The sequence below is a fragment of the Myotis brandtii genome, unplaced genomic scaffold (assembly GCF_000412655.1).
Source record: "Myotis brandtii unplaced genomic scaffold, ASM41265v1 scaffold328, whole genome shotgun sequence".
Taxonomy (NCBI): Eukaryota; Metazoa; Chordata; class Mammalia; order Chiroptera; family Vespertilionidae; genus Myotis; species Myotis brandtii.
The window spans coordinates 3,325,252-3,389,823 of NW_005362626.1; the positions used below are offsets into that span (position 1 = coordinate 3,325,252).

The 64,572-nt window shown below is 47.9% G+C and overlaps 2 protein-coding genes across 2 annotated transcripts in view; one reads left to right on the plus strand and one right to left on the minus strand.

The window, feature by feature from the left end:
- ANKRD33B (ankyrin repeat domain 33B) overlaps nt 1–1,404 on the plus strand; it is a 79,352-nt gene extending 77,948 nt beyond the window's left edge. The window contains exon 6 of the mRNA XM_014543524.1: nt 1,288–1,404. Within this exon, the coding sequence (XP_014399010.1) occupies nt 1,288–1,404 (117 nt within the window). The remainder of the gene's footprint in view (nt 1–1,287) is intronic.
- Nucleotides 1,405–16,069: 14,665 nt separating this feature from the next.
- On the minus strand, nt 16,070–54,627 carry DAP (death-associated protein). The gene is made up of 3 exons (XM_005871054.2): nt 54,422–54,627; nt 19,334–19,376; nt 16,070–17,983 (listed from the first exon to the last, which is right to left on the minus strand). Exons 1-3 carry the CDS (start codon nt 54,610–54,612, stop codon nt 17,870–17,872), a joined length of 348 nt encoding a protein of 115 aa, XP_005871116.1. The 5' UTR covers nt 54,613–54,627; the 3' UTR covers nt 16,070–17,869.
- Between the last annotated feature and the right edge of the window lie 9,945 nt (nt 54,628–64,572).

The following is a 64,572-nucleotide window of genomic DNA, read 5'->3' on the forward strand; positions in this document are numbered from 1 at the left end:
GATACAAAAACTTTAACATATTCAAAAACAGATAGAAGAGGCAAAACTATTTTTAATAAACCGGGGGGCAAATCTAATACATTATTATTATTAGAAAAACAAAAGTAAGTCATATGTACTCTTTGATAAATTGGCTTCAGATGTTCTTAAAATATATAATGCATCTTTAAAAAGATGCAAAACAGATAAGGACCCCAGAGTGGAAACCCCTGGAATGGAGGGGGGCAAATGGTAGAGGAGCAGGGATTAGAACTGACTGTTTTAGGCAAAGTCTCCTCCAGACCCAGTGCCAAAGATGCCCCGGTGTGGACTTCCTTTTCCCTTTCCTTTGATCACTGCCCGATGCTCACTTCATCCTCACAGCGACTGTGTAGAATTTCCAAGAAGTGGGGACTTTGGCAGAGCACAGATGTGGCTTGCCCTGGGCCTTGAACTCTCTGGGAGTTTTCTGTCCATACTTTTTTTTTTTTTTTATAATCTGCCGAGCACTGAGAAACTCTAATGAATCTCCGGCCATCTGGGCTGTAGAGTATGGGTCACATAGGCACTACTGACAGCACTTTATTTATGTCCTGCTTGGAAGCTTAGATTTAAAATATTGCAGAGGGCGTGAGAAGCGCTTCCTTACCCTCCTGCATTCACAGGTCAGATCCTGCTCACTGGCTACGTCGGGACCCGTGCCCGGCTGTCTCATGCTGTGGGTGGTGGTGGCACTGGCCTCTCTATTCCCTCCCACTCGGCACCACCAGGCACTGAGCAACCAGGGGTCTCGTACTCACTCGCCAGCACCCTCACTATTGCACCTTGTGCCTGAACTGATGGGGAATAGGTGTGGTGGTAACGCAGATTGTAGTGAGTTCCGCCCGCATTGCTGAAAGGCACAGGAAGAATGGCACAGAGGGCTGGGCCCACTTTGAGCATCACTGGTAGCAGCCGGCTGCAGGTCACCCTGGTGCCTAAGAGTTGGGATTGGCCAAGTCCCCTTGGATGAGATGAGGGCTGGTCCCCAAGGGGGAAGCACGCCTGGTCTCTCTGGCGGTCTGATCTGGCATCCTTTCGGATCCCTCTTTTGGTGTTCATGTATTTTTGTTGCTTTGAATGGCTGGCTGCAGTGTCTCACTCAGGGGCCACTCCCTGCCCCTGTCCCCAGTGTCAGGGCGGGGGCACGGATGGCCCTTCTGATTTCCATGTCTCCTCAGCTTTGTCACATTGGTTCCCTGCCATCCCCTTCGCCTCCTCTCTTTTTCCTCACTTGCCTTTTCTTCCTCTGCCTGTTTTCTTCTCCAGATTTGGCTGACTGCCTTGCTCATCGCTAGCCCCACGGCTCTGACGTCTAAACAGGGCAGGAAAGCAAGGCCATTCAGAGAGGCGGTGTGGTGTCCCTGTGGTGTGATCACGTCATGACCTCCAAACACACAATAGTGAACGAAGGGCAGATTTTTCCAGCTTCTGTGCAGGTGGTTTAGAATCCCCCCTCCCCCCCGGCTTTTAGGGAGGGAGCCCTAAGTTTCTCTCCTGACAGATGACAACCCCCCGCCCCACATCGATGTACAGGGGAGGGAGGGTCTGGTGTCTGCTTGCACCAGGATGTTTATGAACTATAAATAGTAAATTTCAACTTGACAGGTACCTTCTCAGGGATTTATATATAAACATAGGTAGGGGCAAAGTGGAAGTATGTTTTAATACTTTTTAGTGTTTGTGTGAATTACGATTAAACTAGACAGAGGAAATGTGTCCAGGGCAACGTCAGTGCTGCTGTTTCCCAGGGAGATGTCTGGGAATGGCCCCTCGGTCGAGACTTCCTGGTTATTGGAAACCCGGACCCTGCTGCCCCTGTGGCTCTGGGGTGCACATGGGGTCACTTCAGCGCCTCTCGGTGGCCTCTGTGGATGGGGCCCTTTGTGTGTATAAAGGGAAACTCACCCATGGGAGCAGGGGTGGCAGTGATAACAGACGGACCGTTCATCGCTGTGACCTCTAGACCTGGCTCCTCCCCATCTGACATTGGGGTGTGTGTGAAATGACTCCCTCTCCTATGTGCTCATGTGATTGAGTGTGCTACCGACGGCCCAGCGCCCAGCCCAGAGCGGGGAGGAGCAGGGAAAACTGGGCGCTCAGAGGCCGCACGCACCTTCCAGGGCTTTGGCTGCACGAGGGAGACACCCACAGAACCTTAGGGACCTTTACCTTTTTTGACGTGGCTCCCGATGGGCAGCATGCGATACCTCAGGAATATGAAGGCGGGAGATACAATCCCTTCGTCATCTCAACTGCGGGCCCTCCTAAGGCTCGAGGCTCATTTTGCCGAAAAGGCTAAGATTTCGTGATGTCATTTGGAAAGTGGGGCTTGTGGCTCAGAGGGGCCGTTCCAGGCTGCCTCCGCTGGCCGTGGGTGACAGGTGTCCTGCCGTGCGGCTGAGTGGAGACGAGGCTGCTGTCTGACACTGAATCGCAGGAGGTGGAGCCAGGCCCCGGCCCTGCATGGATGGGAAGCTGCTGTCCCCGGGGAGGAATCCTGGGCACCGAGTTGTGAAGAAACGCCTCCCTGAGATGTAAATAAATGAGCCGCGACTAAGGAGTGGGTGTGATTGGCTCCCGCAGCCTCTGGCAGGAGCACTGTGCCTGGCCGTCCACACTACAGGAGAGAGAAGCCCTCCAGAACCCGCTCAGCTTGCTCTGTGGGATGAGCTGCAGCCCTGCTGTTAGTCAGCTGTTCCTCTTCCCCCAGGCTCACCTGCCGACTCATGCTCACTCATGTTTCCATCCTCATACAGCACGGTTGTTCCCGGGAGTATTAAGATTTATCACAAACGACTGGAAGCTCCTAGTCACAACCAGCCCTTTATATGCGAAAACGCTAGCACCTTGTCTTGTTTACAGTGTTGGGAAGGTCTGACATGCTCGGGCCCTCTGCTCCGTGGTAGGGAACTGTTTGGATTCTGCACCTGGCCCTGGGCCTCAGTTTCCCCTGCATCGGGCTCGCGTTAGCCGGGTCCCATCCAGCAGCTGCCGGGAGGGCCAGGGTCGTCTGGGGAAGGTCAAGCACAGTCACCCCTTATAAGACAACCAAGTCACGTTTATGACAAAACCATCCAGCAGAGTTGTCGGCTGCCACCAAGCACTAAACACAAGAACGGCTCTTCCCAACTTGAGGTTGCTCTCTCCTCGAGGTGCACCTCCACGCTTTTAAAACTTATTTGGGCATCTGTTCTGTATACCTGCTGAGTCAGTGCTCACCTCGGTGCCCTTGAATTCACATGGTTCTTCATTAACATTTAAAATAAGTGGCTGAAGACCTTCCTCTGGAGGTTAGTTTTTGAAAGAAATAGGAAACCGCACAACCACCAGGATTGATGAGCTGATTTTTGAGTGACTCGGGCGAATGCCAGTGCCGCGTACAGGACACAACCTCCTCGCTCTGACCCAGCCTGAAATAAGCCGATGTGACAGGTGTGGCCCCTGTAGTGCCATGACAGCCCTCAGCAGCAAGCTGTGCCAGAGTGGACAGTGTGTGATAAGGTGAGAGTGCACACACACACACACACACACACACACACACACACACACACACACACACACACACACATGCGTGCACACACATGACCTGAGAGGAGACCTGGCTTTGTGCTCACAAAGGTGACTGCTGCTGTGGCTTCACGGTGGCTCCCGGGGAATGTCAGGGGTGACCTGCTTGGACGGTGTGTATTCAGGAGGACCGGACAGCCCACGGCCACTGTGGGCACTCCGGCCAACACACGTGTAACAGCCAGTGTGTCATAACACAGGCCTTCCTTTTCAGAGGCGGTTTTGCCCAGGTGACTAGTATAGGAGCTCCTTGGCGAGGTCCCGCAGCCGGGTATGGGCCTTTGACATCCTTGGCACGGAGGGACCCTGCCTCAGAGGACTCTGGTTGGAGAGTGGCCACCGGGTGGGGGCTGACTCCCCTGAGACTCGGCACCAGGCTAACATAGAATCCACATTTTGCCCTGAAGAAGTGCTAAGAAGTTGGCCTCAGTGTTATATGCTCTAATCAAAGGTAACATAATTTGGGGCTTGAGAGAAATCGGTTCATCAGACTGTGATACCTTTGTATTGTTTTTAAGGAAAATGTAGAAGAAACAAAAACGAGGCCGCCATCCCGGGTAGAGCGTGGCCTGTGTTGACCTGATGCATTAGGGAGTTTGGGGAGGCGGGGGGGGCACATGGAAGCACTTTAACACCAGTTTGGGAGCAGAAGTTCTAGAAGCTGGTTTGGAACTGCACAGCAATGTCGAATTTGATGAAAACTATAAAGGGAAGCTATACACCCAGAAATGTTACCAGCAAGTCTGGGAGCCTTTGGAACATCCTGAGGAATTTTACTAATACGCCCCATTCATAGAAACAGGAAAAGCCAATCTCATTGAAATTCTCTTCATTCGAATCGCCCTGCCTGGGACTTCCCTGGGGCCTGTGGATGTGTGTGAGCAGGCTGTGCAGGGGCCCGGTTTCCAGTTTTGTTTCATCTTGGGATAAGCTCTGTTTGCTGGATGTAAGCTATCTTCGTTGTCATTTCTAAAAATCCGGTAGGTTTCTGGATATTGTAAAAAACGTTGAGTCTAGATGTGATTCTGTAAATTTCATAGTGTTTTATTTTGAAGTGAGAGTTTTTGTTTGTTTATAAGAGGTATTTTCCTATTTAGACCTCAGGGCTATTTTGGAACCCCCAAATAAATGTGACCCCAGCAGCATCGGTTTTGATATCCAAAAGGTTAATCATCTTTAAGTTAAATATGATATATTATTCAGCAGAAAGAATGTACCTTTCCTTTTTAACTTCTAAATTCTGTACTTAATGTTTTAAAAGTGTAGGGAAAAAATGTGATAATGTAAAAATGTGGGGAAATTGTGGTTATAGAATTAAAAATTACTCGTGAAATAAACATTCTTATGGTACCAGAGTGTGATATTTGAATTAACCTAAGTGTGTATAAATTAGAAAATGAAATTTACCAGTATTTTATAAAAATATATTTTTACTTGAGGCCCGGTGTATGAAATTCATGCAGGGGGGCAGCGGGGGGGGGATGTTCCTCAGCCCAGCCTGCACCCTCTCCAATCTGGGACCCCTCAGGGGATGTCCGACTGCTGGTTTAGGCCCGATCCCTAAACTGGAAGTCAGACATCCCTCTCACAATCCGGGACTGCTGGCTCCCAACCTCTCCCCTGCCTGCCAGCCTGATCACCCTCTAACCATTCCCCTGCCAGCCTGATCGACACCTAACTGCTCCCCTGCCCAACTGCCCTCCCCTGCCAGCCTGGTCACCCCCAACTGCCCTCCCCTGCCGGCCTGGTTGCCCCCAACTGCCCTCCCCTGCCAGCCATCTTTGACCACATGGGGGAGGCCATCTTGTGTGAGGGTGTGATGGTCAATTTGCATATTACCTCTTTATTATATAGGATTGATTTCAGAAAGGAAGGGAGAGGGAGAGAGAGATAGAAACAGCAATGATGAGAGAGAAATATTGATTGGCTGCCTCCTGCATGCCCCCTTCTCTGCCCTTGACTGGAATTGAACCTGGGACCCTTCAGTCTGCAGGCCAACACTCTATCCACTGAGCCAAACCAGCTCGGGAAATATACCAGTATTTTTAATGTTACTTATTTTGATTAAATTAAACGTGCAGTTTCTTCTTCTGACAAACGTTTACTTTTCAAAGATAACATTTAAAAAATGTTTTAAGTTACCAATGAATACTTTATCATTCATTAAAATAATTTTTTTGCAGGCCACCTCTTCTGAGGCTACACATTGATAGATCGGCATCCTTCAGTCGTGTTTCCAAGTATTTACATACATAAGTCATAACAAAAATATAGTTTTGTTTTTATGAGTAGTCTTTTACCTCGATGGTACAATGGAAATGTTGTTCTTTAGTTTATTTTCTTTAGTCGAATGACTCTGGAAAGCTTTTTAAGGAATTTAAAAATTAATTTTATTTTATTTTTTAACAGCTAAAATAGTAATTCTCAAAACACAAAAGAAATCAACCAAACAGTATAAAACCGTCTCAGGGAGAAAGTGACTTACCCTCCCCCGGGGCATCCCCTGAGACCAATTACTTGTGTATCCTTCTGGAAATACGTTCTCAATGTTTCCTTCCCTCCACGTGTTATACAGATGAGATCCCCCTGCACGTACAGTTTCTTTCACCCGTGTTGGGGAGGGCATGTTAGTCCCATGAATCTTGTTGATTGCTGTGTAGTATTCCGTAGGAGAGGTGCATCACAGTGCATTTAACCATTTCTCCATGTTGGACTATTACAGTATTTTTGGTTCTTACCTCTTACAAGCGAGGAAGAGCCTTGAACTGACCTATTTGTATACTCAAGTGAATCTTTTCCTAAGTCAGGGGTGTAAAAGTGGGACCTGCCAGGTGGAAGGGAAGGCAGTGTAATTTCAATAGCTTCTGCTGTGTTGAGGCTGCTGAGATTTGCTGGGAATGGACAAAGGAGTCATTTCTCACCTGCAGCAACACTTGCAGACTTTTCTAATTTTTGCCAATCCGATAGTTAAACAATTGTATTTTCCTTTAATTTTCATTTCCCCAATTATTGGCAAAGTTGAGCATCTTTTCATGTGTCTTTGGGCCACTTTTATTTCCTGTTATAAAATTTTCTTATTTGTATCTGTTTCTCAATTCTTATTTTATTTTCTGATGTAATTTTTACTGATTTGTAGAAGTTTGCTACAAATTTTGGATCATAGTTCTTTGACACATATTGTGTTTATTTTCTCCCATTTTATCACTTATCTTTTAGATATCTCATATAAAAGTTTTAAATTATGATTCAGTCAAACTTGTTAAACTAATTTAAAAAAATTTGCATTTTGTGTTACAAGATAGTTTTTTTCTACCCCAAATTTAACATTTTTTCTTCTATATTTTCTCCTGATTTATAAAAACTATTTTTTTGTTTCTTTTTAGCTCCAAAAAAATTACAATCACACACAGTTTGTCATTTATGTGTATTTGATGGGACTAAAAACAAAGAGCTCCTATGTATTTGGAAAGTTCTACTCTGCATTTAGGAAATCTAAAGTATGATGCATTAAAAATCATAATCCCACTTATCAAAAATTATAATGATTAAGGAAGGCCCTCAATAAGAGGTCAAATTTTAAATGAAACCTTGTTCTAGGTCAATATTGTTATCGGAGATATCGGCATTAGTTGTTTGTGAAAGAACAAATGATGTGTGTACGTGATGGGTAGAAATACAGGTAAATAGGAAGGTAACATACAAAGGGTAGACCTATTCAAAAAGTCTGAGAACTGGGACATGAGAAGTGAGTGGGGGAGGGGGCAGGTGGTCTGTCTCATTTTCCTGACTAATACTGCACAACCTTGAAACTCAAAGTTCCTTCCCATGGAACCTAGGGGTGCGGTAGGGGAGGCCTAAAGTGTGTCCTGGGGGCACTCCGTCTGTGCTCCTCAGCCAAGAAGGTCACCTTGACGAGGACTTCTGCGTGTGGCCCTTGCCCCTCACTGAGGCCCTTCATGTGGTCGCTGGCTCCAGCAGGTCACCCCTGCTGTCTCCTTTGATGGTGACTGGGCTGGCTTCCAGCAGTGGGGACATTAAAAGTGGCCTGGAAACCTCCAGCCTGCTGACAAGACAAACTGTGATGTACAAATTGTTCAGGTAAGTTGTCAGCTGCCTGCAGCATCCCATCCCGGGTCACACTGTCCCTGCAGCAAAGTCACCAGATCACTGGCCTCACAGAGCACTGCTCTTCCCTTAACTTTCCCTAAAAACTATACAATATAATACAACACAGTACAGCACAACACAACACAACATAATACAACACAATAAAATACACGACTCAAGCTCAAATCTACTTTAGTACTTCAAAAACGTTATTTAAAAACAAGAAAATCAAGAAGTCAGTTCGCTGTAAGGATATGATTTCAAATTTTCACGAACTCTTAATGAACAAAAAAGCTTTATTAGTGCAAGAGCCTAATTGGGAAGCTGGATCGGGCCGCTCTCCGGGCCACCAGAGACAGGAGGGATCAGGGACCTGGACTGTGGTGGGGAGGTTGTCCCCTGGCTGTGAAAAAGGTTGCAAGATGTCCTCACTCCTGGGCAAAGGAGTCCCTTGGATGGGAGCCCCGCGTCACCCCATTGCCCCTTCACCTCCTGTCCCTGAGCTGCCCCTGGGAAGGGACCAGCTTTTACTGCTAACTGTCCTGAGTGGTCACTGAAAGGTGGAACCTTGACCTCCTTCTTGGCCAAACCCCATTGGGATGGGGCTCCTGCCTCGTCTCCCTCCCTTGGTTGAAGTGCGTGATACTCTTTGAGGGGTGAGAGGTCATAGGTTGCAGGTGGGGAAAGCAACCCCTCCTTCTTTCCCTCCTATGACTAGGCAGGTGCTGGGCCCACCGTCCCACCATCCCCAGCACCAGCCTGTGTTTCTCTAACTCTCTACACTCATTTTAGTCTCGGACTCAGGCCCTTGAAATATTGCAGCAACTCTCATGGTCTCCCTATGGCAACAGATGGACCCTTGCAGGTATAGAAACCTCTGGTTCTCAAAGCACCAGGGTTTCCGGTGGATGAGCAGCTGGAAAATGTCCGAAATACAGCTGTGTTAGTTTCCTGTGATTGCTGGAACAAATCACCTCAAACATGGATGGCTCCAAACAACAGAAACAAACGTATTCTGGCATCCACGTGTGGGCAGAACCACTCTCCTCTGAAGTCTCTAGGGAGGATCCTTGCCCCTTCCAGCTCCCGGTGGTTGCCAGCATTCCTTGGCACCGTGGCTTGTGGCAGCCTCTGCTGTCACCGCATGGCCGTTTTCCCTGAGTATGTGTGTGCCTGTGTTCACATTTCCCTCTTTTTATAAGGATAGCAGTCATTGGATGGACGCTCACCCAAATCCATGTATGAAGATCCTATTTCCAAATGAGGACACATTCACAGTCCTGGGTTAGGACTTCAACATATCTTTTTGGGGGGCACAACCCAACCTGCAACACCACCCCAGCCAACTGAGTCAGAGACACTGGGAGCCTGGGAGTGCATGCCTCCCCAAACACTGCACCCCCCAGGCCCTCTTCCCCACACCCACTCTCCAGTGCTCTCCCACCTCACTGGCCCCTATGGTTACCTGCCCCTCCTCTGCCTGACCCCTAAGGCTGGAAGCCAGTTTTAGCCTCTTCTCTGCACCCCTGCCTAGGCCATCGCAACAGCCCGTGGTTTAAAATGCCAGCTGCAGGCTGTTGAATCAGTTTAGGTATTCAGCTGTAACCTTGCCCAGGAGCTCTAGGCCAGGTGCCTACAACCCACTGGTTCAAATCCAGTCCCTGCCTGTTTCTATAAATGCAGTACATTGGAGCTCCCTTCTTGCCATATTGTCCATGGTGGGGTTGGGGTTTTTTTGTTTGTTTGTTTTTGTGGGTTTTTTTGTTTGTTTGTTAATCCTCTCCCGAGGATATTTTTTCATTGATTTTTAGGGAGAGTGGAAGAGAGAGGGAAAGGCAGAGAGAAACATCAATGTGAGAGAAACACATTGATTGGTTGTCTCCTGCATGAGCCCTGACCAGGGTCTGGGCCAGGGAGGAGCCTGCAACCAAGGTACGTGCCCTTGATCAGAATTGAACCCGGGACCCTTTGCTCCGCAGGCCGATGCTCTATCCACTGAGCCAAACCGGCTAGGGCTCTTTGGTGGTTTTACTCTCCAAGGACACAGTTGAGTTGTTGTGGCAGAAGTCTTCATCATTTTGATAGCCTCTTACTTACCTCACTGGTGGGGGAGGGGTTCTTGCCCTAGGGTTATGGGAATGGCAGAACACACAACTTCCCACACCGGACAATGGAGATGTCTAGAGGTCATTCCTGGAGACAGCAGGAACTGGAGGAGGCCCAGTGCACACCTGGGCTGCCATCAGCCTCCTCAGTTCATCTGCCCAGGAGTCAGGAAACTGACCCTCCACCAGCTGCTCCCCACTGGCCGAGGGGGTAGTGGTGGCTGCCCTGCTGCCGGTGCCTCTCAGGACATCGCTGATTAGGCCAAGCTGATGAAGGTGTAGGTGTTTGACTAGGACAGCCGTGGGCAAACTACGGCCCTCTGGCCGCATTCGGCCCGTTTGAAATGAATAAAACTAAAAAAAAAAAAAGACCGTACCCTTTTATGTAATGATGTTTACTTTGAATTTATATTAGTTCACACAAACACTCCATCCATGCTTTTGTTCCGGCCCTCCGGTCCAGTTTAAGAACCCATTGTGGCCCTCGAGTCAAAAAGTTTGCCCACCCCTGGACTAGGAGGACATTAACTGACAATGCACACCAGCTACATCCCCTCGGTAGAAACAGCAACATGGAAGACACTCTGCTTCATTTGACTCAGCCTGGCTCTTCCCCCAGAAAAGCATACGGGGAGGAAGATGCTTGGTTGGCTTAATTACACCGAACGACAATACACACATTCTAAGCTGTGTGGGGAAAGGGCTTGGAGACAGACAGGCGGGGTCCAGGCCAGGCTTTGCTACATGTTTTCTTTGTGGTCCTGGCAGTGTTACTCATTTCCTTGAAGAATAAATCTCTGGTGCCGGTGCTGGACAGAGAGATGCTGGGGGCCACTCTCAGCACTGACTCCGTGCTCCCGGCCTTGATTGACAGTCCTCAGGGGTTCTCCACTCTTCTCTGCCTCCATGCCCTGCAGGTGGCCAGGATGTCCCTCAAGAAATGCCGTGATCCTCATGGGAGATCCATCAGCACAACACAGCCTGCAGTGGGCATGAGGACTGACCTGTGTTTCAAAGGCCTTCTGAGCTCTACCATCCTCCAGGGAGAACCGGGCAGAGCTGGTCACCCCAGGCCCTGAGTGAGCCCCAGTCTGGTGAGCTGCCTTTCCCACCCCCCACCCCTCACCTCTCACCCCCAGGGTCTTCCAGCAGGTGGAGAGGTGTCCCTGCCCCTTGCCCCAGGCAGCACAACCATCGTGGTTTAGTGGACTCTACCATCTGTGCTGGGCTTAGCTGCTGTGTTCTCCTCTGTAAGTTAAATAACTTAACCCATTACGTTGAAAAAATTAGCATTAAGGCAGGAAAAAAAACTTTAGCTCTGAAAATCAAACAATAAATATATGAGGGATTTCATTAGTTATTTTAACTGGCAAGGTGGGCTTAGTGCCATCTGAGGGCTATTACATATCTATGACGTGACATTACACGTCATGTGAGGGGGTTTTCTTGTTATGCTTTATGGAAATCTGACTTCTGGTTACTCCAAATACTGTTTCTTGGGTTTTGTTCCTGTAGGATTTTTTTTTTTTTTTTTAGGAGGGAATGTTGTTGTTTGTGTTCAGAGAGCCTTTCCACTCCTAAGTCTGCCTTCTCAGGCCCAGGTGGCACGAGTCTGAGAGGTGGCACCGGTCAGGATGTGGGTTCTCACACTGTCCCATTAGGGGAGGACAGACCACATGCTCTGGTCCCAGGGTGCCTCTTCGGCTCTGGTATGATAGGTACAGCATGTGATATTTGTTCATTTTGGTGAGCGGAATTAGGATGAGTCTTCTTAACTGAAAGTGGGGCTCACTGATACCGAACCACTTCTATAGTCCCACAGGGCTCCCCTAGTTAGCGATGGCACCCAGAAATAGTGCTTTTCAGAAGTGACTGAACCTGAAAGTCTTCAGCCCACTGGTGTACCGGGGCAGAGGCATCCTTGGCACCGAAGGTAGAGAATTTGATGATAAAGCACGTGATTTTTGCAAACACTTGTTCCGTCCGTCTCATTTCTGAAATGTGTTTTTTCTGCCCCGTGTGATGTCATCTAGTTGTACGCGTTGTAGCTAAAAGCCGCGTGGAACATCTTCGGTGTCTGATAGGAAGGATGCCAGTATCCCACGCCTACAATCTAGGTAGGGGGGTGACGGTGGGGTGACCGGGAAGTGCCAGGGGTGTAAGAAATGGCCTGGGCTCCAAGAGTTCACAGCCAGCCTTTATTCCTCCTGTGACAGAAACGAGGGTTTGGGGAGGGGGCTGGGGAGAGGGGCTGTGGAGGGGTGCTGGGGAAGGGTGCTATGGAGGGGTGCTATGGAGGGGTGCTATGGAGGGGTGCTATGGAGGGGTGCTATGGAGGGGTGCTATGGAGGGGTGCTATGGAGGGGTGCTATGGAGGGGTGCTATGGAGGGGTGCTATGGAGGGGTGCTATGGAGGGGTGCTATGGAGGGGTGCTATGGAGGGGTGCTATGGAGGGGTGCTATGGAGGGGTGCTATGGAGGGGTGCTATGGAGGGGTGCTATGGAGGGGTGCTATGGAGGGGTGCTATGGAGGGGTGCTATGGAGGGGTGCTATGGAGGGGTGCTATGGAGGGGTGCTATGGAGGGGTGCTATGGAGGGGTGCTATGGAGGGGTGCTATGGAGGGGTGCTATGGAGGGGTGCTATGGAGGGGTGCTATGGAGGGGTGCTATGGAGGGGTGCTATGGAGGGGTGCTATGGAGGGGTGCTATGGAGGGGTGCTATGGAGGGGTGCTATGGAGGGGTGCTATGGAGGGGTGCTATGGAGGGGTGCTATGGAGGGGTGCTATGGAGGGGTGCTATGGAGGGGTGCTATGGAGGGGTGCTATGGAGGGGTGCTATGGAGGGGTGCTATGGAGGGGTGCTATGGAGGGGTGCTATGGAGGGGTGCTATGGAGGGGTGCTATGGAGGGGTGCTATGGAGGGGTGCTATGGAGGGGTGCTATGGAGGGGTGCTATGGAGGGGTGCTATGGAGGGGTGCTATGGAGGGGTGCTATGGAGGGGTGCTATGGAGGGGTGCTATGGAGGGGTGCTATGGAGGGGTGCTATGGAGGGGTGCTATGGAGGGGTGCTATGGAGGGGTGCTATGGAGGGGTGCTATGGAGGGGTGCTATGGAGGGGTGCTATGGAGGGGTGCTATGGAGGGGTGCTATGGAGGGGTGCTATGGAGGGGTGCTATGGAGGGGTGCTATGGAGGGGTGCTATGGAGGGGTGCTATGGAGGGGTGCTATGGAGGGGTGCTATGGAGGGGTGCTATGGAGGGGTGCTATGGAGGGGTGCTATGGAGGGGTGCTATGGAGGGGTGCTATGGAGGGGTGCTATGGAGGGGTGCTATGGAGGGGTGCTATGGAGGGGTGCTATGGAGGGGTGCTATGGAGGGGTGCTATGGAGGGGTGCTATGGAGGGGTGCTATGGAGGGGTGCTATGGAGGGGTGCTGTGGAGGGGAGCTGGGGAGGGGGCTGGGGAGAGGGGCTGTGGAGGGGTGCTGTGGAGGGGTGCTGTGGAGGGGTGCTGGGGAGGGGGCTGTGCTGGGAGACAGCGGTTCAGGGCACCCTGAGTCCTGGCCTTCGCCTCATGGTTAGCTGTGCGCTCACTTGGCAGAGAGACGCCCATTTTCCTCCTTTGCTCTTCACTCCGCGGTGTCTGCTGAGAGCCCCGAGGTTAACCAGCTGGAGACACGCAAGACACGCACAGTCCACGCACGGAAAACAGGCTGTAAGCGTTTGGGAAGAGGCTTCTAGACCTTCTTTGGAGAATACTAGTACGTAGCTGAGACAAAAACCTGGTGTTGGTCGTGCCTGTCTCGGTGAGTGTGCTGGGGAGGCCACCGAGGGACATTTCTCTCTGCTGGTCTTTGTGTAGGTGACTGAGAACACAGCCTGATGCTGCAGATCGTCGCCCGCCTCCCGAAGGAGAAGGCTGCTCTATCTAAAAACTTCCATTGCATCCAGGAGCGAGTCTGCATCACAGCAATTTGCTATTTCCTGCTCCAGGGACAGAAAAGCAGACACAGCTTAGCTTTAGCTGCTTCCACTTCAGTATCCTTGCCCCTGAAACATAGATTTCCCCCCCAAGATTCCAGCAGGAGGGGAACTGGCCTTTAATTGTATAATATGAGCTTCTTGAATAGGGTCATTAAGGTTTCTGAGCCTCGGCATGGCCGACATTTGGCTCCGGATAATTCTTTGTGGTGGGGCTGTCCTGGGATCGGGCGATTTTTAGCAGCATCCTGGGCCTCTGTTCACTAGGGGCGACCCACTAGCACCCCTCCCCAACCTCAGCTGGGACAACCAGAGGCATCTCCACATACTGCCTGAGAGCAACGTCGCCCCCAGGTGGAGAGCACTGCCCTGGAGATAATGAACATCATCATTAGAACTCGAAGCACATTCCATGTTCCCAGACCATCTCTATTTAAAGAATGGCACACGCGGGTCTCTGGCAATTTGTACAGAAACTGAGCCTTTGTGCGACAAAAAGCTGGGCTCTGCCTTCTAGGTGACAATGCTGAAATGCAATCCAAAACCTCATTCAGGGCTTCCTCCGATTACATCAGTTCATTATTTCATATTGTGTGGGGTCTTTTCCAGGCGACAAATTGGATTTTGATTTTTGAAAGCATGGCAGTTGGATTTTTAATAATATTTAGGATTAAAAGGGAAGATGAGAAAACTTTTATTTTCTCGTTATAAGTGCCCCTAATTGAATTTTAGAAAGTCTGTTTGGAAGAAGTTAGACGTTAGACAACATGTTGTGAGGCATGCGGATGCTTCAACCTGGTCAGAGGGAGAACAGGCCTCAGATGCTTGGAGGGTCTCGAGAAAAACGAGCAGCCATGAGCTCGTGTGATGATGGTTCATTTCATGTGCCGACTTGGCTGGGCCATGGCGCCCAGATATTTGGTCAGACATTATTCTGGAGGTTTCATATATATTTTGGGTTGACATATATATTTAAATCAGTGGACTTGGAGTGAGCTGCAGTGCCCTCCATAATGTGGGTGCACCTCATCAAATCAGTTGATAGCCTTCAGTAGAACGGACTGACCTCCCCTGCCCCTGCCCCTGCTCCCAAGATGCCTTTGGACTTGAACTGCAACACCGGCTCTCCTCTGGGTCTCCAGCTTGCTGACTGACCCTGTAGATTTTGGACTTGACAGTTTCCTTTATCACCTGAGGCAATTCCTTAAAGCAAATATCTATTTATCTACCTAGCTACTATCCACATCCTATTGGCTTGGTTTCTCTGGAGAACCCTGGCTAACACAACTAGAGGAGAAATCCCAAGCAGTTTCTTGGTTAAGCGTCACCACCCACTCACCCTGTTTTCCAGGAGCATATGGCTGTAGACGCCTCCTGGGAGGGCTACGCAACGCACTATTTCCTTGTTTTTGTTTTGTCTCCTTTCGATTCTGCAGAGGCCAGCAGGATGCCAGGTCTTGGGGGGAAAAGGTTTACTTTGGGTTTGTAAGAAGCAGCATTTAAGCAGCACAGCAGCTGTCAAGTTGGAAAAAGCTGCGGAACAGCAGAAGAGCACCCCAGGCCGCCGGGGCAGGCGGCAGATGTTCTCAAAATAATTAATTAATTAAGAACCTGGCTGGGTCTGGCAATGTCTCTTCTCCCCACCCAGACCCTCCCGTAGCCCTGCCCTACAGCTGCTTCTCCATGACACGCTGACGCACACACGGGCTCATGTGTGTGTCCACAGCTAGCCTGTGAAAGGACCGGGACCGAGGACACGCAGCAGTATCGTTCCGCTTCGGGCGTGTGTTGTGTGCAGGGGAGTCAGCATTCCAGATCCTGACACACCCCAGATCCTCCCCTGACCAGTGGGGCACCTCCCGGTGTCAGTCTGGGATCTGACTGTGGACCTCAAGGTTGGATAGTTGTGATTATTTTTGCATCCCACTTATATGGGTTACAGAAGAGAGGCGAATGTCTTGCTTGTCAAAAGCTGCTCACAGCCACCCCAGACTTCCTGCTAACTGTTCCTCCCTAAGTCTGTTCCCAAAGGGCCCATAGCACAGGGCCAGCCGCTAGGTGCAAGCAGGATGTATTAATCAACTGCCTTAAGCTTTTCCATTTTTGGACGTTTTAAAGTAGATGATTAGACTCAAGGTGCCACACGTCCAATAGTCCGACTTTGTGTCTGTGAAACAGTTTGTGAAAATACCCATCATGCATGCATGTTTGTGTTTCTATAGAAACCATCTGGCAACCCTAGTAAAATGTAAGAGAAAAATCTCTGAAATGTAAGAAAAAACAAGCCATGAGGAGAAATGCAGGGGCTTTATTATAATCAGTATTATTCTTCAAGTTAACAATTGGTACTCATTGAGGAAACAGTATGCTTTCAGCGAGCCACAGATACATGCCAGGTGCAACTACAAGTACATAAACATGCCCCTTGGGAAACAGCACGGCGCTCCTGCCTGCAAACCCAGGTATCAACACGCGCCTACATTTCTGCAGTGGAAGGTGCAAGGGTCTGCACAGGCCTGACCTGCACTGCCTGCTCTCAGCGCCCTTCTGGGATGCCAACTCTGGGGGGTAGGGTGGGGGTGAGGAGCTGCTTGCTCTGTGTGCCCCACGACCATGCTGCCCACAGAGTGTGCCTCTCCAAAGCCAGCCTTGGTGTAAACCAACCTCTCAGACTAAGAAATACCAGATGTGATCACATGGTACCTTGAAGGTTAGACTCCAGCTTCCGCAAGCCAGTGGGAGGAAACGACAGGGCCTTAAGAAAGCCAGGCAGGGCTTTTCCCTCAGGGGAGGGCATGGGTCTGCCTAGGTCTGAGTCACCCCTGCTCATCGCAGCTCTGGACTGAATGGCATCGCAAGGCTGGTGGCGGGCACGCTGCTCACAGTGCACTGCTGGCCTGCAGCAAATGCCACTGCTGGCAAGTGGGGTGGCTGGTGGGAGGGCCCTCCCCAGGCCTCTGCTCAGGAAGATCTGAAGGAACCTTTCGCTTTTCAGAAAAGCAGGCACTCCACCCCCGAACCAGAGAGCAGCCCAGGGCGGCTCTGGGAAGGAAACGCACAGAAAGCAGGGCCACCTGACGGGCCCAAGTGAAGGTGGGCCCAGCAAACGTGCACAGGCAGAAGGCATCTGGACAGCTGGGCCCACTGGCACACAGGCTTTTCTAGCTCTAATGGAATGTGGTGTCTCTTGTTCCCAGGGAGACAAAGGGCAGGTTCGGTCTTTTCTCTCTGCGTTCACTTCTCTCCCCATGCAGTCTGTGCTCTTGCTGTGTGTCCAGAATTGGCTATCCGTCTGCCTGGCCAGTGGCCACTTCCAGAACTCAGAGACAGCTCTAGAGGTGAGTGATGACAAACACGAGTTTGTCTCGATTGCTCGGGCGCAGGCTGCCTTGATGGCGGGGCAGTGCTGGACTTGGGACCCACACTGAGATCTCCTCCCAGAGGTACTACCTTTGGGCAAACTACCTGCCCTCTAATTTTTCAGCAAGATGACTCCTGGAATAACAGAGCCATCTCAGAGATGCAAACTTTTCTTTGGTCCTTCTGGGGTCGCCCTGCACAGGGACCCCTGGTCGCACAGGGAGTGACATTCAGGGTTGCTGTGGTCCATTTTAAGTCTTCTTTGATGTCTTTCTGAAACCCACCCCGTAATGAACACCCTCATTTCTTATGCTCCCTTAGGTGTGCAGATTTGATTGTCCTAGTACTCAGAAGCATAAAACGATTGAGCTTTCCTCCTAATCTCAATCCAACCCTCCCACATTTGTGCCCCTTTGTTTTTAAGACCACAGGCAGGACTTTTAGTCAATGGCTGAAATAGTTCTAGAGCTAAACTCTGAGCAACTTCATTTTGCTCAGAACTCGGCAGGTTCTGCTAATGGCCCCTCACCAAACAGGACTCCCTGGGAACAAGGTTTGGGGTCTGTTTCTAGCTTTGATTTGGAAATGTAAGGCAAAGGAAGGGCGCGTTGCTTTGCCTTAGATCTCCCACTGGAAAAGTGTTTGGAAGAAAATGCAGTTCTCTTTGCCGGGGAAATACCAAATGTCAGGAACCAGGCAGGGCAGGGGAGGGCGCTGGGTCCTCGCGGTCACTTGCGAGGCTGCTGGATGTGCTGGGTTCTATGGGATGGGTACTTGTCCATGGAGGCGTGGGGCTTCTGGTGAGCCACCTGGGCGGCCGCCGGGGGGAAGTCCTTGTCGCCCTGTCGGAGACACAGAAGGAAGGCATGGCGTCATCAACACTCACTAGCTGGGTTCGTGCAGGAGCAAGGCCCCAACCCCGAGTCCACCGTGTCCCTGCAGCGTGCGTGATGGACTGGGGGCCTATGGGCAGGCAGGAGCCTGTCCCCTGGCCTGTGGGGGCCCTGAAGCTCCCTGGGGAGCGGAGGGGCACTGAGGCCCACACACCACCCAGAAGGTGAGGATCTGGCTGTCTCTGCCCACACGTCTGAGATTGGAAACTACATGTGTTTGGGTGTCTTTCTTCTGCTAGAACTGCTCCTGTAATTGTCTGAACTGGGGGCCAGACAGAATCAAATCCAGGCCTTCCATTCAGATCTGCCACCAAAGCTGTGAGCCGGGAAGGATACCAAAGGGCAGGGCTGTAAGGTGTGAGACAGCACCTGTCTTCACCTGCCGAGCCTTGAAGAAGGTACCCCTGTCTCCAGGGAGGAATCACTGGGTGCCACAGGGCCTGTGAGGCTGCCGCCAGGGCTGCTCCGGCTAACCAACTGGCCATGGTTGACCTCAAACTTGTATCTGCATTTACTTTTCTCACATGTAGTAGACGTGCCACTCATCTGTCCCAGTGTCTCAGCACGGCTGTGGTGAGCTGTCCCCAGCAACGACATTTTCTTCACACATCATATGCTAAGTGCTCAGCTGTACTGTGAGCCACAGAACTGTGGGTGGTGTTAGCGTGTCCTCCTCACAACGGGAGTTAGCTGGTGGGAGGGCTGAAGTTACAGAACACTGGGTTCTCCACAAGAGGGTGCTCTTTGTAAAGGGTATGACTAAAGCCCATGTGTTTAGACCAGGGGTTGGCAAGCACTTTCTATAGTATGTCAGGTAGTAAATATTTTAGGCGTTGCGGGTCATACTCTCTGCCTCAACTATTTGGTCGGCCACTGCAGCATGAAAGCAGCTGCAGACGATGCATACATGATGGGCGTGGCTGTGTGCCACGAAAACTTCACGCTGAAATCTGAATTGCATATAATTTTCACATGTCATGAATATAGACTTCTTACTTTGATTTTTTCAACTATTTAAAAATGTAAAAGCATTCTCAGCTCAGTCTCCCAGAAGCACTTGGCCGGTGGGTAGCTGTGGTCCCTGGCCAAGTCCAAAAAGAAGGGAGACAGGTGAGGAGGAGGAGAGGCAGCTGCTCCCACCCCCGCTGTGTGCTCCATGCCGTCACTGTCCCCAGTTCCCCACTATGCGCTCATGGACAGGAGACCACAGAACACCACTGGCCCCATGGAAGAATGGGGTTAGCAAAGACAAGGGACCGAAAGACCTCACGCTGAGGCCCATGTGATGAAGGCTCTTACCCGGGCGATGACACCGGAGATGTACACGGTGGGTTTAGGCGGGCTGTAAGACAAGAAGGGAAAAGACAATTTAGCAGAAAACTCACAAAGGGGGGCTGTGGCAGCGACAACAGGTGGATGAGGTCAGTTTGAGGGGAGGGAATAAGCATGGCTGAGGAGGAAAGAGAAGTGAAGGTTATTTCACCACAACTACCACCTGGCCGCTGGGCTCAGGATACCTGTGGAGTCCTCCTGAGGGAGGCCAGGCAGGGGAGTTGCTGGAAAGCACTTTCCTTTTGTTCTTTGGTTCGTCCTCAGGCCTCAATTTGTAACTACCGGCAAGCCCAGTGGTTTTGGTTTCAGATTACAGACATAGGCGTCCCTGAAGTAGTAAGTCAGGGTCACACTGAATGAACTGGAGACTGTAACTAGGAAGCTCCCTGTTCTGTGAGCTGAGGGTCCCCTTCCACAGTCCTCGTGGGGCCCTTGGCTTCCAGTAGCTGCTAAGGGGCAAGACCCAGAGCCAATGCACTCCTGGCCTCTAGGGGATCCCAAGCAGGTCCTTCCGAAGCTACTGTCAATGTTAACATCTTCTATCCTACTGAGCTTGCCACTGTCACCAAAACTGAGGGGATGGACACAGGGCCAAAGTCATACATGTTCATAGTTGAGAATCAGACAAACCCAAACATGTTAGAATCTAGGAGGAGCCTGAAATAGAGATGGTTCTGTTCTGATAATTATGCAGCATCACCTTCCAGTAAAGCCCGGCCATCTGTAGGCACGGCGAGCCCGTGACTACTTCCATCATTGCCAGTTTATGTTGGTTTTGTAACCTACATCAAGCCTCTGAAGGCAGAAACAGAGACACACCCTCCCCCCGCAAGAGCCTGATGAGAAAGTCACCCAGAGAGATGAATCTAGTCAGAAGAGATGCATGATAGAGACCAGCTCCTCTGCCTATATATATACACACACATATCCTGTTTCTCTACATATATATGTTCAATGTATTGTTGAAAAGCAGACAAGCAGAAAAAAGTTAGTCACTTCTAACTCTCTGTTACGATGTGTATGACCCTGATGTACAGAACTGAACTATAAAGAATTGTACCTGAATTAGCAGGCTGTGCTCTGAGAAGGTAGAGCGTCTGGCCCTTGGGAGAGGGTTGGCCCTGTTGCAGGCAGAACAGCAGCCTGCAGCGCCCACCGCAGTGTCTGTCCCAGCACCTGCTCACCCCTGTGTGCGTGTGCGCGGAGAAAGGGTCTCCAGATGCGGCGCCCCACCATGGGGCCCCACACTTCCACCGGTGGCCTCCCTGGCCTCAGTGAACCTTAGAGGTGACCCTTCCCACTCTGGCCCTGGGCGTCTCCCACGTTAAACACGATGAGGGTGGGTCCTAGGTCTTGACTGAGCATGCCTGGGGAAATGCGTGTGTGGATGGTTATGATCAGAGGTCGCAGTGACCCTGCTCCGGCCTGGACATCAGAAAATGCAGGCAGATGCTGCAGCCTCATTGCTGCCCTCTGATGCCCAGTGGCAGGTATAGCGCTTACCTTCCTGGCACCCACCTTAGCGTCTCCCCTCAAGTGAGCCTCTCAAGGAGACAGTCACAGTGTGATGCTGAATGGCTAGAACACTTTGGACTCTGGGGCTAAAGGAGATCCCCCCCTCCCCCCCGCCAGTCCCAGCTCAGTCCCTAAGGAGAGTCAGAGACTGAGGGCAGACCTCAGGGCCACACGGTGATTCTCCTTGCTGACCCCTATCTTACAGAGGCACCCACGCTGACTCGTTAGCACTTAAGCTGCTGAGTTTTGAGGGCATTTTGGATTCTACTCATCGAAGGACAGTGTAGCAGAGAAGAGCCTATTGGTCTCAGAGGGAAGGCAATAGTCCTGCGGATCCAGCAGGCTGGAGAAGAGGTTCTTGCTGCAGAGTGCACCATTTCTGTGTTGTTTTTTAAACAACATCGAAGAATTGTGCTGGACTTGCAGTCTCCTCCAGGCTGGAGGGCAGACTCCAGCCTGTGTTGCTCTGCTATACCACCTTCCTCAGAGCGCAAGCTCTCCCCTCCCTGCCAAATGTGCTGCAAACCCCAGCTAGCTCAGCAACTAATTAACATTTAAAAAATTTACCTTTAAGCCATTTTTTAATTGTACAATTCAGTGCCATTAAGTACATTCACATTGTTATACAACCATCACCACGATCCATTTCCAGAACTTCATCATCAACAGAAACTCTACCTAGTAAGCAATAACTCCTCGTCTCCCTTCCCTTAAACACTGGTAACTGCTGTTCTACTTTCTGTCCTGAGGATTCAACTAGTCTAGTACCCCGTGTAAGTGGAATCATAGTCTTTCTCTTTTTGTGACTGGCTATTTCACTGAACATTATATCTTCGAGGTTCATCCATGTTGTAGCATGACAGAATTTCCTTGCTTCTCCAAGGCTGAGTGGTATTTCATTGTGTGGATAGACCACATTTTGTTTATCCATTCATCTGTGATGGACTCTTAAGTTGTTTCTCCCTTTGGACTATTGGGATTAATGATGCTATGGCCATGGGTGTACCAGTATCTGAGACCCTGCTTTCAATTCTTCTGTGCAGACACTCAGAAGTAGAGTTGCCGGGCCATGTGTTAATCCTGTGTTTAACCCGAGGAGCCACTGTGCTGATGTCCACGGCAGTCCCAACATTTCAGATTCCCACCAGCAATGCACTCGGTTCCGGTGTCTCACACCTCACCAACACTTGTTATTGTCTGGTTTTTTTTTTGGATAGTATTCATCCTAATGTGTGAGTGGTATCTCACTGTGGTTTAGATTTAACAGATAATTTTAAGAATAAGCTTTTCTGCATCAAGAAATAATATCAATCTGTACTGAGCATTCATTCAAGGTCTTTGTGACACAAACTCCCCCCAGCCCCCCAAAAAGTCTTCTTCTCTTTTCTAAAACTGGAAAGGCCATACTCGATGGTGAGGACACAGGGCGGCCGCCTCCTGTGTAACACTCGCCAGCGCTGCCTGTACCACACAGCCTCACGCTGACAGAGCATGCGCTGCACTGCGCGTTCCATCCAGCTTGGCCCTGAGCTTCACTGCCTTTTTCACCTACAATTAATAGCATCTCAAATTGGTAAGTGTTTGTTTATTACATCTATACAGGAAAAACTCTTCCTCAACTCCTTGAGCTACGGTAGCTTAAACCAAAATTCACAAATGAGAAACCCTGGTAAAGCGCCTGCTTGCAAAACCATGTTTGCAAAAACACGCGTATTTTCAATTCCATTAGGGTTCCATGCAAAGCATAACCTACATTTCCAAGATTCTAGAAACTGTGATCACGGCTCCGAGGATTTATTTAATCTGATGGAAATCATTCTGACAGCTGTTGTTTTGAAGATGCAACATGACTTTCTCTCAGGAAACAGAGACACTGAAAAATATCACTCCTGCCTTCCCACATCCTCAGGCCTCCCCAGTTTTAAAAACCACACTTATTTAAAATCGAAGAAACTGCAGTGAGGCAGAATTAGTGGGGGCTAGAGCCCAGATAACACCTCCTATACATCAGCAGAAACTGTAGCTTCCACAACTGGCCTGTTGGCCTGAGGGTTTGATGCACGTAGGTTTTCAGGGTACCCCTGTTAAGAAACACACCAAAGTCTTACCAGTGTCATCTCTCCTGAACAAAACTTGCCTATTATTTATTTTCCTTGACGGATAAAGTGTATGCCTTATAGGCATTCCAGACAGGCAGAATTGAAATGCCAGAAAATGCTTTGTGAATGGGTGACCCCAGGGAATGCAGACACCCTCAGGACCAGTTTGGTGATCTCATCTTTAAATGAAAGTCCCCAGAGCTGAGAAACGGAATTCATATTTATAAAACTCCCCTGAACTCTAAAACAGTGATTATTGAAATATCTGTCAATATATTTTATTCAACTCAACTTACCTAAAACACTACCAGCCCAATGTGTAATCACTAGGAAAATCATTGAGATCATAGTACTTGACGTCTTCGAGTGCCCTAAGACTTCATACCTGGACTGTTGGTGCAGGTCCCGGGTGACGCGACGCTCTCTGCCCAGCTCTGAGCAGTCTCAATTGACCTTGGCAGCCCAGCTTCCCTCCCATGTGGTCATCGGCAGCACTGAGGCACCCAGAAAGGCTACATGGGGACCTGGGAGGAGGTCACCATGGGGCACGCCCTCCCCTCCTGGTAAGAAAGCACCTGAGTACTCAGAAGGGATTTCCCCCTAAAAATCTCCCTAAAAGCCCAAGTTGCCTATGAGTCAGGGAGCGGCTGTCATACACATTCAGGCCCAGAGAACTGTGTCACAGTCTCGATTTCATTTTCCAACAAGCAGGTCACAGTTCTGTGAGAAGGGGCCCTTCTCGCCTGATGCCCAATGACAGAGGCACCCCATTTAACCGGCAGCCTTCTACCTAGGGACACCACACTGCTCCCAGACCACGCGGCCTTCGGAGAATCTATGCAGGGGATGGGGAGGTACCCTGACTCCCCCAAATCCAGCCCCACTAATGGAAACACAGTACACCCTGCCACTGACGGGATGGAGGGCTTCCCTGTGCCTGGAGGAGCCACAATGCCACCCACAGGCTTGACAGTGCTGGCCCAGCCCGTCCTGTGGCCAGAGAGAGAGCGAGGGCAGCACAGCTTCTGTCCTCAGCGAGCTCACGCCAGTGCAGGAGTCGGGGTTAAAATTTTAAATTGGGATGATGCTAGAAAAGAATCAGGCAGGTGCTCTGCTAAATACACTTGTGGGGCCTAATACACAGAGGGGAGCCAATACAGATCTGGGGAGGTGACGTTTAAGCTGAGGTCCGTGTATGCAGGTACATGGACCTGTGCACAACAAATATGACAGGAAGGGGGACACAATGCCAGGGCCCCGTGCACCAAAGGAAGGGGCGCGATTTAATTTGCTATTGTTAGCACAAAGTCAGCAAGGTCTCGGGGGCGGAGGCGGGGGAGGTGCTTCTCCTACAATGATGGGGTGAGCGATTTGGGGTGCGGCCCGCTCGCATGATGAACACCTGGGAAAAACCATCCTCTTGCCAACCCCCCTAAGAAAGGACAGAGCCATATGGCAACTTAGAAGCAGATTCTGCTCTAAACCTGTGGCTTTGTGTTTCCATGGAATTCACGGGAGAATATATTCCCACCTGCGGTGATTTTAAATACATTTCCTAGTAAATAGATGAAAAACAAATCCTTTCTAGCCATTTTAGTTCTTGCAATACCTTTCCAGCGTGGTGTTCATTTATTTGGGCTATTAATTTTCTAGACACGGAAATAATATTTAGTGTGGCTGGTGACCAGAGGGGAACATCTTACTCGACTGCACCCAATATTTCTTTGCAATGTCATTCTCCCAAGTTTGACAGTCAAGGTTGTTTCTCTTTTCCAACTGATTCCAGAGGCTGAGAGCTCCCACAAGATGGCACTGCGGGCCCTCGTACAGGGCGCTCAGGCTGGCCAGGCTCAGCCAGGCAGAGGACAGTGAGAGCCCACATCCTGGGCAGGAGCTACTGGCACCTCAGGACAAGTATGTCCCCCTTTTCCCTAAGAAATACGTACTTCTCCAGTGAGTGTGACTAAAGTAAAATAAAACACAACCTAAGTGCTTTACATTCTAAATCCGAGAGGAAATAATCTGGACCCCAATTCCCTCTAGGTTTGGGACACGGAGTTTATAGTGGTTCTGTTAAAGGGCATACGCAGGCTCTCCTGGGGGAGAGCCTTTGAGGTCGTGTTCAAACTGGTCTTGTAACAAAGGATTGAACCTCAGTTGTCAGAGTCAGCAGTGGCTTTCTCTGCTCCCTTATTCTGACCTAATGACCCGAGGCTGCCGTGACTTCAGGACAAAACCTTGTCCAGGCTATAGGAATCCCTTCCAGAGACGAGAGGCCTCTCTGAGCCTCAGTGTCTATCTGATAAATGGGAACAATCCCTATTTCATGGAGCAGTTGACAGTCAGAGAGGCTCCTAGGCTCTGCCTCTGAAGCGCCTGCTCAGAGCTCCTTACGCAGGGAAACCCTGTTCTCCCACACACCCCGAGAACACTGTGCATAGTTATCATACAACCTGTGCAACTATCAGATATGTATTAGAAGTTCTAAATGTTACTTCATTTCAGTAACATTTACACTTAAAACTATCCCATCTTTGATTCTGAACACATTTGTTTTAGTGTCTTCCTTTTTAATTTCAATTAAAAGAAAGTGCCAATGAATAGTTAATGCTGACCAGATGGGTGCTAAAATATTAGAGTATTTATTATGTATATTGTGAAACCAGATCTAGTAGGCATCTTTGGGGTCAAGAGTCATGTCTTATAATGGGTGATTTTGGGGAGGAGGGTGTCCATGGTTCAAAGTACAAAGGACATATCTTCTAGGACAGTGGTTCTCAACCTGTGGGTCACGACCCCTTTGGTGGTTGAACGACCCTTTCACTGGGGTCACCTAAGACCATCCTGCATATCAGATATTTACATTACGATTCATAACAGTAGCAACATTACAGTTATGAAGTAGCAACGAAAATAATTTTATGGTTGGGTCACAACATGAGGAACTGTATTTAAAGGGCCAGAAGGTTGGGAACCACTGTTCTAGGAGGACATGTATTACAGCTTTAAGAAAGGAAAATGAATGTATACATAGAAAAAAATCTGACAAGACAACTGCTAGCAGAATTCCTATTAAAAAGAAATACATGTTAATCCTATATAATAAAGAGGTAATATGCAAATTGACCATCACTCCAACACACAAGATGGCCGCCCCCATATGGTCAAAGAGGGCCAGCAGGGGAGGGCAGTTGTGGGCAATCAGGCCTGCAGGGGAGGGCAGTTGGGGGGGACCAGGCCTGCAGGAGAGGGCAGTTGAGGGGGACCAGGCCTGCAGGGAAGGGCAGTTAGGGGTGACCAGGCCGGCAGGAGAGGGCAGTTAGGGGTGACCGGGCCAGCAGGGGAGGACAGGTGGGGATGACCAGGTCTTCAGGGGAGGACAATTAGTGGTGGCCAGGTTGGCAGGGGAGGGCAGTTAGGGGCAATCGGGCCGGCAGGGGAGCAGTTAGGCATTAATCAGGCTGGCAGGGGAGTGGTTAGGGGGTGATCAGGCTGGCAGGCAGAAGCAGTTAGGGGCAATCAGGCAGGCAGGCAGGCAGGCAAGTGGTGGGGAGCCAGCAGTCCTGGACTGTGAGAGGGATGTCTGACATCCCTTGAGGGGTCCCAGATTGGAGAGGGTGCAGGCTGTGCTGAGGAACACCCCACCCCTCCCCCTGTGCACTAATTTCGTGCACCAGGCCTCTAGTATTCAATAAAATAGCAGACACCAAAAACAGATGTGGTCTGGGCCTACCTCTGTCTCTGGAAGTCCAGGTGGCTGACCTGAAGTGAGACTAGCATCACCAGGATAGGTGGTGGAGAATCCAGCAATCAGAGGAGATGCCAGATTTAATTTGCTCTCGAGGACTTTTAGGGGGCCTCTCTTAGGGAGCTTTGCATCCAGCAAAAGTCAAAAGTCCTGGGAAGACTAAACACAGCTTAGGTTAAAGTCAAGTACCTGGAGTGACTGATAAGAGCGTCCGGACTTCTCTGTTGCTGGATTCACCAGTGATTATATTGTTAATCCACCCTCCAAACGCATGGCAGCCACAGTCCCATCCCAGTAGGGCGGACAGTCAATTCAGCTGCTGCCTGGCTCTGTGACCCTCCTCAGACCACACCATGCCTTCATGCCTTTTCGGGAATTAACAGAAAAAGAGGAGCCATGTCAAGTATGTAGAAAACTAACCCCACTACCAATTCTGCTTACTTTTTAAACCAGCTAGTGCGGTAGGATGACTACCATTCAATCTGAGAGCCCCACCCCAGCCCACCCCCATGTGTGAGGCCCACAGCACACACAAGGTGAGACTCAGGAGAGAACTCTGAGGGGTTAGCATGTGCATCGCAGCAGCTTTATCCAGGTCACATCCACATTCGCTGGAGGTGGTTATCACACTTGTAAAAATGGGGGCAGGGAAGCACCTCCCTACACCAGGAGGATGGCTTCCCTCCGTGACCTGAGGCCACACTCCAGCACCACAGGTGCACCGAGTCGGGGCTTAGGGAAGGACTGAACCCCAGCGACCCGGGCTTCCCCTACCAGGCCAAGGTACACCACAGCCACAGAGAGGGCGGCCAGGAGGAGACAGCCTGCTGATCTCTCAGCAGGCTGGACGTGACATGCTCTGAAGGATGTTAGGGCTAAATAGAAACTTAATGTCGAAGAAATCAAAGAAGAGCCAATATTTCCTGATTCTCACTTTGCCCTAGCCCTCAGACCAGGGCCTCTCTCCTTCCACCTGATGGGCAAGTAAGTCTGCACCTAAGGCCCATCTATTCCAAGAGAGTGATGGGAAGTGTGAGAACAGCATGGCCACATTTCAGAGGCCTCCAGGGTTACCGACCAACAGGTAAGCACCACAATGATTTAGATGCCAGCTCAGGTTGGGGGAAAGGAGGAAATGGGCCTTTTTCTTCCTTTTAACACCTGCTGCCCCAGCAGGGAGTGGTTTGTTAGTTGGGAGGAAAAAAGATCTCAGTTAGAGAGCTGATTCTGGCACAGCTGCACAAATGCCCAGGGCATGGCGGGTCCGTATATGTGGATCCCTGCACGTCAACACTGTGCCCGTGCCTGTGCATTGAATAAATATTTACTGAGCAACCACCAGTGCCAGCCACAGGGCTGGGTACTGGAGACCCGGTGTGATCAACCAGAAGGGAACGCCCTCCTGGGGCCCAAGGGCACCAGGGCGCTGGGCTCTGCAGGGTGGATCGGGTACTCACAACAGATTTGATGTCCTTGCTAACGGACCCAGGGCCCTTGTTCCCAGGTCACATGCTGTAGGTAAGATAACCCCATTGTTTTGCATTTTGTTAGCCAGAACCAGAAAACACTGCCTGACAAACAGAAGGCCTTGTGTGGACAAGGGAAAGAATATTGGAAACCAGAACTATTCCAGAAAATTCGCACCCCGGCCCCTGCTCTGGAGGAGTGGGTATCAATCACCTGGGTTATAGCAGCTGATGACTAAGCGGTCACCATGGAGACGGGGAAGGAAGGGCCCTAAGGACCAGTAATACCCAGGAGGAAACCTGGGAAGATGAGAGGCACAGAGTCTGCCTGGGGCACGTGGGTGCACGGTCTCCCTTGCTAGGAGGCTTTCCCTAGGAAACCAAGAGTGCAGTATTTCAAACGAGGTCTGTGAACAAAGCACCCAGATAAAACCGTCAGCATCTGTGTTGCCTGTTTCAGAGAGGCAGGTGGCGATGGAATGGGGGCACTAACTCGGGAACACTCTTAAAAGAAGTTCTATCATGAATCCCAGACAGGAGTTCTTATTAAGCTCAAGGTGCAATCTGTTGCTTTTCCTCAGCATTTGCCGCAAAAAGATGCTCATTTGAATATAAAGACAAACCCAGCATCTGTAGGTTTAGTAACAGCGCTGTGAGGGAGTCCTAAAACGAGAATCGGTGACATAAGTACAAACACTCTCTGTACTGCAGTCTTCAACAATCACTGCAAAGCAGATGGCATCGTATTTGTCTTCCTGTCCTTTCCGGGAAGAAAAAAACAGCCAACCCCTGCTGCCTCTTCTTTGACCAGTTACCCCGTGTAATTACTAACAGTGCCTCCTTTCACTCTCAAAAACACACCAGCTTACATACGCCGCACAGTCACTCCTGCGAGACACAGACTTCTAGAATGATCCCCAACGTTCCTGGGGCTCCAGGAGCTTCATCTTGCAGAGAAGAAATGCCGGTCCGCTCTTTGCCTGTAGGTCTCGAGCTTGGCCAGTCGGTACACACCAGTCCAGAAGGAGCTCACGTGTTATCTTTTCATTGCTTTCCCTGACCCTGTGACATGAACTGACTTTCCCAGCTGTATTTCCACAAGAACTTCCCATTTATCACACTACGGTGCAGGCTCTGACACACCTAGCTCCCCTTCAAGGTCAAGGTCAATGACTGAATTTGTTGTGTCCGCAGCACCTGGCATAGTGTCTGGAACACTGAGAGACTCAACAGGTGCCATCAGCACCGAATGAGTGTCAGCAGCACAGTCTGTGCAGGGAGGGAATGAACCCAGGTGATTAAATGGGGTTGTCTGTAGCACGTAACTCCTTGTGCACGGAGAGCCTCAAGGCTTGCAGAGGAGCGATCCGAGATATGTGGATTCACCTCTGTTACCTGCAATTTGGCTGGGCAGGATCTGCTGGTGATGGGAGATAACCAAGCAAATGGGCTCGTGAGCCAGACTGAACTTGAAGACTAGTAAACAGTTTTTCTCCCTTTTAAGAGAGAGGTCAGGCTAAGAGGTACTTTCTCAGATCATCTCAAGTCAAACTTGAGAATGATGATGGAACCACAAACTGAATCTTAAATAAGGAGAAAGAGAGGGAGTGTCTTGTAAGAACACTTTTGAGAGTCTGAATTAATAAATTTAATAGGAAAAAAACCCCATCAACATTCCCATCTTCCTGGCAATTCCTAGAAGCTACCAATAAGGGCTGGATTTCTTTGCAGGACTCTTGGCATATTTTCCTAAAAATCTGGAATGGGGCCAGCCTTGACTCATGAACCAGGAGGTCGAGGTTCGATTCCTGGTCAGGGCACATGCCAGGGTTTGTGGGCTCCATCCCTGGTAGGGGACATGCAGGAGGCAGCTGATTGATTCTCTCTCATCATTTATGTATTTTTCTCTCTCTCTCTCTCTCTCTCTCTCTCTCTCTCTCTCTCTCTCTCTCTCTCCCCCCTACCCCTCTCCCTCTCCCTTCCTCTCTCTGAAAATCACTGAAAACATAGAAAAAAATCTGGAATGGTTCAAAAAGTACAGGTGATCAGACTGAGGCCCAGGCTCAAAAGCAGTCAACCTGGTGAAGAAACCGACATCCTTTTTTATAAAGTGTGACTTCACTCATGACAATAAAACCAACTCGAAGCAAAGGGGAACTTAATGTCCAAGGCATTTTCTCTGGAGCTTGGAGAAGATAAAGATTATGCAGCCACTCTGCCCACCTCAACACGGACAGTTTACCATGCTGGATTCTCCAATACATGAAGGATCCAGGTCTTTAATTAGAACATTGCTTCTCCTTACCAATGGCCACCCCTGAGTCCTGGCTTTGGTCATCTGCACGTTGAGTGTTAGGAAAGAGAGCTGCTTCCGTTCCCTTCCACTTAACTTGGACACCTAAGCGCACACGCTAAGAGGACAGGGCTGGTGAGGACTCACACCAGGGCAGCAGGCCACACTCACAGCGAAGAACACTCTCCAAGCAGGGCCGTCACCTGTTTTGATGTAGGATGTTTCCCTTTAGAAACGATATGAATGATGCTTAGGCCTCTATACTGTCTCCTAATCCATGCAAACCAGTGTGGGACACCAGATGCCAGGTCTGCGTCTCAGGGCTGGCTGGTTTCCACAGCCTGGCAGGCCCTGGGCACGGGCAGGGGAGGGAAGCGCCAGCCCCAGCGGGCTGGCCAGTTTGCTGTGTGTCAGGCACTCCACACCTGGGAAGAGTTGTGTGGGATTCTGTTTTAGAGTTCAGAAAGCATCACGGGAAGAGTATCCCAGGGAAGTTAGTTCTAAAAGGACTCTTCCCTCACAATTAAAAAAAAATATGGCATAGGATCCTTAAGAGATGAATAAATTATTAAAATATTAAGACGTTACTATAAAAATCAGGGGTGGGGAACCTTTTTTTCTGCCAAGGGCCACTTGGATATTTATAATATCATTTTGGGGCCATACAAAATTATTGACTTAAAAATTAGCCTGCTATATTTGGCCAAACATTTAATTAATTCACCCCTAATGCCTTGGCAGGGCCAGATCAAATGATTTCATGAGACTTATATGGCCCACAGGCCAGACATTCCCCACCCCTGCTATACATATACAGTGTTAATGCAATAATTCATAATGGACTGGTACAAGATTTCTAAGGCTCATAAAATACTGCTGGCTTTTGGCGGTAGTTAGCTTCCTGGGTGCGTGCTAATTGTTCCTTTACAGGGAAGCCTGGGTGTGGGGGTACTAGGGAGCCTGTGGAACCCTGGTGGAGGAGAGAGCAGGGCTCCGTAGTGCGATGGGCCAGGCACTGGCTTGTCTCTGGGAGGGAGGAGGCAGGGAGGGGTTCCGCAGCACCCCAAAGCTTCTGGCCAGGTGCCAGGACAGTGATCAGTAGTCACAGGGTGCGGCAATCTCTCATCTGAACCCACTAACAGAACAGCCTGTTCCTCAAACGCTGGGCCAGCATGGTGACATTGACCTTCACCTGGGCCTGGTGCCTCAGTGTTTCCATGAGAACCCCGATTTCTTATCTGGAACCCTGGGGGTCAGACAAGTTTCCGAATTCAGATTTTCTCAAGTTTTATAAAGGCAACATGTTGCATAAATCATGTATAATGGACACCCCCCGGGAGGGGTGTGAGGCAGCACCCCATATTCAAACCCATTAATACTCTCTACAGCAAAATGTATGGAGATGACACTAAGCAGGATAAATAAGGACTATAAATAGCCTCACATCAGTCCAATTTTTGCCAGCTTATGGATTTTAGTGTGAAAATATGAAAACCTTTGCAGCTTTCCCAGCCCTCCAGACTGGGCATGACTTGCCCTGCAGGCACTTGGGCACTTTCTACTTCTGCCTCCCTGAGGCTCTGACTACTGCTCCATCTGCACAAAGAAAGACATGGATTTGAACCAAACAAGGCGGCAGAGCTGTCAAGGGGCAAGCAGAGTGCTAGGCATTACTCTGGGATTACACAGAGAAGCTGTGGTCAGCTCTGTACTAGTATATTTATCCGTACAGAGTAGTTGATTCATGCATTTAGGCAAAACCATTGGCAAGACAAAATAAAACAGGCAAACAGGGAATTTCTCCCCAATGCTGGCTCCCTGCCCAGCCTCTCTGGGTTGAGAGGAATGTGTGCTAATTGCTGTGTCTTACATTTGCAGGCCTTCCCCTGATTTCAGAGCCCACTGGTCCAAGTTCCAGAGACCTCGGTGAGGTGTGCAGGGCGGGCAGCACACAGGTGAAGAAGGCCAGGTGGCCTGTGGTCACGGGGCTGGGAGGAAGTGGAGTCAGGACAAGAACCTGGGTCCTCAAGTTCTCTGGCAACTGTCCTCCTTACACCTGCCAAGTGCACAATCCTCAGGACTGTGGCCCCAAATACATTCTGCCCAACTCTCGTTCTGCAAGGTGACTCGAGTAACCTCGCTCAATGAGTTTTGAAACACTGCTTCCTATATCTTCCTCACGGAGATGTACACGCCCCTCAGTGTACTAGGACCCTGACTTCCTAAGGAAACCAGATTAGCTTCACTTAACCCATGTTTCCTCAGTGCATTTGCATGGAACCCTTTGGCCAGTACTGCCACAGCACCCACCGTTCTGGGGTACTGATTTTCCCAGTTTCAATTGTGTTCCAGATTTTACGTCCAGTTGAAAGCAGCTTATCCATTTGGAAAGAGTTTTACCCCGGGGGCTGAAAGAAATCACAATGAGTTATCAGGAGACCCATTCCAGGGAATCCATTTTTCCACCCTCCTCCTTTCCTCTACCTCTGAAGACCCCTCAGAGGCTCCGGGTCCACAGCCTGCACTCGCCCCACTGCTGTGAGCAAGGTGGTGACACAGTCCATGCCTTGTCATTCGTGGTGAAGCAGGAGCGCCCACCGAAGGTGGAATGCCCTCATCAGCAGGCAGGACCTGTGCCAGCCTGGTGGACCATGGGCATTTCTGATGGAGAAAGGGGAACTCAGCTTTGGTCTGAGACTCTCACGTTCCTTTCCAACCCAGTTCAACCTTTCATGAAAAGGTCATGAAGGAGGGAGGCAGCTTTATAAATAAAGTGACCTCTGATTTCCATGGAATTATTTGATGTACCTACGTATTGGGAAATTCTAGAAATGATCAAACCCTCGGTCAGGTGAAGGAGCTGGACCAGGTGTCCTTGGTGGAACATTAGTTCCATGAGCCCTAACACAGTGACATTTGTTTGGGCAATTATTGCCCTTGAAGTCCTGTGAGGTCCCTGGAAACTAAGCATTTCTCGAATGTGCTATCAGGTGGGATGGGAGTCACCACAGTGACATCCGATTCTGGACTAGGAATTGAGGTGAGCTACTGAACACATCATGCCTTAAATATTCCATGACACTACTTATAGCGCTTGAGGATTCCTTCTAGTTCTAGGTCTTTAATGTAAAATAAGGAGATAAGAAGTAATAACAAGCACACTCTAATAAGAGCTAACCGTTTTCTCTTACTCTGCCAGAACTATTCTAGGTGCTGCAGACACATGAACTCATGTAATATTCACGACAGCCTGATCATCAGTCACGATTTACAGATGAGGACACTTAGGCATTGAGAGGTTTAATAAGCTGCACAAGGCTACACAACTAATAAGGGGGAAGCCAGGGTCCAAACTCACAAGCCTGGGCCCCTAACAGTAGCTCATGCTTTTCTAAGTCCAAACCATTTATGGCTATGGCACAATTGTGTGAATTTACCCAAATGCTTGGTTTATAAGAAAATCAGACAGACAGACAGACTTGTTGAGACTAACTCACTTTACTAATCAATGACCAGCTAGGAGGAATTTCTTGTAACAGTGTGTGAGACAAAATTATGAGGGGATCTTTATTAAAGACACACTTTTACTAACTTAAAAACAGTACCCAGGGTCATGACATGCTTGTCTGAACTTCATACAATAAGTTGCACCTAAGAGGTTGACAGGCGTGTGCATGCAAACCCCACACCATAGGTGAGAGAACAGGTGTGGAGAAAGCAGGTGAGGTGGTGGTCAGTGTGCCAGGGAACCCCGATGCACATAGAGTATTCTGGTTCTTCAGGACCAATGCAAACCTCCCTGTCTCCCCCTAACCACATAACCTTGGCCAAGTGATTTCTCCTTTCTTGACCTGGATCCCCCCAACTCTAAGATGCAAGGAGGGCAGGCTAAGTCCAAAACCCACATGGAGAAGTCAGAGGGATTGGCTTTAAGAGAAGCCAGTGGTCTGTCTTTGAGGCAGCCAATGAGTCTGAGGCAGCTGGGGCCCAATGTGAAACAAGTGATGAGAATTTCATCGAAGGCCTACATTTAGGCAGAGCTGTTACAGGGAAGGACCTGGTGCTGGAGGCGTGGGTACAGCAGGGGGATGGGCAGGACCAGAGGTTTTTGCTGGGAGCTGGAAGATGGGAAGTTAGCTGAGCACAGATGGGCAACTGTCCAGTGGAATTTCAAAACAAGTGAGCACCAGACACATAGGGTGGTAGGGGCCACAGAGAAGGGACCCAGGCAGTTTCTGTCTTCTAAAAAGCAGCACACTGGGTTGCACCTGAACAATTTCAGGTTTAATATTCAAAATACTTAACATGGCACCCGGCACTGATCAAAGTGCGGTAGAATTCTGGTGACATATGGCACTGGTGGCACCAGCCCCTCACAGCCCCTTCTCTCTCGGGGTAAATTCTCCACGAATCGCTCCAGTCTGATCATCGCTACTTTGAGCCATCACTGCCTCCAAAGGGCTCCAACTCTCATTTAGTTCTAAGAGCTGGATGTCACCCTCAAGAGCTGAATCATTCTTTAACAGCACAAAGGAATTCCATGGGGGATGCCAACTGGAGCATGGCTGTCACCCACTGAGGTTAGCAGGTGGATGATAAAAGGCATGGCCAGAACACAGAGAGGCCTGGGGGCAGGTAAGGTCAAATTACAACTTTAAGGAGGAAAAGTTTAATCTTAACTTAGGAAATCTTCTGTATTCTGAAACTACTTAAAATAGTTCCTACTGAATGGCTTTCCCACATTTGACCATGAGCTGCAATGAAAACTTGGGAAATTTAACACAGTGACTCAGTGCACGCACACAGATACACCTAGAACAAACAATTCTGACTCTTACACCCTGAGACCCCCGCAATATTTTTTGCTTGATCCTATTCCATTAAAAAATAATGCTGTCTCTACCCACTGAACCAACTTTATGACCCATCAATGGGCTACAACGTACCGTTTGGAAAACCCTAGCCCTAACCCTAATGCTAACTCTAACCCTAAGAAAACAGTAAACAGTAAACTTTTCTGAGCCTCCATTTCTCTCTGTGATCATAAACAAGGCATGAAAGTCACCGTCAGGTCCCGCAGGTAAACTCCTACACTGCAGGTCAGTTCCTGGAGGGGCTTGGAGATAAACAGCTAAGGCTCTGACCTTGATCAGATGTCCTCGGAGCAGATATGCAGGGCACTGGAGGGCGGCTGGTGTCTGTTACTGGGTGAATAATTTTCCAATGGACTAAAACCTTATTTAATCAGATTTGACTAATTTGAAGTTTATGTTCATTAGGAAAAAGGAGAAAATAAACAACATAAATATGGTAGGAAGTATATTAGAGCCCCTTAAGAAAATAAGTTTTGGGGAAGAAACCCAAAACATTCTACAATGAAAATGATTGGTACAATAATTTTTACTTTCGCATTAAACCGTGTCTTCTCTCAGGAATTTCAGTGGCTTCACTCTAGTTAGTCAAGTCTGATGTACAGTGTGGTTACGGAAGTAACAATACATCTCTTTATAAATATTTTATAATCTGGAATTTTAAAAAGTGTATCACACTACCATTCACTAGAATGAAGACAAACTGAAATTCTACTGCATGAGTTTATACTTTGTAAGTGCTTTTAGGTTTGCTATTCAGATTATGTACACACATTCCTTTAACAAGCCAGCCAATTACTTGGGGGGCAGATAGCAAATACAAAGTCCAGTTTCACAGGATCCACAACAGTCTGGATAAGACAGTGTCACTGTTGCCCAGGATACAAGACACAGACAGAATGTACTGCCAGGGAGGCCTGGGGTGAAAGGTCACATGCTGAAGGTACTCCACCACTGCAGGGGTCACTGCCACCTCCTCAGCCAGGTGTGCTCATGACCTCCTGCTGCACCGCGCAGAGGGCTGCAAATGGCTGTGGCAAACGCCGGGTTACAGGGGGTGTGTGGCTTTCTCTGAGGCACGGCCTCCCTGGCGAGGTCACAGGTTGCACTGGGAACTCACCGGAGGGGACCACAGGAGGACACTTGCCTGACTTCTCTGACCACAGGACTCTTTTTCGGAGAGTACCTCATAGGTCTGCTAGGAGGCAGGCTTTAAAAAGCTCCCACATCTCACCACGGCATTGAAAATGCGGCCAATGTAAAATAAGCTGACATTTAGCTACTCGCAACATGCCCCAGAGGAGGCCCTCAAAGGGAAGAGCAGCCGTCTGTGCTAAACACAATTTATCAATGTCTCTCTCGCAGACTTTAGGGCAGTAGCTCAACGTGTGGGCCCCACGCAGCAGCCTCAATTCACCCGGGAACTGGCTGGAAATGCACACCCTCGGGCCCACCCCAGACCCGCTCACCCAGAATCAACAGGGACCAGCCTCCAGGAGACGCTGACCTGGTAATGAGGGCTGAGAAGGAGCTACTCCAAGGTCGCAGTGCCTGGGGGAGAGGGGCAGCCCCACTGGGGGTCCAGCCACCTCCACCTCCTGAACCAGATTAGGGAAAAATCACTACCAAATGCTGAGGCGACTAGGACAGACAAGGAAACAGTTTTAATCTGCATTCTCTCTCTCTCTCTCTCTCTCTCTCTCTCTCTCTCTCTCTCACACACACACACACACACACACACAGCAGAAACTGTCTCCCTTCCTCCCCCCACGCCCATCTGAAATGACTGGTCCTGAGGCGCTAGGCGGAGCAGAGCTGGTATCCCTGAGCGCCTGCACTGGCCAGGCACATGCAGAAGCCTTAACCAGCCTCTAGTTCAGGGGTCCTCAAACTTTTTAAACAGGGGGCCAGTTCACTCTCCCTCAGACCGTTGGAGGGCTGGACTATAGTTTAAAAAGAAACTATGAACAAATTCCTATGCACACTGCACTTATCTTATTTTGAAGTAAAAAACCAAAACGGGAACAAGTACAATATTTGTATTTGCATGTGGCCCTCGGGCCGTAGTTTGAGGACCCCTGCTCTAGTACATTCACTCCTCTGAACAAGATATTACTGTCCCATTTCCAGGATGGGAAACTGAGGTTCAGGGTGTTGCAGGTATGTGGCCAAAGCCAGAGTGGCTCTGGGCCTTACCCTGTACAAGTCGGTGTCTTTTCAGCCTCCGAGGGATTATTTTTACCCCTACTGTATTTCAAGAAGCCCAGGCTCTAAGAATTTACATTTTCCCCACAATCACACAGGCAACACGTACAAAGCTGGACTAAAACCCAAGGTTTCTGCCCCTAACTCTGTGCTCCCTGCACCCCGTCCCACTGCAGAGGTGAGATGAGGCCGAGCGCTCCCAGGTGCTGTCCCTGAGCCAGCGGAGCTGAGCCCTCTGGGTGTGACTACGGCAGGAGGCACACAGGTTCTCTAGTGAAGGATGAGTGGCAAAAGCAGAGAGAGGTCTGAGGGCTGAGCCTCAGGAACAGGCATCCTGGAGGGGAAGCTGCCTCCTCTGCCGTGTGTGCTCTCATTACATTTGAAAGGGAAAAGGGGGATCAGGAGTGGCAGCCTTGCAGACTTGCAGTGAATCACTTCCACCAATCCGTGTGTTCTCTCCACACTGGAGGGGCATGTGGGTTTACATGTGTGAGAATCATGCTGGAATCCAGACCCTGAAACATGATCGGATGCAGTGGAAAATCAGTAAAACCGGCACACGTTTAGACATGTGTGTTTGATATCACACGGCTCGAAGAGGAATAGGATAAGGGTTCTTAACCCAAGGGGCAGAATCAGAAATCAGGGCTCCCATGAACTAGGCGAAGGAAAAAAACACCAACTCTGTAACTTTATTTCCATTCACGTCTGATATTTAGCATTCTCCTTCCTTAGGAATTCGGGCAACAAACCACAATCGCATTAGCAGTACCTGTAACTTTATATCACATTACCGTTGTTGCAGGTATTTTGAAATATTGTTTACATTCGTCACTACTTCAAAGTGACAGCAGTGATTAGACCTATTATGGGATCTTGTTATTAAATCTTTGAAGAAATAAATATATAAATAAATGTCATAATTTAACATCTTGATAACGGGATTTCACACTTCTTATGGCAAGAAAAGCTGTAATATGAGTCCACAAAAGCAAAACCAGGAAAAATACAAAGGGAAAACTTCAAAAGGATTTGAAAAATGAGGACATACGAGCCCCAGCACACAGACAGTCTACTGCCTTGTGCTATCTCACAAAGTAATTCTTAGTAAAAACTTTAAACTTCTTAAATCCTCACCCAAGGATATGTTTTTATTAATTTCAGAGAGAGGAAGGGGGGAGAGAGAAGCATTGGTGTGTGTGCGTGTGTGTGTGTGTTAGAGAGAGAGAGACAGGCATTGGTATGAGAAACACTGATCAGTTGCCTCCCATATGCGCCCAACCAGGATCGAACCTGAAAGCTAGGCTTGTGCTCTGACCAGGAATTGAATCTGCAACTTTTTGGTGTATGGGACGATGCTCCCAACCAAGCCACCTGGCCAGGGCAAAACTTTGAAAAGAGCAGTATCTTTGATCCTATTTGATCCTGAGATGACTTCTAATCATCCACCCAGGAATCCTCTACCACCGAGGAATGCAGACAGCCTCAGTGAGGACGGAGCCATCTTCCCTAGGGCTCACCTATGCTTGGTCGTCTCCTCTAGCAACATTCCAGCCACATAACAGGAACTCCAAAATGTGTGACTGTGACTAACTCAGGTGTGTTTTTACACCTCTTCAAAGCTTGCAGGTATTCATTTTTCCTCATTCTGTATTTACTGTAAGTCCCTTCAGAGAAACAGTCTTGTCTACAAATCTCCTGTTACAGATGAGGAGATGGGCCTGAAGGTTAGTGCCTTACCTGGGCCCACCCAGGAGCCATGAGCCAGGACTCAGCAGGACTCACTCTGTCCCCCCAGCTTGGCACTTGCCCATGCTAAACTACTTTACGCACATTTCAAGCCGACACTGGAAGACTGATTATTGGAGGTGATGTACACCCAAATTGCTTGATTTCGTAGATATAAATTTGGTCTATGTAGAAAAAGAAATTTAAAAAGATTAACAGAGAAACTAAGGCAAGGACTGAATTGAATCAACTCAAGCTTTAAGGGAAAATACTTCTCTTTTCTGGTTCCTCGTTCCCTAGGGACGCAAACTCAGTGACTCAGAGTGGGGAGCCCTCATACTCACCCCAGGCCTGGCTTTCCAACCCTCTCATCAGAACGATGGCCATCTGGGCACAAAGTTATGAGCTCTAACGGCCAAGAAGATGCTCAGGGTAGATTCTCTCCTCCCCCAGGAGGAGAGGTGGGGTTCAGTGGACACTTGTTGACCTGAGCTCTCTCCTCCTGGCTCCCATCCGACCCAACAAAGGCAACAAAAGCATTTCTCACACAAACCCACCCTGTCGGTCCAGCCCTGCTGGAGCTGGAAAGGCTGTGCATTTGTTTCTATCTATAATCACCTTCGGAATCTCTGGCAAAATGAAAGCAGACTCGTCCAACCTTTAACAGTACTTGTTTTGTACCCATGAGGACCACCCTTCCCATTTAAGACACTTTTTTTTTCCACTTAAAGTCCTAATGAATTTAGTAGCCATGAATCATCAGTTTTATACTGATGCCAACTTCCTCTTATTATATTTTTCTGGTCTGATTTCCTTTCTTTGCAGCTAATTTTGGCAATCTCAAATCTATGGCTCCTGGAATTGAGTTGGACCCCATCTCTGTCAGAGAGAGAGAGAGAGAGAGAGAGAGAGAGAGAGAGAGAGAGAGAGATTGCATGCACAGAAGACAAGATCTCTGGGACAAACCCATAGCTAACATAATACTCAATGGTGAAAGGTTGAAAGCTTTCACCGACAAAATCAGGAACAAGACAAGGGTGTTTTTCTTAAAACTCCTATTCAACATAGTACTGGAAGTCCTAGCCAGAGCAATTTGGCAAGAAAAAGAAACAATAGGCATCTAAATTGGAAAGGAAGAAGAAAAACTGTCTCTGTTTGTAGGTGATATGATCTTAGAAAATCTTAAACACTACACCAAAAAACAGTAAGAACTGATAAATGAATTCAGTAAAGATGCAGGATATAAAATCAACATACAGATATCAGTTACATTTCTATACAGTAACTCAGAAACAGAGTCAAATGGTGGCTGCCAGTGGCTGGGAGTGGGGGTATGGGAAGATGCTAGTCAAAGGGTAGAAACTTCCAGGTGGACGATGAGTGAGTTCTGGAGATCTCATGTACAGCAAGGCAACCATAATGAGCAATAGTGTATTATGTACTTGAAAGTTATCATGAGAGTGAATCTTAAATGTTAATTTATGTGAGGGGATGGAGGTGTTAACCAACCATTTCTTAGTATATATGTGTATCAAATCATGCTGTACATCTTAAACGTACATGTTATATGTTCAATAATAGTTCAATGAAGCTGGGAAAAATAAGATTAAAAAAACCAGGAGATCAAAGTGTGGGGAAGAAAATGATGTGTTCAAATCTGTAGGCAATTTGAAAAAACATAGATTTTAAAAAACATAGATTGAGATATCCAATTAATATAATTAATAGACAATAAGACATTACATCGAGGCAATTTCAGTTTACTTTTGGACACCAGAAAGTAAACTTTTATTTTGTATTTGTTTACTAATAATATTTGTTTACAAATATTCACTGTTTTGTGAATTGTTTATTCATGTTCCTTTTATTGAGAAATTGACATTTTTCTTCTTTTTTACTTATTTTTTTTCAATTATAGTTTACATTCAATATTATTTTGTATTAGTTTCAGGAGTACAGCATAGTGGTTGGACAACCATGTACTTGACAAAGGGTTTCCCTCGATATTTCCAGTTCCCACTTGGCACCATACATAGTTATCACAACATAGACTATATTCCCTATGCTTACTTTATAGAAATCTGACATTCATTTTCACAGTCTGTATTAGGTTTATAATTATCCCTGCTATTTTTTAAAAACACACACATAAGTATAGAGTTACTTAAAATGTTGGGGAAAAGATTCACTGACTGAGTACAAAAGGACAGGCAGAAAAGATAGCAATGGAGACCTCTGGTGGACCAATATCCCATTTCTTTGCCTTATTTTTCAGAATTTCAGGGAAATGATATATAAATTGATGTATAGAGTGGTAGATCCTGGGTTCAAGAAACTAAAGCAGTGCTACTGATTTATAATCTCAATGGTCCATGAATGTTATTTAGAAACCTGACCTGCCAGTAAGTCCAGGTAAATGGATATACTCATCAAACTCCTAGGTTGAAATTAATTGCAAACCAGGAGGAACATATGTTGCTTGAAGATAGGAGTTTTTGGCCAAAACCCACATGCAGAGATATCCTCCACACGGAGCCCTTATGCCAAAGTGAGAGAGGGGAGACATGGAGAGGATGCGGCAGGGGCAGGGGTCCGGCCAGCCCTCCCTCCAGCATCAGCACATTTGCCCTGCCCTTCCAAAATGCCCATTTACGTCTCTCCCGGACCAGTCCAGTCTCCCCATATGTCTGTCTATCAGAGAGTCTCAACTTTTCCTTGTTAATTAAACAGCATGTTAGTTAACAACACTCATGTTGCTAATTGTCCTACTTTCCACCTCAACCACAGAACTCAACAATATTGCAGGATATCAACAACCCTTTTTCCAATAGAGTGTCTGCTTTTCTGAATCCATGTGTACCAAAAGTTAACCTGAGCAGCAGAGGTCAGCTATTCTGTAGGTAGGAATGTTGTTAAATAAATAAATGGAACTAATTAGTACTCCTATAATCAAACAAACTTTATACTCAACTGCCACCTTCAAAAATAGGTGCCCATATCTGAACTTGCATATTTTCTACTCTATCATCTTAGCTTTCCTCCCCTTCATTTTCCACCTCCCACGACGCCTCCCCCCCGCCCCCCCGAAGAGTACCCAGCAATTACTTCTCTCCATTCAGTAAGACTGGCCCAAGATGCTCTAAATTTCATCATCACACTGAGAGAACCTGCTACAAGGAACACTTAGATGTCATTTATAATCTTCACGCTCACACCTTTAATCTTTAGTCCTGACATATAAATTCAAAGTTATACAGAATAAGAGGTTTATGTTAGCAGTCCAATTTTTTGGACAAATCCTTGTAGACCCAGACACACTTTTTTCTCTAGTGCCTTACGGTCCTCCCAAGGAGGCCACAGCCCACCACCTTCCCACTAGCACACCAAATAACCCATAATGATGGTGGCTTATTTGCAAGTTCCTTAGCCTCAGGCTTGACCATCATTCTTGAAGCCATCTCCACACAGATCCCACTCTGGCTTCCCCGCACAGAAAACTCATCTTTCCAGAGGCCCCACATCAACAGTGGAGCGAAAGTGCTTGGCTCGCCTGGAGATCAGCATGAGCATAACTAAGCGAGCTGAAACACACCGTGGGCTCATGAGGACACTGTCTGACAGAGGTGCCAGGACAGCAGCCCCAGCCCACTTCATTCCTCTCCTCCCCGCTGTGAATGCCTGTGCAGAAGGCCCTGGCTGCATCAATGGTGGTTAGGAACATCTGTTGGACCATCCTCCAGGAGCTGTTTTCCTAGAAGATGAGGGGCACTCGTGTCCCTTTTCCTGCTTTGTTTTCCTTCACAGCACTGCTAACTCTACGTGTGCAGCATACACATGCATTCAGTTGTCTAGGTGTGCACCGTCTGGCACCCCTACCTGACTGTAAGCTCACTGCTAGCTCTACTTGCACAGCACATACATACATTCATGCCTAGGTGTGCACAGTCTGGCGCCCCCACCCGACTGTAAGCTCTGTGAGAAGAGGGATTGTGTTTTGTTCACTGTGTCCCATTTGTGGCGCAGCGTGCCTGGCACATAGCAGGTGCTTTCAGATACTGCGTGAATAAATGAACGGCCACGAGCAGGGAAGTGAACACTGGGATGTGTGTGCACTGGGAAAGCAGCTAAAGGCTGCTGTTTGAAAAAATTATTGGGGCACAAAAATTCTCTGTTCCATAAAAATCTACCAGAAGAATGGGGGACAATGCTATTCTAGTAACTTAACCAGTGCTCTTTGGTTAGTTCTGATGGTGCCTGTAGGGACTAACCTTTAAGAAGATTTTGTCTTATTCACAAAGTCCTCCATTTTTCATTAGAAGTGTGTATGGCCACTACTATGTCCATATCTGGGTTCAAACATGCAAGCTCTGGGGACTGGGTGTGGCTTTAAGAGGGTGGCACCACACTTGGAAGTGGGGATCTTTCTGTGGCATTGACCAGAGGCCAGTCCTTATTCAGACCCTGGGCCTAGGCTCTGACCTCTTGCTGCTGGCCTCACTGGCCTGGGATCCTGAATCCTGTGCTGTGGGTCCAGAACCTTGATCTCCAGGCTCCAGGCCGAGGTTCTGTCCTCTGGCTCTGCTGTCCTCCTGGGACTTCACTCCTCTTCTGTGTAGACCTGAGAGCCTGCTCTCCCCCCGACTCCAGGAGACTTCTCTGGCCTGGCCTCCATGTGGCTCACACAGCCTACAGTACTGGTGCCTGACTCCCCAACAACCACACTGCTCAAACCATAGGTCTGAGACCATCTCAGCAATGTTTCAGTTAGAGAGAGCCCTGTGACCCAATTCTGGCCAATAGGTTTGTTAGCTCCTGGCAGCTTTTCTTGATCCAAAAGAGACTCAAGAAGAGATGCCCATTTCTTCCTCTGGATACCACATGTTTGGATGTGAAGGCTGGACCTGCTGTGGTCACCCTACCACCCACCTGTGGTAGAAGCCACTCTAGGAGGAAAGCAGAGCTCCCAGTGGTGCAGAGGTGGACCTGAACAAGCCCGAGGGACCTCACTTGCCTGCAGCCAGCCCTACCCCAGGGCTTGTCACAGGAGACAGCCTGTCCTTGCTCAGGTCCAGTTTGAGCTGAGATGTGCTGCTGCTTGCGGCGGAGAGTATGCCTTTCCCCACCTTTGCATGAAGGTCCTGGTGTCCCCCAAGTACTGCAGCCACGGCCTTCCAGAGTCATGCCACCAGAGTTCACTCTCACTTTCCCAGCTAAGAAAACGTGGATTGGATTACAGCCCTGGTGCCCAACCTTTCACGCATGAGGACTTCTCTTTAATTGAGGTACTATTCACATATCATATAAGCCACCATTTGAACCAGCTTCAAGTACAATTCAGTGGCTCTTTTAATATACTGACTCTTACGCCACTGTCACCCCTATCTAATTTCAGAACATTTTTATCATCCCCACAGAACACATTAAACAGTCACTCCCTAGCCCTCTCCCTCTCCCTCTCCCCAGCCAGGTATCTGCTTTATATCTCTTTGGATTTGCTTATGTTGGACATTCTATATAAATGGAATCATATAATATGTGGCCTTTTTTGTCTGGCTTCTTTCACTTAGCATAATACTTTCCAGGTTTATCCAATGTTGTAATGTGTCAGCACTTCATTCTTTTTTACTAGAGGCCCGGTGCACGAAATTTGTGCACATGTCTGACTGCCAGTTTAGGCCCAGTCCTACTGGCAGTCAGACATCCCTCTCACAATCTGGGACTGCTGGCTCCTAACTGCTTGCCTGCCTGATTGCCCCAAACTGCTCCCCTGCTGGCCTGATTGACACCTAACCACTCCCCTGCCAGCATGATTGACACCTAACTGCTCCCCTGCCAGCCCAATCACCCTCAACTGCCCTCCCCTGCAGGCCCAGTTGCCCCCAACTGCTCTCCTCTGCAGACCTGGTCGCTCCCAATTGCTCTCCCCTGCAGGCCTGGTCCCCCGCAACTGCCTTCCCCTGCAGGCCTGGTCGCTCCCAACTGCCCTCCCCTGCCGGCCATCTTGTGACTCATGACATACGGGTGCCCATCTTGTGACGTCATGGGGACGGCCATCTTGTGACAATGTGGGGGTGGCCATATTGTGACGTGAGGGTGTGACGGTCAATTTGCATATTACCACGTTATTATATAGGATGGCTGAATCATATTCCACTATATGGATATGCCATATTTTGTTTATCCAGTTATCATTTGGTGGGCATTTGGCTTGTTTCCACTTTTTTACTGCTGTGAATAATAATGTGATAAACATTCACGTAGAAGCTTTTGTTTGAACACTGTTTCAGTTCACTTGGATATATACCTAGGAGTGGAGTTGCTGGGTCACTCCATTCCATGTTTAACTTTTTTAGGAACCACCAAATTGCTGTCCACAGCAGTGAGGTCTTCTTTTTTTGTTTCTTCTAAAACAAGTTTTTTATTGTGGCAAAACACATATAACATAAACTTTACCATCAGAACCACGTTTAGTATACGGTTCAGTAGTGTTAAGTATATTCACATTGCTGTGACACAGACCTCCAGAGCCCTTCTGTCTGGCAGAACTGAAACTCTATGCCCATTAAACAACACTCCCCCTTGCCCCTCCCCACCACCCTTGGCAACTCCCATTTTATTTTCTGTCTTTATGAATTTGACTAGTTTGTCCCTTTGTGACTAGTTTACCTCACGTAGCATCCATGTTGTAGATGGGATAAGGGTTCTTTCCTTTTTAAGGTCGCATAGCATTCCACTGTATGGATATACCATGTTTTGTTTATCCAATCTTCTGTCAATGGACATTTGGACTGTTTCCACCTCTTGGATATCATAAATTGTGCTGCTGCAAATTTGTGCAAATATTTGAGATCTCTTTTTCATTTCTTTTGGAGATATAGCTAGAAGGGGACAAATACTTCTTTTTAACATAAAAAACTTTGTGGATCTTTACCAGTTTGGTGTTTTGCCCCATCCATTTCCCCCTGGGATGTGAATCATCCCTTTGTCCAGCATCTCCATGCTGTATGCTGCAGACGCTCCTGCCTATTAGTCACCTATAGTCATCCCAATGATCAGAGCCACTGTGGTGGCTCACAGTGCTTGTGTACAAGTCACCCTTATTTTACTTAATAATAGTCCCCAAATCATTCACACAACTTTTATTACATTAAATTATAATTGTTCTATTTTATTAGTTATTGTTGTTAATCACTATACCTAATTTATAAATTAAACTTTATAAGTCTGTATGTAGAGGAGAAAAACATAGTATCTCTAGGACTTGGTACTATCTGCAGTTTCAGGCATCCACTGGGGGTCTTGGAACGTGTCCCCTGTGGATAAGGGGGGGTTAGTACTGCATTTTTTGAGTGCTCTGCATTCTGAGACAGTTGAAGTCAATGGAGTCTATTTAAACAGAGGGTTTAAAAATTTCAGGCATAGTAACTGTAATGTAATAAACTCAATAAAGGCTCTTGTTTCTCTGTAGTTATTCTTATATGCAGCATTATTCTATGAAGTTAATACATGTTTCATCCTATAAAATCCAACCACTGGAGAGTTGATTTAAATTCAGTTCACATGTTTATGTAATAAGAAAACACTGTTGATAAATACTGCAATCCTTTGAGCAACACTGTAAAAAACAAAAGAGTCATCTGTTCCAAGAGGCTGCCGCCAGGCCGCCAGGCAGATGTGCAGAGCAGTGTCTGGAGGGGAAAATTGATAGCTCCACTTCCTTCCTCCTCTCCTTCCATCTGATAAGAGGAGCTCTCCCGGTGTGGAGGGGAGCGACAGTCTTGTAAGGAGGTTGGAGGCCAGTGAAGGGAGAGGGAGCAGGAAGGGGTGCTCAGAAGCTCATCAATCACACCTGATTTCCGCATCTGTTCCGGAACCAGATGTTGTGCCAACACTGCCTCCAAGCTAGTTACCAGCAGCCTGGGCACTGGAGAAAAGCTGGGCCTTCAGCACTTTCCTTCTCCCTCCCAAACCCAAGGCGTCCAGCCCGGCGCCTGTGACATATGGAGGCCCATATGCTCCCTTCCTTGGCAGAGCAGCAAGCCTTTGACTTGCTACCTGTCAGCCTTGTGCCTTCCTCTGGTGCTCATCTTCATGAAAAAAGAACTCAGAGACTGAGTTCCTGACAAGGCTAAAGCCCACGACTTCTAGGACACAATGTGCTGGGCCACACACATCATACTCTGTGTTCATTGGGCAGTTCTGGGAAACATTTTTTAAAATGCACATGGTTGTGTTCCTATTGATCATCCTAATATACACATAGCCACAGGCTTCAGGGGAAATGTTTAATTTATACCGCATTCAACAGGAACACTGGTAGTGGAGCCACCACTAAGCAATCAAGGACAAGGCAGTTCTTTGTGCTTGAGAGGACAAATGAGATAAACATGCGAATCTATTTACATTATTTTTAGCTAACAAAAACACCAGATGAATTAAGCTTTCTCCCTATTTACTATGTAGACTGTCTTGTTGTCTGCCTGACAGTCCTCAGGGCTTTGGAGGAAGGAGTGGGGCACCACCTGCAGGTCCCTGCACCCCTTCAGCTGCTTCCAATGTCCTGCAACATCTATACGACACTGTCTGGCTAATGGGGTAGTGAACTACATTCTCTAGTTTTATCCTTGATATATCCCAAGCACCTAGAACTGTACTCAAATGTATTATGAATGGATTTTACAAAATTAACAAGCGGCTTAAAAAGATTCCTGCACAATAAACTGCTGGAGGATAAAAACACAAGTGAACAATAATAAAAAAGTTACACGTGTCCTAGTTTAAGTACTTCATGAGCCACATTACACATCTAATCAGATTTGACAAGAAGCTGCCTCCCCCACAAAGCCTGAAATCACCAAGAAGGTCATTAGAAATTTAGATTTAAACCTAAATCATCAATGAGAACCCTCACCTCCAGGGACCTTGAGATAGTAGTAACTAATATTATAAACTCATAATGATTAGCACAACATTGAAGTAGTGCTTATTTCAACTTTATCTAACACATTAATATCCATTTGCATCCATTTTATAATTTATATAATGTTAGGATTGTATGAGGTAAAATTTGAAATGAATATACACTTATTGGGGTTCAGGCACAAACCAGTCTTTAAATTGACGGGCTGCGTGATCAAGCCTGAGCCCCCTCCCTGGTCTCAGAGCATCACCTGTCCAGGGAGGCAGACTGTGCTCAACTGGGCAACTGACCGCTGGCCTCAGCTAATGAATTATTATTATACTGCCACTGCTGCTGGCCTGTCAACGGAGCTGGGGACTGCCAACCAATGCCTAGTGGCATGAGGTGCTGCCTGCTTGTAATGGGTTGAATTGTGTCCCCCGCCCCAGATTCCTATGGTAATGCCCTAGCCCCAGTCCCCAGAATGTGACCTTATTTGGAAACAGTTGTTGCAGACGTAATTAGTTAAGAAGAGGTCATACTAAAGTAGGGAGAGCCCCTAATCCAATATGCCTGGGTGCTTATGGAAAGGGAAACTGGATGCAGACAGGCACGGGAGAATGCCAGGTGAAGGTTACAGTTATGCTGCCACCAGCTGGGGAGCTACCAACAGCTACAGGAGAGGCCTGAATAGATCCTCCCTCATGTTTCAGAGGGAGCGCGGCCCTGCTGACACCTTGACCTGGAACCTCAGGCCTCGAGAGCTGGAAGGAATACATTTCTATAGTTTAAACCACCAGTTTGTGGTCCTTTGCACGCAGCCCCAGGAAGCAGACACATTGTTTCTAGAGAGAGGCAGCCAGCCTAGGAGGAGGCTCTGCCCACTAAAATGGGATGAGAGTGGGTTCCTCTGAGCCCTTGCAGAGCCACGGAGAGCGGTGCTGCCATTAGGACGGACTGCAGACTGTAAGCACAGACAGACTCGCCCTCCCTAGCAGCCTCTCCAATGCCATCAGCGTGCTCCCAGCCAACTCGGGTGCCTTCACGCTGGTGCCTGTGCTGTTCTGACAAGCCCCATCCTGCTTAGTGCACTTCCTCAGGCTCTGGCACTACACGTTATTCCTGCTTGGAACATGCAAATCTATTTACATTTATTTTTCCTGCTCTGGCCCTGGAATTAACCACTTCTCCAAGAAACCCTGGTTCCCTTGATTGGGTAATGGTGTTTAAAACCAAGATCTGGGCCCTCAGGATGCTCATGGGTACATGGGTGTCAGTTTTTGTTTTTGGTTTTTTTTAGATCTTCTCAGTGAACACAGCTGGGAACAATAGGTGTGCATACTAATCCTCCCCATCTCGATCTATTTCTGCATGTACGTATATGAGTATATATCTATTATCCATCCATCTATCCATTCATGCATCCATGCATCCAACCATGTATCCATCTACCTATCCATCCATCCATCCATCCATCCATCCACCCAACCACCCAACCACCCATCATTCATCCACCCACCCATCCATCCATCTATTTAAAACTAGGAGCATCCATCTATGCATCCATGCATCCAACCATGTATCCATCTACCTATCCATCCATCCATCCATCCATCCATCCACCCAACCACCCAACCACCCATCATTCATCCACCCACCCATCCATCCATCTATTTAAAACTAGGAGCTCATACTAATACTTCCAATTCCAACTCAACACCACAAAGTTCATTTTAATCTTCTCCCTTGCCTATTTGTAACCTCTTTCTCTGACAGTGAGCAACTTGGCTCTCACTACCCACAATATACTTACTTATTTGTTCAATCTTAGTATATACATCAAGCAATTTCAGAATCGTTAACCCAATATACTCCTATAAGAAACACATTTACTAACTGGAGTATACCATTTATGATTTTTTTTAACCTTATAGTATTTGATCAAAATACTGTATCCAAAGTTACTTAGGTTAGGTTTTTTTCTTTCCACTCCTTTCGATTGGTTATAGTAACTATGTAAACATTTGTATTACAGTTAGGTTCATCTGTTAATGCTTGTATCCCAATACAGGTCTTTCCCACATGACGGGTGGTTTGAACTGTATGCTTATTTTTGGGTTATGTGAAACAGGACTGCAATCCTAATCAGAGCTGTAAAGAGCTGAGCTCAGCCCACTCCCAGTCCACACCTAAACCCTTCCATTTCTAGTTCATTCTTCCTGTCACCTATCTTGTTTTATCTTGTACCAAGCCAGATTCATGTTTGGGCTTTGTACTTGACAGGACTTCAGTACATGTTCGACACTAAACTGTTTTCTTTAGTGGCTCCTACTGAGTCCTGATTTCCATGCTATGTCTGCAACTTCTTTACATAATGCAACTTGCTTAACAAAAGGCTTTGAGGAAAATCACAGCTTTCCTTAATTGGGCCAGTTCTAAGATAGAAACCAGCAGCCACTCAGGAAAGTATCTATATATATAAAACCCTAAGCGACCATTACGACCAAACAACCGGAATGACTGGAACAGCCGGTCAACCTGTCGCTATGACGCGTACTGACCACCAGGGGGCAGATGCTCAACGCAGGAGCTGCCCCCTGGGTCAGTGCGCTCCCGCGCCCCCCCTCTCTCCCCAGCCGGCCAGCCAACCTCCCGCAGGCCCCTCCCCATAGCCGGCTGGCCCACCGATAGGCCTCAATCACCAGCCAGGCCGAGGGACCCCACCCATGCACGAATTCGTGCACTGGGCCTCTAGTTAGTTAATAATAGTGAAGCCTATTACTCCTCTTGGATGTGAAGGGCCACAGGTAACTAGAAGTCAGCTGGACGGAAATTCTCGAGCAACATTTTCAGATTTCTGCTACATCCCTCCCCCTGCTTTTTAAAAAAATGTAGCACCTCAAAACAATTTGACAACATGGGAAATTATTTGTAAATCTCTGAAAAACTTAAGATTGAAAGGATTAAGAGTTGTATAAATATTTGCAATAAAAAATTACAAGTAAAAGCTGTGGTATTAGTACTTTTGGTCACAGAACAACCTCTTTAATGCTCTAGTTGTTCATTGTCCCTGTAATCAGTACTTGATTATCAGATTAATGAGGAAGGGAGCCACCAGAGATGAATGGGTAAAGATAAAAACAGTTTAAAAAACTATGGGAAGAAAAGCCAAGTGTTTTGCAAGGGAGGAAATTGGCACCAGCGACCATGTACTTGTTTTCATATCCAGAGAACACTTGAATCCAAACCTGAAAACATACAAACTTCAGGATGAGGGTAATGTGATGTGGAAGTCACACACCATGACGTTTCCAAGAGAATAATTAAATGTTTGACAAATTCTGCAGTAAAGATAGGCCTTTCCATATGTGAAGTGTTTCCAGTCACTGAAACCTCGTTTTACCCTGACAATTAGACCACCTACTGATGTGAGGCTGCACGGGTAGGATTATGGGCTTGAGGAATATGGAAACGGTTATGGGCAACCCCATAATTTATTCGTTTATTTTATAAGGGGATCCAGAGTCACAGTCTACGTTAATCCTAGAAATATTCTGCCAATTCAGGGGACTTCAGTAGCACATTAGAGGCAGGGGCATCCAAGTCAAGACAGACTGAGGGATGACTCCTGGCCTGGCCACTGCCAGCTGTGTATCACTGGGTTGGAGAGCCTCCTAAGCCTTGGTTTCTTCATCTCTCTCATGGTCACAGTCATATCAACGCATAGGTGTGTGAGCTTTAAACTCAACGTGAAGCACTCAGCAGTGCCCAGCACAAAGCAGGCACACCATTGGTAAGCACAGCCTAGTGGCTAAGGGTGAGGTCTCTGGACCCAGCCACCACTGCTAGGATGCTGGCTCAGCCAGTCATTACTGTGTGAGCTTCGAAAAGTTACTTGCCCCCTCTAAGCTGCTGGAACAGGGCCAGATTCGTTGCACTCTAAAATATTAGGGAGGATGACTGACTAGAACTGTTCAGTCAGCCCGGGAGAACACGGGGAGAGCCCGGTGGTGGAAGTAAACCGGTACACAGAGCACCAGGTACACAGAGCATAGGTCAACAGCTTGACTCCACGGAGGCTGACCCCACCCACCTGCCCATGGTGTGTCAAGAGCAAAGCTGAAGTCAGGAGGACAAGAGCGAGCACACCTACAGAAAACCTATGACAGCCACTGGGCTGCAGGGAACAAAGAACCCTTGCTCAGGTGCTATGCAAACCCTACTCTGCAGTCAGCCTGCTACACAATCCTTGGTTCCAGAGAGAACACACCTTTGTGGTGAGCGCGATGCTAAACTCTAGAGTCCTGGGTGCCCGCTCCCTTCTCTGCAATCATTCATTCTTTGGCATATTTATTTAAACGGCGCATCTTCCATAAATGCCACATTCCACCTCATGAAAAAAATCAATAGAAAGAAAACACATGGGCTGTTATGTCCTTATTTCTAAACATGATAATAAACTATCACCTCTCACTGTATTGACACTGCTACATAGGAAAAAGCTATTTGTACCTTCTGCCACTTATAATCACATGAACTTTCTGGAATATTTTTTCCAGGCATGGCTTTCTCTCTCATCCTTTTTCTTCCCTCTTAAGGAAACAAGTGGATATGAAGAAGGGGCATCCCAGGTTTTCTAGTGCAGAAATACCTCCAGGCCCACATGCTCTCATCCTCTATTCAAGGATCTTCTGAAAGTTCAGTTTCCTTATAACTCGTACAGAAGCAAAACTTAATCTGAACTGACCCAAGCATGTAGATTTGAAAATGTGAACATCACACCAGGTCACAATACACTGCCCGAAACCCCACTAAGGGCTCTGATTGGAATGTGCACTCTTTTATTCTCCTAAAATCTGTATCACTGGTCCAAAAACCCCTAAATTTTTCACTGAACTGAAGCAGGCCCCAAATTTTCAGATCCAGGATTGTGGACCTCTAGGTGTTACTGATGCTGTTATGTTACAAACACAGCTTTGTGAAAATAGCTGGTGAGGAAGATAATGCTAGTTTTCTTTAAACCACTTCTTTTAAAACCGGAACTTGGCTGGACCTTCAGGTTGCTGATCTCATGATTTAAAATGGGAAAGAGTCACTCAGGAACTTCGCCCCAAATTTTGTCTACCCCTCAAATGACTGCAGGGCAACTCATAGCATCCAAAGATTGCAGAAAACATCCAGAGATTCAGCACATACATGAGCGGACCTGTGGGGCCCACATGGGGCCACCAAGAATATGCACGTTCCTTTTTAGGGGGCACAAGCTTGTGGGAGCAATTCAGTTGGAAGCCTGGCCTGCTCAGGACCCTGTAAGGCTTGGGTTTAAATTCCTGCCCCATCCACTTGCAAGGCACACAGTGTGGGCAAGTTTATCGTCTCTCTGGACTTGAGTTTCCCATGGGTAGAGCAGGAGAATACCACCTCCTATTAAGGACTACTGGACTGAAACTAAACAATGCGCCTAATCCACAGGAATACAGGTTAGCTGCTTTCCACACCCTTCCTACACGTTCTTTCCTCCTCTGGGGGAGACACCATCTAGCGACAAGTTGTAAGGTAGAAAGCTCAGTGATCATGTTCTTCTATGTGGACAAGCTCAGGGAGGCATATGCATTTCTGGTGCATGTCTATTATAAGGTGGGAGGATACAGATTGATACCAAGGTCCTTGAACCAAACTTGACATCAGAACCTCCAAGGAAAATAGTTCATTAACAGAGATGGGGGAATGCAGGGAGACGAGCTGTAATGCAGGGAGAGGAGCTGTCTGGGACCCAGGGGGCTGGGGACAGAGATGTCATTTAGGAACACCTGGGTGTGGCTGCGCTGATTCTCGATTTGGCTGAAGAACTGGGAAAGCCCAAATGCATGTGGACCTTTTTACAATCAACAGTTCTCTCCCCTGGCTGCACAGAACACCAGGCCCACCCAAGATTCAGCTGGTATGGCATTTTCAAGGTCTCCAGGCTGCTGCCCACAGATTGAGGGCATATGCTCAGATGCAGCCAGGGAGGGCGTGTTCCAGATGCCCCTTTCCTCCCCAGGCTGAGAACACAAATATTCCCCCCACCCCACCCCACCCCTCCTGCTGATTAGAAAAGGAAAAATACACAGCAGGGGCCCCAAATAGCCCAGGAGTTATCAGAAGCACAGGACAGAGAACAAACATTAATGTGTAACTGAATAATGGTTATTTGTGCCACACGCCCGAGATTCACCAGCACTCTCCTACCTGGGCTCGGTCTCCCACTCCTCCTCGTCCTTGTCTTTCTCTTCTTTGGTGTCTCCAGAATGCGGGTGTTTCTGCACGATTCGCATTCCACCAGCTTTCACTAGAAAGAAAGCGAAGAGGGTGTGGTCAGTGTGGAAACGGAACCTCCGGAGGATCAGGGGAACCAGCTCCAAAGTTTTTAGTTGCCCCATGGCCACCAGTTAGTTCAGATAACCTGGCATCAATGGCAGTGATTAACAGAAAGTTAGTGCTGTTGGGGGAAGAGTCACTATGACATAGCACTCAGCCCAGCCTTACAGATCCACTTAGAAACTCCCCATGGCTCCTGTTTGCTTTTGGTCTCATAAGTATTTCATAAGAGCAGTAGTGTAATCAGAGTACGAATCATTGGACAGAGTGGCTGTTGCTTTAGGTCCTGCATGTCTTCTTGACACAACAAGATCCTACTGAATCCCTGCCCTGTGATACTTTCTCAAATAATGATGATGCTTAAAAAAAAAAAATTCTGACTAGTCCTGCATTAGTTTTTATTTTTCAATTATAGTTGACATACAATATGATATTAGTTTCAGGTGTACATCATAGTGACTCAGCATTTACAAACCTTACACAAAGTGATTCCCATGTTAAGTCTAGTACTCATCTGTCACTGTAGTTATTACAATATCATTGACTATATTCCCTATGCTGTACTTTACATCCCATGACTTATTTTATAACTGGAATTTTGTACTTCTTGATCCCCTCCCCCTTTCACCCATCTTTCACCCTCTCCCCTTTAGCAAATATCAGTTTGTTCTCTGTATCTATGAGTTTGTTTGTTTCATTTTGTTTGTTAGATTCCACCTGTAAGTGAAATCATACAGCATTTGTCTCCAATGATGCTTCCGATGGGGTGACACAGCTGCAGGTGACATGGGGCAGCTGCTGCCACATTCACAGAGGTTGCTCAGGTGGCAGCCAAGGCGTCTGCTGAAGCCCTTCCCAGACTGTGCTGTGAAACCGAGTGCTGGTAGATGTCAAGTTAGTTTTTTAAAACAGCTTGACATATAATTCACATACAATTCATCCATTTAGAGCGTACAACTCAATGGTGTTTGAGTGTATTCGGAGTTGTACAACCATTGACACGATCAACTTGAGAACATTTCATCTCCCCAAACAGAAACCCCAAATCACAAATGGTCACCCCCTAATCCGTCCTCTCCCCCAGCAACCAGTCATCTGGATTTGCCTATTCTGGACATCTGACATCAATGGAATCATAAAATGTGTGGCCTCTGCTGACTGGCTTCTTTCATTCAGCATGTTTTCAAGGATCATCCATGTTGTAGCATGTGTCAGTATTCATTCTTTTTTATGATTGAATAATATTCCATTGCTTGGGTAGACCACATTTAGTTCATCAAATCATCTGCTGATATACATTTGGTTGTTTCTACATTGGATGTTGTAAATGATACAGCCATGAACAACTTGTGTACAAGGTTCTGTGTAGATACATGAACATATACCTTCATTTTCTTGGGTATACACTTAGTAGTGGAATAGCTGGGTTACAGAGTAACTCTATATTTACCATTTGAGGAACTCTAAAGCCACAGCATCATTTTCTATTCCAACCAGTCTGAGGGCTCCAATTTCTCCACATGCTCACCAACACTTGTTACCACCTATCTTTTCAGTCATAACCACCCTAGTGGGTCTGAAGTGATATCTTATTGTAGTTTGATTTCCATTTCTCAATGGCTAATATATTAGTACTGTTTTGTAAGAAAAAAAAACAAAAAAAATGTGGACTCTAGGATTTGTTAAGTGTGGGAAATGCTAGGTTGAACAGTATTAAATGGGTTTCTTCAAGCCAGATTTCTTGCCCCCTAGTGTGCATTATGAAGCTCTGTGAGGCACAGTGTGCTGTCTTTCCCAAATGCCTTTGACCACAGAACTTTTATCCCAAGTTATCATCCTTTAGGACTATAGTGTTCCACAGGATAGAGTTTGGAAATGCTGGCCCTGTTTAAGAAAACCAGCCTTATGTGGTCACTAGACCGGGCTTTGTGTCAGTAAGCTCCTCCATGTCCTCACCTATGTGGTCTCAGACTCGGCCCCTTAAAGTCTCGCTGTTTCATCTGCAAAAAGGGGATTAGAGCAGCATCCTAAAATCTACAAATCTGAATGAGAAGAGGCTGTTGAAATCCTAATCCACAATGTGATGGTGTTTAGAGGCGGGGCCTTTGGGAGGTGATTAGGTCATGAGAGTGGAGCTCTTAAAAATGGAGTTAGAGTCCTTATAAGGAGTCCCCAGAGAGCTCCCTTGCCCCTTCCACCACGTGAGGACAGAGAAGAACCAGGAAACGGACCCTCACTAGACACCAAATCTGATGGCACCCTGACCTTGGACTTGCAGCCTGAAGAGCTGCTGTTTATAAGCCACTGGTTTGTGGTAGTCTGTCAAAGCAGCCCAAATGGGCTAAGACAGAGGCGTGTGGTAGCCTTGGCACAGGCAAGAATATGAGAGAAAGCAGAGCCACGCAACTGCACTCATGGCCCCCAAGCTCAGCATCCCCCACCCTACCCCCCACAGATGTTTTCAAGAAACCAAAAGTAAAAAGGGCTGTGCAAGTGACTACAAAGAAAACAATGCATGTCCAGGTGACATTTAAAATAACCGTCAGCTGAAGCTCACACGGAGTGGTCTGTCCACCCCTCTGTTGAAGTAAGTCCACATGACAAAGCTCAGTCACTCTGCATTAGCCCTTCCTTTAACTTAGTTTATAAAAACAATTAACTTCACCCATCCCTCACAGTATGTGTGGTAATTAATGCAGCCATAAAAAGTGGCAATAAAAATAATAACTCAGGGCTGAGACAGATTCATTTTAACTTGAAATCCTGCCAAAAATATGACAGCATGTATTTATTGGGATTGTTTTATCATTGACACTAGAACTCTTCATTTGTGAAAATATAAAAGCAGAATTATTTTTGCAGAAATCTTTGTGGAATATTTGCAAATATAAGTATTTTTATGAAAGACATAAGAAAAAAATCCTAGATTTTTGTTGTGGTTGTTATTCAAATGAGAGCTTCAAATTTAAAGAATAACAAGCTTCCTCCTAGCAGAAGTGCCAGGCAGAGGTTAAGGGCATGGATCCCGAGCCAGACTCCTGGGCTCAGGTCTCAGCTCTGCCCATGTGCTCACGTGCGTGCATGTGTCTAGGTGAGTTGCTAACTCTATCTGTGCCAAAGGGTCCCCTGTGTGTGAAGAAAGGGTGACAATGCTGTCCCCCTGCTCCCCAGGGATTCGCTGAGGACTAAATGAGCTAACACACGTGACACACTGCCAATGGGGCCTGGCACACGGCAAATGTTCATCTGTCATCTACTCTCATTGAATGGGTTTTAACAATTGGCATCTAGTACTTGGAGAGACTTCAGTCTTTGAGTCCTTGGTATGTCAATGTCTCCTCACTGCCGTGTCCTTATATGTAAAATGCAGATGCTACCGCGACTCATGGGGTTGTGAAGGAGTAAGTGACACCCTGCAGAGTGCTCCCCACACGGCTCTCCACTGACCTGGTCAGCTCCCCCTCACCAGGACGGCGTCAGTGCACCATCTCAGCAAGGAAGCTTCTGGAGAATCGCAGATCCTGGGTAACTAACTTTGCCGCTCTTCACCTCGCTATGTGCCAGGCACCGTTCTAGCCACTGGTCACATGTCCCCGCACTTTACAGTAACCCTGGGAGTAGGTCCCCAGACATGAAATGGGGGAAGCCAGTGGCTCAGTCACACAGCCAAGACTGCAGAGCTGATCAGACCCCAGCAGCCTGTGCACTGAACCCCTCCCTGCAGGTCTTTCCTCCTCAGACCTTCCAGGAAACAGAGTATCATTGCTCCTCAGAGAAACACAAAGTGCTGGCCTGTGGGCAGGTTCTGGGCACTCTGCGCCCAGGTGGGGGTGGACTTGCCTTTGATGTTAAAAGGTCGCTGCAGAGCGGCTTCCTGCCCAAGGGGCAAAGGGAATGAAGGACACTTGTTCCTCAGTCAGACTTGGCCAGGTAAGAAATAATGAGGAAGCAACTGACCACATACACTCCCATGGCCGGGCAGCCCCTCGGGTGTTGGGGTGCCTCCTGGGAAAGGGAGTCACCGATAGCTCGCTCTCTACTCCTGCTCAACAGGCTGGAAGACCCACCACTGGAAGACAGTCAGGGGGATGAAAGGGGTCTCCCCAGGGCCGCTCACGACTGTAAGTGCCCCATGAACCAGGGTATGGGTTTTAGCAGGAAGTGGGAGGGGCTGTTAATTCACACAAATGTCCCCAAAGCACTGACTCAGGTGCTAGAGCTAGACTTGCAAGTGTATGTCAGTTTCGTTCTTGCTGAGAGAGCTACTGGAATGTTACTCAAAGGAAAGCCAATCTACCAAATAGGAGAGGACTGTTCAGGTGGGAACAACACAGAAGACCACCAGGACAGTAGTCCAAGAGTGAACCTAATCATCTCCGGTACAGCCATGCAGTGGCAGGTAAGCAAAGGGGAAATGGACCTGGCCCGCCCTGGGACCAGTGAGATGAGGAGGGACAAGGCCGAAGGACCATCTCAGTGCAGAGAATGGCTCTACCAGGAGAGGGAAGACTCCTGGGCAAACAAACATTTCTTCATATCTGTGGGGGCTGCTGGATCTGAGATGGGAGCCCCACAAAGAGAAAGTGGAGAGGATAAAGGGGCAGAGGCAGAGAGAACCTGTGGGGAGACTGGGCACCCCAGATGAAGAGTTACGGGGAACCCAAGAAGAACCCTGTTCCCGAGACCGAGTGGGGTCTTTCAGGTCCGTGGGTGGCGAGTGGAAGTCATGGCTTGTGCTAAAAGATGAGCCCCGGATAAATTATAGAACTTGTACCCCTGATGTCTCAGAAAGCTGAGGAAGAAGGGAACTGCTATTCTGCACTTTGAATCATAGTTTGTCAAGGTGGGAAGGTTGTTAAACCATACAGGGGCACTCCATTCACTTTCCAGAGGTGGCCATGAAATTGAGAGCTGTGCTGTGTGGGCCTGAGCCGTGGAGCATCAGATCAGAGCTTGACATGCCATGCTCTGTCTTCCACAGTAGTGTGCACTCCACTCCACAATGTGGCTGTGACACAAAGGACAGACTGCCTGGTGACGGGCCCAGAGGCAGCTGTGGGGCTGTCCTGGAGTTAAGGGAGGCTGATTTCAGGAAGTCCAGGGAAAAATAGGATCCATGCCTGGAGGTGCTCTGGAAAAGCCTAGCACTGGGGGCTGGCTAGGTGTTCACCCATCCCAGCCCCAGCCTCCCTTGCAGTTGGTTTGAGGCCATTTGCCTGGGTTGTGGTCAAGTAGGGAGAAAAGAGCCCGTGGTAGGCAGCGTAATGTCCCCACCCTACAGATGTCCACACTCATGTTCCTGGGCCCTGTGAATGTATTGGGTGTCATGGCAAGGGGCATTAAGGATGCTATTTCATGGTTTTAAGCTGCCCATAAAATAAGATTATTTTGGATTATCCAGGTGAACCCATTATCATCATTTGGGTCCTGCAATGCAGCAGGGGGAGGAAGAAGAATCAGGGTCAGAGTATGTAGTTGAGAAAGACTTGACCAGCCATTGCCAGCTTTGAAGATGGAGGAAGGGGCCACACACCAAGGCATGGGGCAGCCTCTGGAAGCTGGAGAGGTAAGAAAACAGACTCTTCCCTTGAGCTTTCAGAAGGGACCAACCCTGCAGACACCTTGATTTTAGCCTGGTGAGACCATTTGGACTTTTCACCTGTAGAAGTGTAAGATAATAAAGTTGTGTTCCGTTAAGCCTCTGTTTAACATGCTTTGCTACTGCAGCCACAGGAAACTAACACAGTGACACATGCCACTCATAGGCTGAACCATAAGGCATCTTTAACTCCTGTCTGATTAATATAACAAAGAATTGAATTATTTTGAAATCACTACAAAGAGTAAAGTGATCTATTTCTCACTTTACTTTCAATAAGTACAATTGTTTTCTACTTCCATTTGACTCAGGTCTAGAAGGGCTGTGAGGCCTACTTTTCATAACCTTATGGGAACTAATAATGTTCAACACGATTACATATTAGGTTTATGAGAACTGTACTGACATATGCTTTGGCTCCCCTGGCAAATGGAGAGGACCGGGGCCAGCAAAATGTATTTAATAAAGAGATGTTAGCCACCAACTCATGAAGACTGGAAGAAATGAGTAATCGTGTGGCTTATAATTATGTCCTCCTTCTGCCAAGGCACCCTTGGACTATTAGATGAGACAGAACCTCACTAATTCTAACTCTGCTAGTCTGCATTTGCAGTAGCTCTCATAGAACAAGCAGTCTCCCGCCACTTCTCTGCAGATGTTCTGTAGTCAAGAACAGTGGAGAGGTCTGAAATCATTAAGACCGGATTACCTCCACGGCGTACTGCCAGGAGGCCAGGACGTGGAGCAGCACCATCCCCACGCTTCAGTGACGTACTCTATATTTGCACAACCCTGTCCTACACACTGCAGAAGCCTGTGCAAACGGCCTCATCAATCTCACAGGGCATGTGATGGGAAGAGACACAGGGCATGTGATGGAGCACCTTGTGCAAAGGGCAAAGGACCTACAGGCTGGTCCCCCTGAACTCACTAGCTTTGATAGGAGACACTCCAAATGGTTTGGCCAGTTCTTAAAATGGAGTTGTCCTCTTTATCCCAACTGTAAGGCAACTGTCAGTTAAATGAGTGAACAAGAGGCAAGGGCTTAAAATAGTGCCAGTGAAGGCCAGCAGAATGCACCACCACAAAATATGCCTCTTTGGCAGAAGGGCTGTTTTGAGCTGATTAAAACCAGCAGAGAAGGAAAACCTCAGAAAACTGAGAAGCTATCGTTTTGTAAGGGACGTTTACATTAGTAATGGAAATTTCCCTGTGTAAGTATCTCCCTCTCTGTACTAGAAAGGGAAGCAGGACTACATCACAAGAGAACCTGAAATCTGTATAGCAACCTTACCCTGGTTTACCTGGCTTTTTCTGGAAACCTCCCATAACTGGCTCCCTACTCCCCAATGTTTTTTTGTTTGTTTGTTTTTTGGTGTTGTTAATTCTCACCCAAGGATATTTTTCCATTGATTTTAAGAGAGAGTGGAAGGGACGGGGAGAGACAGAGAGAGAAACATTGATGTGAGAGAGACACATCGATTGGTTGCCTCTCAAATGCACCCTGACCAGGGCGGGGGATTGAGCCTGCAACTGAGGTATGTGCCCTTGACCAGGATCAAACCCAGGACCCTTCAGTTCACGAGTTGACGCTCTATCCACTGAACCAAATTGGCTAGGGCCCCAATGTTTTTCTTTTGTCTTTAGTTGAAGTTGGTATTTATGGTGGTGGCTTGGGCCATTTCAGGGAATTACTCAGTTTTCTTGGGTCTCTCCCATGTGTAGAGGAGGCATTCCTGTTAATAAACTTCGGTTTGTTTTTCTCTTATTAATCTGTCTTTATCACAGGGGATGGGGAGAGGTGTCTCACCCAGGAACCTAGAAGGGTAGAGGGGAAATTATTTACCCTCCCCTATACCAGGCACATTAACACTCAGCAAATGTTGTTACTACTTGCACTTATGATGCTATCTAAACTGGATGAGAGTCACACCTGCATCCCTAATGCACACTGGAGACAGCGCAGAGATAGAGAACACTGCAGGCCCCGCATGCTCTGGGGAAGTGAGGTGCTAAGAGGCTCTGAAGAAATTCACTCAGAAGCTACTTATTGTGTATTTTTGTGCCAGGCACTGTGCCAGCTCCTGGGGATGAAGATATCACTAAGACCCAACCTTGGAAGCAAGAAGAAGAGAGGCAGACAGGTGGAGGTAAAGGTGACAAGGAAACAGGTAATTTTGTGAGAATGCACTGGATACCGGTTCAGACAGCAACAACGAGAAAACACAAAAGAACATGAAGATAGTCATGAAGATAATTTTATTGTTTCCGATTGAGGATTTAAGCACTAGTCTGTTATCCAATTTAAGCACTTAATGAAAGTGTACCCCAAATTTTCAAGGCTGTTATTTTTGATTTATGAACTGTGCTCTTGGCTATACTTGATAATTATCTTTATTATAGTGAGTTGTCTTTATGTTTGTTTTTAACATCAACTCTGCAGTATGTCCTATTCTCTGGCCACGCCAGAGTAAATAAGAATATCCAAATACCCCCAGCTTTTTGCTAAAAAGAGCTTTCCCACAGGAAAGTGGATCTGAGGCAAAATACTGCACATGACAAAAAGTCCCCTTCTAACCTGTACCTCTGGACCAAGATGCCAGGTTCTACCTCTAACTCTGGGCAAATATGACTGGCCTTGGAAAATGGGGAATGTCAGTGACAGTTCTTTAAGCAGTTCCTGTGAGACTGGGACCCCAAAGGCTACAGGATCTTCCCTAAAGTCACTTGAAGAGGTTGTCTGTGGGATTAACTGCCCTTGAACTTGGATTCTGATGAATGGAAGAGGGGAGCTCCAGTGAGAGTTACAGTGGCAAAGGTAGCTCTGCTCTACGATGACACCCCTAAACCTCCCATTTCATAGATTAGGAAAACTGAGCCCTAGAGAAGCGATGGGTCTCAAAACTTAGAACCCAAGTTCATGGCTACACCAGCACAAATAAGTTGGCTCCTCTCCCATTTAGCATAAATAAGCTATTTAATTTGTAATTCACAAGGCCTAGCTGTTTAGAATTCGAAGAAAACCAAAGTCTTTCATGGAATTTCTCCAGGGAGTTAATATGCACAGTTCAAGCCTGTGATCTTAAAAATCTCCACGTGGAAATGCTTCTATGTGCAACTTAGTTACTACTACCTTGATTTGGTCTCATCCCAACTTACCCGCTTTACTGCCACTCCTTACCCTGGGACAGGGGAGTGTAAAGAAAGGCGTTCAGGTCTGCAGTGCTGCCAGGTCATTAGCAGCCAGCAGATGGGCACGGACCCACTGAGGCAGACACTAAAGGTCACGTTATCTTTACAGGAAATCTCTCTGAGGTACTTTTTATTTTATTAATTTTTTAAACAAATGGAACACAAAGGCCCCAAAGCCCATTTCCCACTACAGCGGGACTACTTTCTAAAACCCCATGCCCGTTAAGTCGCAGGCATCGGTTAGCCATTTTCCTTCCCTAGTCCAGGCAGTTTTTGGTGGTCGTTGAGAGCTGCTTTCAGCAGTGCAAATATTAGCTCGGAGTATTTATTGGAAGAGCGGCCCTAGTCACGTGTTCACGCAGAGAACGAGGGCCCTATCCTGGGGGACGGAGGGAGGGAGATCAGGGAGTCTTTACTACAAGAAGAAGGTGGCACTAATGTGCCCCACAACGCAGCCAGGCCCCCCGAGGCTTCTGGCATCAGGAGACGGAGTTTATAACACAAAGGTGTGCAATTTGGACCCTAACCCTAACCCCACACGTGGAGGGGGCCTGGCCTCTGGGACCCAGGCACCTTCCATTCTCCCCCAGGGTCCTTGCACCGGCATCGGCTGTCATTCCAAAGGGGAGCAGACCCGGAAACGTAGCCGCCGGCACCGAGCGGGGAGCGAACAGGAACTGTCTGTCCTGGGACCGAAAGGGGCGAGGAAAGGGGCGAGGCGGCGTGAACATAAGGGCGGCTCGGATTCACATTTTCTATGCAAGTCCTTCCTGGGTTTAACTTCCTTGGCCCAGAGTTTAGAATTTGAAAACACAAACAAACAAGAAAACACTCCCAAAACACCCCCCAAAACCCCACTTTTGAGAAAAGGCTGAATGTGAAAGCAACTGGGGGGCAAAGTCATATAGTGATTGATGGTAAAAATGATTTCCGTCAACCGACCATCACCACCTTGTCATTAAAAACATTAACTTTTGGGTCGGCTACCCGGTTTTCCGAAACATCTGGACATCCTGCGTTCACCGCCCATTACTATTATTATTTTTTGGAAGTTGTGCAATTAGGCTTATCCAAGTCCTTCCCATTTGCATGCAACTGCCACAGGCTTGCGATGCTTCCCCAACTTGCAAGAAATGGGTTTTGCCAAAAGCGGGGTTCAGTTTAACTGAAGACGCCACGAGTGAGCAGGTCCCAGGCTGGTGAACCAGTCCCCGCGCCTGGCGCCCTGGCC

What these genes read in the sequence shown, in the direction of transcription:
- DAP (XM_005871054.2), bottom strand. Translation starts at nt 54,612, where the DNA reads ATGGGGCAACTAAAAACTTTGGAGCTGGTTCCCCTGATCCTCCGGAGG. An exon ending in GAGTGGGAGACCGAGCCCAG is followed by an intron (nt 19,377 to 54,421) that starts GTAGGAGAGTGC and finishes CTTGTCTTACAG; the next exon opens with CCCGCCTAAACCCACCGTGT. An exon ending in TCTCCGGTGTCATCGCCCGG is followed by an intron (nt 17,984 to 19,333) that starts GTAAGAGCCTTC and finishes TGTCTCCGACAG; the next exon opens with GGCGACAAGGACTTCCCCCC.